Raw genomic sequence first — 72,089 nt, forward strand, 5'->3', positions numbered from 1 at the left:
CCAATTCCTCTGAAACTATTCCGAAGTCTCCATGCCATCCAATGTATGTGGATTATCCAGATACAGAAGAGGCATTAAGGCATTCTGCTACTGTGCCTACTATAACTGCTTCAGAAACATCCAAGGTGAGCAGATAACTTTCTTTTGCCTTCAGAATTTATTGTAGAGAAGCAAATAATCTTTGGCATGTTCTTGACATGACCCCTAGATGTCCTTGGCTGGAAAAAATTTTGTGAAACATCTACTACTTGAAAATAAGTCACCTTTATGTACTTGAAACTGAATACATACCATGTTGATTAGATTTCTTCATTACATTAGTCTTGGGTCCTCAGCACAATGAAACTAATGGGATATTTTTTCAATAAATACACTAACATGATCAGTATATGTGTGTGTTCTTATGCATGTGTGTATACCAATATACATACATACTTCATTTTATTCAGCTGCTTTTAAATTAATGGAACAAAATTAAACTATGACTTTTAGTCAATTAAAAAAAAATTAGAACTCAAGAAATGTTGAACTGATCATCTTTTTGTTTTCTAAACCCTGCCCCTCCACCCTGGTCTTGTTTAATTCTAGAGCACAACTTCTACAACGAGATTTTCCTCTCCACCTGTGGACCGGAGTACCCAAACTGCAATAGTTATTCCTACAGTGGCCTCGTCTTTCCCAGAGATCCAAGAGCAGAAACATGAGGGGCATCAACCGCAGACCATGAAATCAGCATCTCCCCAGACTCGCTTATTTAGCCACCTCCCTTTGCACTCTCAGCAACAAACCAAGACCCCCTACGGGATGGTTCCAGTGGGTGGGATCCATGTGGTACCTGCTGGTTTGGCCACCTACTCTACTTTTCTACCCTTTCAGGCTGGGCCAGTGCAGCTTACTATTCCAGCTGTTAGCGTGATCCACAGAACTACAAGTGCTCTTGGCGATCCAACCTGTGCAGTCTCTGGCACTGGAAATCATCTGGGCGTTGCTGAAGTGAACAGTGTAGTCCCCTGTATCCCAATAGGCCAGATTAATGTGCCAGGCATGCAGAGCCTGGGTGCATCAACCCTGCAGCCTCTTCCATCCCTGAGCATGGAAGGAGTGAACGTCTTAGGCCTGACCAACACCAACATTGCTCCGCAAATACATTCTTCAGGATTAACACTAAATGCTGTAGGGCTACAAGTATTGACTGCTAACCCTTCCTCTCAGAGCAGTGCTAGCCCTCAAGCACACATTCCAGGTCTGCAAATATTAAACATAGCACTGCCGACTCTGATCCCGTCGGTCAACCCTGTGACTGCAGATGGACAAAGTGTTCCAGAGGCACCAGCTTCCAGCAACAAACCCTGCGAAACTTGCCCAGATCACGGTCCTGGAAGTATTGCCAGCAATGACTCTGCTCAGATCACCAGTGCTCTGTCTCCTCAGGGAGCACTTGCCAACCAGCGGTACAACATTGAAAACCAATCGGAACCTGCTCCTTTGAGTGAGCACCGACAACATGAAAGCCCGGGTAAACTGGACACTGAAAAGCCTGACTTGAGTCATACGAAACCAAAGTGCAATATTAATTCTGTTCAGGTTGAACAGGCTTCTGCATCAGAGCCTCCCATGAAGGTGAATTCTAAGATTTTATCCAATTCCCCCAGAGATCAGACTATTTCTCTAGATAGACAGATGCAAAGGCGAAAAGGATTGCCTGAAAGGCAGAATACTGTGGAGTTTAGTGATGGCAGCAGTGATGATGAGGACAGACTTGTAATAGCAACCTAGGATTATGGGTTTTACGTTGGGTTGTGTGTGTGCGTGCGTGTGTGTGTTTTCCGTTTTGTGTGTATGTGTGTGTTTTTTAAGTAACACTTACCAGGTTTCTTTGCAAACCTCCCTTTTACTTAAAGCACATTTTTTTCTGACACAAACTCATTATTAATCTTTGTGCAATCATGAACTCTTGACCAATAATTGTTGTTTCTTGTCAGCTCCGGCCATTTTTTGTACATGTTGTATAGACTATTGTGCCTTTTTTTCCCTTTTTTGGAGTTTTATGTTTAGAAAATTGTACAGATTGTCAAAATTATATCTTATATGTATATTAAAACCAATTAGTTACTTGTGTTTCATAAGCAAAAACAAAATTTAAAAAATTCTATGTTGGATGAAATAAATGATTAAATTATATGTTGCACTGTTAAATGTAAATTTTTATGGCTGTGGGGCGACGTTTGTGTGTACAGACTGAATATGTACAACTCCATATTTATTGTATCCATACTAGTCTTGGGGGAAAGGGTCTGTCCATCTTTCTTGTGTACGACATTAGCTTTACACTTTAAAAAAAATCCAGTCTCTGTGTTATTGAAATATTTCAGTAAAATTTTTGTTTACTGACTTTACCACTGTTCAAGTTGTGCCTTCTTCGTGTAAAGGGAGCAAACAAGAAAGAGTTACTTCTCTTCCCTTCCACCCTTCTATTAGTTTCTTAAGTGAACTTCAAAAACTAGTAGCAAACAGTGGTGTAAAACTTTTCCCAGTCTGGTACCTGCCAAATAGATTGAATGTAGCCCCCAGAATCCACCCAACAGCCCAACATATCTGAAGGGCTCCAGATTAGGGAAAAGGCTGGTATAAAGAATATTTCTAGTCATGAATTTTTTTCACTCTTCTTTTCATAGAAGGTAGGTGTTGTTTTGTTTTTAATTTTGACAAGGAACAAATCAACTTTTTTTGCAGGAGGCATAAGCCTCCTAAATTTCTAACAAAAGGATCTACTTTTTACCTATTATAAGTAAACTTCATACTATTTTTATTGAAGCCGGTGTGTCACAAGAAAGCTTCTTTACAACTGTGACAACAAAAACCCTATAGTTCCTGTTAACTTTTTTTTAAAAAATGTCATTCAGGCATAAAGTCGTGTTTTATTAAATTATTGTATGGTTGAGAAAGGAAAAAATAGCTTTTGTGTATCTGTTTTTATAGAAAAAGAATTTGGTTTTTAACAGTAATTGAATATCATGTTGCAATTGTCATTTTTCTTCAGTTACTAATTCTCTCAAACACTCTCTGTAGCTTCCAAAATGGATTTTATATTAGGTGACCTGAACAATCTAGGTTTGAATATATGTAGCTTTCCAATGACTTTATTTCCTTCAATGTACGTCTTTAAAGAACATGTGTATTTCCTGTCTTTTTTTAATCCCAAAAGGCCCAGTAACGTTGGATCATCACATAGTAGACATGTAGGGTGAGGTAAAGGATTGGTGCACCACATTCTAGCTCTAGTGATTTGCAAGAGAATGGAGATAAAAAGCCATCAGTGTTCAACAACTGGATCAGTGATTCCCAAACTTTGGTCCTCAAGGTATTTTGGACATCAACTCTGAGGAGCCTCAGCCAGCTTGGCCAACAGTCAGGAAGTCTGGGCAGTGAAGTCCAAAACATTGAGGGCTAAAGTTTCGGAACCACTAAACTGGACTCTTGATGCCAAGTGTGATAGTCTAGTTGGCACTGTGAGTCAACATAGAAAATCATGCCTAATCTTCACTCACTTTAGAATGATAAGGAATGATGTGCCCCTCCAGATGTTGTGAGACTCCCAACTCGCATCAGCACTAACCACAGCAGCCCTGAGAGGATAGGAGCTTTAGTGCAACAACATTTGGAGAATCACTCATTCTGCATCCCTGCCTTACAAGGTGTAATCACACCCTTAGGTACTGGGAAAATTGAATTACAGTTTCACATATTAAAAAATACCTTTTAGCAAAACTACTACATTGGAAAAAAAACATCATATTTAAAAAAAAAATCACATGAACCATATTGATTAACCATGGATAGGAAAACCAGTGAGTTCTGCAGTTCAGTGCCCTGAATTGTATACAGCAAAATAAATTGACTGGAAAAATGCAGGGCCCTTTCACACTGGACAACTATAAAAATGCATGATTCCAATTTAACCACCATGGCAACATCCTATGGAATTTTGGGATGTGCAGTTTAGGGAGGGGTACTTAGAATTCTGAGCCAGGGAACTCTAGTGCCTCACCAAAACTACAAATGCCAGAATTCCATAGGATATTGTCATGTTAAAACGTAATCAGTGCTATAACTGTGGTGTGAAAGACCCTACAAACTGTGTACTAACAGTGCATTAGAAGTGTGCTATTTAAGTGATACTGGTTTTATAAACAATTAACATTTTGAGCCCAGCCTAGACGTTTAGACTACACTGGTGCCAGCTTGATGGAATAGTGGGTGGAAACATTACTCAAGCATAGTGTGAATTGTCTTCCTGTCATGGTAGTGTGGAATAAACATCCAGATAACATGCAAGATGTTGTACAAAGAGTCATTTGACTCTGTTGCCATTGTTTCTTGTAGCACTGTGTCAGGTTTTCTGTTTCATCAGGGAAAATTTTTTTATCGACCTGAAAGGAGATTTGAATAGCAAAAAGTGGATAACGACAATTCATTTGAGTGTATCAAATATTATTCTAACCCACAGTGAGACTCCTCTGAAGAGTGTGCTACATTCCTGAAGTTCATTCAGGAAAAGAAAAGCATGGCTTCAGATGAGTTCATTAGCTTTATTTTGTTTGTTGTGCCTCTCGAGGTCAAATGTTAAACCTTGTTTGTTTTCTTTAATTCACCACTGCTACCTAAGTGTTACATGACAGCTTTACACCAAGATGCTGGTTTTGTCCTAATGTTACAGTTGTCTTGCTTCATGTGCACCAGCTAGTATTTGGGAGGAAATGAGCAAGAAGGTTGTACAGTATAGGAAATCTTAGATATTCAGATGCCACTGGACATATTGCTATCCCTGCTCAGCAGTTAGTACTAGGCTGGTGTTAGGGAAGGCACAATACTAGTAGCAGATCATATTTGGACGAACAGGGTCATCAAAGTTTTGTACAAAATTTTAGATACTAATGACCAAGACTTTTGATATTGTAGTTACAATTGTACTGGAGGACTCTCCCAGTGTTGAAGAAAGATTGAACTGCTAATCTACCCAGCTTCTGTGCATGGAATATGAAGAGGAGTCATCTTGTCCTTCACTTTAGGCAGCAAAATGTCTTGGGACAGCCCTGAAACAGTCCTGTAGATACTTACATCAAAATCTGTCATAAGAGATGAATTTGCTCACTCCTAAATGTGTGTAAGGTTGTAGCCTACAGCATATGCCAATGCTGCACACTAGATTTCTGCTTTATTGTTCAGAAGGAAACATACAAGAAAGACCCACAAGCTCAAGAGATGTTCAGCTTGCATATGCTCCTTGTGAAACATTCCTTTTTGATGTTACAGTGGAAATGGAAAGTCCTCTGCTTTTTGATGCTAGTGTTGCCAGATTTTCAAAATAGCAATATGCAGCAAGTGCAGAGTTAACAATCGGGGGATGCTATTAACAAGTTTCTGTTACACCTAAATACCAAATGAAAGTCCTGGTTGCAGTTAACGTAGCCTTATATATCTGTGTAAAATCGACATATTGTCCACATTCATCAATTACATCATACACATGTTTCTGTATCTCAAAATGCAAGATTTGGGGCCTCTTGTTCAGCCTACAAAAAAACTTTCCAACCCTCAAATTGGGAACATTCCTTATAATAAGGGACATCTACTAGCCCTATAAGGGACAAGCTTTCTGGTCCTGACATAAGAGTCATCCCTTATAATAGAGGAAACCTAGTAACTCTTGTTGACACTTCTAAAATTTAACACCATTATCCCTATCTTCCGTCCTAGTTACACCTTGTGTATCAGGAGGAAGGCAAACTACAGTCTTAGCAGGAGACAAAGCAAACCAATAATCAAATTTTATCTAAATGCCTAATAATTTCACAGAAGAGGTTTGTGTTGGTGCCCTCAGTTGCATGAAAATCTCTTTTTTATTTTTTTTTAATAAAATGTTTATTGAACATACATATATCCATACAGAAAAACACAAGACAAACACGGATGCATGCATACATACATTGATATATTTTTTATTTTTCTTTATTAACATTACCACTTTCTTTTAAAAACATACAAAACACACAAAACATTACAACTTTACACATATTACATTACATATATCACACATATAACCTCTTTTCTTGGTCTTTCAACTCAAACATTCTTACACACTAAAATTGACTTCTGTATGTTTGTAATTTCCCAAGTATCTTTAGTTCTAATGCAATTAATTACGTTCCTCATTTATTTCATTTACCTCATCATATAACAGTTTCAACTTAGGGCCTTTCTTGCATTGTTTCACAAGATTTTCGTAACTTAACAGTTTTCTAAATTAAAGTAAACAAAAAACAATCTCTGACTGTATTTTGTTTTCATTAAATTTTCTTATCCTTATAACGACTAAATTTTATATTTCAAGATAATTTTTCAGTAATACCGACACTCATTCCAGTATATATTGTATTGTTTAGTAGAAATAAAAACAATCAGAATACCAATTAAATTTACAAAAAGGTTATAGCATAAAACAAGTTATAATGCTATTTTCCTTTTGTTCTTTAAATTAAATTGTATTTTATTCATCCTTATTATAGCATACAACATTATTCCAGTCCTTTATCATTTTACCTGTGTTTTGTGTAGAATTCTAGTCCGTTTATCAGATTCAATTGCGTCGAGTAGTTTCTTCATCCATTCTTCTATTCCTGGTATCTTTTGTTCTTTCCAAGACTCTGCCAAAGTTATTCTAGCTGTTGCTATTAAATAAAGCAACACTCTACCATAAATTTTCTCCAATTCTTTCTGTATGGATAAAAAAAATCTATGGATGCAGAGGGCTGACTGTTTGTGAACTGACAGCACAAGGTAAGCTTGTCTACTAGACGTGATTGTAGAAGAAGCTAATCCCAGGGGCAACCATACATTTATCTAGCAATGCAGCTCGCTGCCTTGGCCTTCCATATCTATTTTATGCTTTTATGTGGCTCAAATATCAAAATGAAAGCTTGTCTGGAACAAAACATAGATTTAATCAAAGCTCTTATAGCTTTGCCTTAAAGGCTCAATGTGTCTGTCTTCCTCTGAAATGTTGACATAATGAGGTTTGAACTCGGCAATCAATATGACCAGTTCTACGTGTCTGTGAACCTTTATCTTTGCTTATGTAATTAAATTTTTATCTTTTGGGTGAAAAAAAATGACTCTGAAGATAGTTGTATGCCCTTCCGCATGACCAAGATAACGTTTATTCAAAAATAAATCAGGCAAATGTCCATTTCAAAATCAAGAACATAGTGAATATTAAAAATGCTTTTAACTCTGTGGAGCCAGTTTCTCCAATGTTTATTTTATATGTTATGTGTTTTAAATTTTGTAAACACCCCTGGGAATTTTGACTGGGGCTGGAATAATATATATATATACATGGATTTTTAGCAGGAAATTAAGATATATGGGGATCTAAATCATGGGTAGGCACAAGATAGTTTGGCCTCAATCCTCATAGATTTCTGGGCAACATGGTCCAAGGTCAGCAATCATGGGAGCCAAAGTCCAAAATCTGCAGACCTACCTTCCGCCTATTCTGGGTCTAAATCATGCAGCAATATTTCACTGTCAATGCCAATAAATGTTCTAGCATCAAATTTCTTTTACGGGTTGAACAAAATCAGAGTTTATACTTGGCAATATACTACATGTATGTACTGTAGTCTATAAACCATGAAACTAGTTAAATCTGTGGCATTAATTTTTGCAGTGTTAAGTAATTCTTGTGTACATGGACACCCCCCCATAAGGGGGAAGCCATGTATACTCATGCATGCAGCACGGTGTACGCGCCATGGGCACAAGCACCATACATTAAATTGTAGCACGGCTTCAGTGTATGCTGAAAGCCATGGGAAGGGAGCCCACGCATGGCGCAGGCTGACTGTAGTTATTGAACAGGTCTATACAACTTTTCTCTATATAATACATCCAAGGTCACTAACAACAGTGCTTATATTTAAAAAATAACTATTTGGTATAGAAAACATACAATACAATCCCCACATATGAAACAGAAATACAGAATGGGGGCAATATGTCATCAGTCCACCAACCACCAGCAACTTAAGACAGGAAGGACTTGCAAAGAGATGTTTACTTACAATTAGGAAGAAGAAAGTGTTTGAAGTATTTTCTCCCCAATAATTCCTCAGTTGCACCCCACAGGAAGCAACCAACCAGGCACAACCTGGACATAGGAAACTTTCTCTCTATATATAAATTTCACCCCTCAGTCAAAATTCCCAGGGGTCAGTATGGCATTGCCGTATCGATGAACAGAAATTGATACTTCACCAGTGTTTCCTTCATTGTCTGCTCTCCCTGATTGCATCTGCAGATCACAAATACCAATAAACAGGGAGCGTAAGCGGTGCATCAATCTTACTAGAAATGATTGCTTACCCCAAAGTTGCCCACGATGGGTCTGCAAACTGTCCTGATCTATTTGTCATCTAAGGAGTCCAACATAACCTCCTTGCCAGCAAGTATTCATTAAATCTTCGGCAATTAAAGGAATGCCACAGTAGCAACTCTTATGAAAAATTATTCTTTTTAATAGGCAGGACTCACTCTCAGACTGACTGCTCCTTTGAGACCAAACATTCCCTCCAAAAATATTGAATTGCAGAGCAGTGTGTGCAAACATTTGGGATTCAATTTTATTTTTAAAATTCTTGCAAAACACAAAGGATGTTTGTTTATTCAAACTAGAGTAGACTCACTGAATCAATGAAACATACATAAATGTACTTACCAAGGGTTCATTGATTTAATGGCTCTATAAGTGTACTTACCAAGCATCCATTGATTTAATGGGTCTGTCTAGCTGAATGAAACAACTGGATTTAGGCTGAAGCCTCCAGAGGTATCTGAGCCAGAAACAATGATGGGATTTAAACCTGGAAATTTAGTTTCAAAGGCTCTTGGGTGCTAGTCTTTCCTTCCCTGCTAGAGACAGTAAAACCTATTGATATGATAGTGTAACTGCTTTTTGTTGTTGTTTCCTGTGACACTGTTTAGATTTTAGAAAGTAATTTAACTGCTAGTATTACAGTTTGAGTCTCCCTTATCTGGAATTCGAAAATCCAAAATATTTCAAAATCCAAAAACCTCCACATGGGTGGCTGAGATAGTGGCATCTTTGCGTTCACACATTTTGTTTCATGTGAAAATTTATTTTAAAATATTGTATAAAATTACCTTCAGGCTATGTGTACAAAGTATATGAAGCATAAGTGAATTTTGTGTTTAGACTAAATGGAGTTTAATCTCATCTCCAAAGTATCTCAGTATGTACATACAGGTTAATTCTCCCTTATCTGGAATTCTGAAATCTGAAATATTCCAAAATCGAAATTTTATCTGCAAGGATGACTGAGATAGTGGCTTATTTGTCTTCTGCTGGTTCTGTATACACAAGCTTTGTTTCATGCACAAAATTATTTAAAAATATTGCATATAAAATTACATTCAGGCCATTTTTTGTAAAGTGTATACAAAACAAATGAATTTCATATATAGACTTGGGTCTCCTCTCCAAGATAGCTCATTATGTATATACAAAAAAGCAAAAATCTGAAAATCTCCAAAATCCAAAATACTTCTGGGCCCAGGCATTTTGGATAAGGGAAACTCAGCCTGTAGTTGGTATCTCCCACACTATGTTGTCCAGCAGTTAATGACTATTGATTGATTGATTGATTGATTGACTATGTCAGACTTCAGGCAATACATTGTTCCTGCAGATTGAGTAAGGGAGGCAGAGACCTCTGCCGCCTTCAGTGCTTTTCCTTAGTTTTGCCTTTGGCCCTTCCACATTCTGGGCTAAACCTGCTAAATTCTTTCTTTTCTCTTTTTTTAAGATGCAGGTGTGACTCTGGAGCTCATGTGTTGGTATCAAGATTGGTTCAAGGATATAACATGTTCTTTATTGTTGCCATTGTTGCTTACATTTATATCCTTCCCTTTCCTGCAAAGAAAGGCCACCAGGACATTCTCTGTAAGCATGATTTACCTTACAGGCTCACTCTGCCTCTGAACCTTACAGGGCCACTCTGGGATGGAAATCACCTTGAGTTCACTACATAATAAAGAATATCCAAAAGAGCTTTTCTCATGGATAGACTCTAATCTCATTTACTTTCACTACTACATCACTTGACCTCATGGCCAATTTTGAAATCTATGTATGTTTGTTTTTGAATCATTCCAAGAACACAGCCAAGTCTCAAAAAGTTGTCCATGGAGCCATCTTGGTTCAGAGGCAGAATTTCTTATAGTGGAATTCATAATGCATAAGCAAAGACAAGGTGAGTTCAAAGCTCCAGTGCTTTTACAGTATAAATGGCTTGGGTCCAAAATATCCATCCCACACACTCAAGTCCTCTGGGAGAAATCTGCTACAACCAATAAAAAACAGGTTATCTACAACTGCCCAGAGAACCTTTTCGGCTATCACTCCCATACTATGGAATGGCTTGCCAAATGAGATCCATCTTATAACCACTCTTTAAAAGCTGTTAAGATGGATCTCTTCCGGCAGGCCTTTCCTGGATAGACACCCAGCCACCAAAGAGAGAAAGTAATGGATCGATCCCGTTTGCTGTTTGCTTGTCTATTGTTGTTTGTTTTTATCTATTGTTGAAATTGTTATTTATCTTTTAAAATGTTTTAAAGTGTAAAATGTTTCATTCTATTTTAAGGGAGGGAGGGTTGGGGATATGATTTGTATGATTTTTAATGTTGTAAGTCACCCCGATTGCCTGAGTGCAGATGGGGTGTGATATTATTATTATTATTATTATTATTATTATTATTATTATTATTTACCTTTCCCAACAACTTGGTGAATGTAAAATTAGCAGGTATGGGCTGTTAGAGCACAAAGATGAAACATTACTTACCCACTGAGCAGTGGCATCCCTAGGGTTGGTGTCACCCAGCGTGGTAACTCAAGGTATCACTCCCCTATTGACTTCCTCCCATTTCACACCATACAGAATCCTTAGCAATGCTTTTCTGCACCAATATTACTCATAAACTGTAATTCCCATATAGCACTGAATATAATGCTAATAGTTGTGACATAAACAACTAGCAAAATTAAAATTATACCTTCAGATTACAATACCATATGCATTACGTATGCATAACGAAGATTTGGTTAAAATTGCATGTTTTTAAAGAAAATTTTAAAAGTTTTTTTTAATTTCAAACAAAATGAAAAAATTTAAATTTAAAAATTTGAAATTTTAATTTAAAAAAAATTCTGGGGCACCTCCTTTCTCCTCCCACTGAGCTTCACCCCACTTCCACCATCTTTTAAAGCATTTTGAAGAGAAGTAGATGAATGCCACAGCGCATTTCTGTCAAAAAAGGAGATGTTTGAGAAGTAGTGTTGTCACTCCCCTTAAAGTGTCACCCACTAGTGACGCCACTGCCACTGAGTCTAACCCACATCAGCTTGTCCATACTGTCAGGGACCCTGATCTGTGAGAAGCTATTTTTAAAGCCTGCATGCTTTCTGAGAGAGATGATTTCAGAAAGGGAGTTGTGTTTGGGAAGTGAGAGAGTTAATTGTCCACTCCCTTCATGTTATGACCACAGCTGTCCTTGAAAATCTTTCCTCACCCCACATGACAATTAGGTATGGAAAGGGTCTTCTGCAAACTAGGATCCCTGATTGCATGGACAGACCTATGTGGATACCATTTGTACATATTGTTGTTAGCTGCCTTCAAGTCAGCCTCAATTCATGGAGACCCTGTGGATGAAACATCTCCAGGTCTCCCTGTCCTCAACTGCTCTGCTCAGGTCCTGCAGGTTCAGGCCTGTGACCTCCCTAATTGAGTCTTCCTCTCTTTCTACCATCTTTCCTAGCATTATTGTCTTTTCTAGTGATCCATGCCTTCTCATGATGTGGCCAAAGTATGACAGCCTCAGTTTAGTCATCTTGGTTTCCAGGGAGAGTTCTGATTCTTGGCTGTCCACGGTATCCTCCGTACTCTTCTCCAGCACCACATTTCAAATGAGTCGATTTATTTCTATCAACTTTCTTCACTGTCCATCTCACACATCAGTACACGGTGATGGGGAATACCATGGTCTGAACAATCCTAATTTTAGTGTTCAGTGTTAAATCTTTTCACTTTAAGATCTTACCTAGATCATGCAAGGTATGAAATATGTGTCCTACTGAGCCCGTTATGTTGTATTATGCTGAGGAAGGGTGCTTGCTAATACTAATAATCCCTTTCAAACTACATGTAGAAATCTGACTACATGTTGCCATTGTTAACACACTGGTAATAAACTTCTCTGTTGAATTTGATCAGACTTGCTACAATTCCCTGTATATTATTCCTGCTTAATATGAGTGAGGGAGCTAAGAGAGCTGAAACACCCAGGGCAAAAGTGGCAGCAAATGTCTTTAAATGCATCGAAGTAGAAAAAGCAAACAAAAAGGAAGGGCAGATTATTTCAGAGATTAAAAGGTCAAAGGCCTTTGTGCAGAAAAGCAAACCTCAAATCCATTCAAAGCCTTTACCACAAGATCAACCAAACACCCAAATCTGAGGGCTCAGTCATTCCAGGCCTGCTTGGAAAAGAGTATGGGAGATGTGTAGCTCCAGTACAGAACATTCCTTGCCTGGCAAACATACACTTGTGGTTATTGATTTGCTCTCTGATATGTCCCTTCAGCACAGATTGTCCTTTGAGTCTTCTTCGAGGCCTTGCACAAATTGTGACCTACCTTAGCCATATGCTACTTAGACCGGTTGCCAATAGCAAAATTGGAAGTTATCTCAAGCCAATGGTAGGCCATTATATTTAGACAGATGGGTTATGTTTTAGTTGAATAAGATTCATACATTGTGCAAGCAGAGGCTAGGGGTGTGTCCACACTGAAAATTAAAGCACTTTTGGTGATTTAGTGGATGTTCCCCTCTGCTCCCTGGGCCTATGGGAGTGAGACTTATGTTTCAGATTAAGATTTTGGGTGGATTCCAACCAGGGCTACCTGGTGGCTCTCAGGTCAGTATGATGGCAAATCCATTTTGGGATGTAGTGTGAATTTTAAATAAGGTGTTCAAAGTGCCCATTTGAGGATAGAGTTTAGCCTCTCGGACAGATTGTTTAGATTAAAATAGAGGTGAATTCAATGCCCTACTGACATGGAAGCCTGTGGCCAGGTGTGATCACAGCCTGACTTTCCCTATTATTCCTTGCTATCAACCAGAAGCCTGAGTAAGATATGGCTTTTCAGTCATGAAACTCACTGTGTAAATCTGACCCACCCAGCAGCTGGTAAGAGGTCTTCTCCCCATATCCCAACCACCCTTGCTCTGGCCTCTGAGGGAGAGATGAGCAGCCAGCATCTATCCCCACTGCCACCCTCTTTTCCTTATACAGTGGGCCCTTGGTATCCACTGGCATTTGGTTCCAGGACTCCCTGTGGATACCAAATTCGTGGCTGCTCAAGTCCCATCAAATACAATGGCATAGTAAAATGGTGCCCCTTATAATAAAATGGAAAACCAAGGTTTGCTTATTGAAATTTATATTTTTAAAAAATATTTTCAAACCATGGATGCTTGAATCCATGGATAAAAAATCTGTGCATATGGAGAGCTGACTGTACATCGTAACTTACTTAGATTGTCAGCCTGAAAGCAGGGGACAGTCAAATTACTTGTTTTTAAGCCACCCTGGGTGACCTTTTGGTTGAGGGACAGAATATAAACACCATAAATGAATAAAGTTCATATGAAATAAATAAATGAAATAAGATGAGGAGAAAGTTGCTTTTGAGGGTGCAAAAATACAATTAAGATAGTTTCTTGACTGTATTTTTGCGCCTTCAAGAGCAACTTCCTCCTCATCTTGAGTTGTTTTTGTATTGCAGCCTTCCTGCAAAAAAGAAAGAAAGAAAGAAACCAGGGAATACACAACAACCCTATGAGGTAGGTTAGGATGTCAGATAGTGATTTGCTGACAAGTTTCACATCTTGGTAGGGATTTGAACATGGATCCTAGTCCAGCACTCTTAACCGTGATACCACTCTGGTTCTCAAAAAGCACTTTGCTGTAAGTAACTATCACTATTCAAATCTTCTGTTCCATCGTATTCCTACGGACTGTCAGAATGAAAACTAAAGCAGGTTCCTATACATTTCATGGTTGTGTAAATGGAATTTCAGCAGGTGTTGTTTGTTCCCTGTTTGTATGACAAGCAACACCTGACGAAATTTCCTCTTCTACCCATCCATTAAAGGGACAGGAACTCTCTCTAGTTTTCACTCTAGATCACTTTTCACTGATTTATTATCATCTGGAGACGGCCAAAAGCATTGTAAAGGAATCCTGTGGCAAGTCATACTGTACCAAAGGCTAAGTATTACTCTAGCCCTAGTTTTTCCAGGATGAAAAATTAAGAGCAAAGCACCACCTTGTGGTCTGATGCATTTACTAAAGCAAATCTGATGCATTTACTAAAGCAGACTTCTTTCTGCACAACTTCTGTTTTTTTCTCCAGGCCATGGTTTTACCAGGAGCAGGGGGTTTCCTCCAGCATATGAGGAGTAAAACAGCTTCTGTTGGATTTCTATTTATGTCTCACATCTTTAATGCCCAGGGAAACAGGGGACAGGGGGACACTGTGACTATCTATCTGTCTATTGGAAATGCTCATAATCTTTGTCTTTTGCTTCTAAACGTAGGTGGCCTTTATTTCTAACCACACACCAGTTTTCCCATCTTCTGCATGATACTTGGGGGACGGGGAGAACTGCCAGGCTATATCATTCTCTCATCTGTGGTTTTGCAGGAATGCAGTGGGTACTTGGAGGTGTCATCCAGGAATGTATGTGTGGGAAGAAACATCATCACTAGCAAGCAAACACAATGTTTTATCTGGATTATTATTATTATTTAAAAAGCTGAGCTGAAATCTTCACAACCATATGGTGCTTGATCAGCATATTAACATGAGATAAACAGGATGTCTGGAGCAAAGAAAAAACCCTTGAAAGTGAATGGTAACAACACTGGGGATTGTGTTGTGTTAACCATCTATTTTGAAGTAATGTCTTCCCTCACTCCCAAGTAGGAATAGAAGATGGGAATTTAGCATCCTTTTTTAAAAAAATACTTAATCAACATTGTACAGCATATGATGAGAACGAGAAAAAGGGCACTAAATCTAAGCTTTCTGGTATGGGCAAATACCCCAAATTTGTGAATTAGGCTTCCTTCTTTTGACAGAAGGCCAAGCTTCTCAAATCCTTGTAATTCCATAGTGCCATAGCCTTCAGGTTGTCAGTTTGAATAATGTTTATTTTTAAGGATGCTCACCATCTGAAAGCTAGACTGGACATCCCCAAATGCAAATTTCAGTGTTGCTGCTACTTACCAACCTTTGGGGGGAAAAAACTCACACCCTTAAAAGCAAACTGCTGTAATTAGCTGTCAAACCCACAGATGTTTGATGTTTTAAGAGTACTCATTTGGGGGGCAGTAACAAAGCACTGGGGCAGAGGAACCCACTTCAAAGCTCTGCTAATCCTCATGGAGGTGATGCACAGGGACAATAGGAGAGAGGCGTTTCACTGGAGGGAGGCCTTAGTGATGAAGAGGCCTAATCTCTGACACCTTCGCTGAGCAATGGGACTTCTAATTATGTTAATAAAAATGTCTACTGACCTGAGGGAGAAGAAAAATGAGGGAGGGATTAAAAATTCATACGTATTATGTGAAGCTTTTTGAGGCAAGATCGCCAAAGAGAGCAATTGAGAGAGAGAGATTCTTTAATTCAAAATAAATCAGGGTATCTATATATTCAGGATACCCAGATTTCTTTTTAATTAAAGAACTTCTATGCAAACCCAAAGGGTGACCTTGGGCAAGTCACACTCTCTCAGCCTCACAAGATGACTATGGCAAACTCTCTCTGAAGAAACTTGCCATGAAAACCCCAAGATGAGTTTGCCTTAGGGTTACCATAAGCTGGAAAGGATTTGAAAGGCACACAACCACCAAACAACAACAACAATGATATATTCAGGATATAGAGATATCTTTTGATACAAGATATAGATGCCCTGGATCTATCTATATGCAGAGACAAAGAGAGTTGTGAAACTTTAAAAATCAGTTTGTAGTAAATGAGAGGGAGGTTTTAAATCTCAAAGGCATCCCAAAAGAGAAGTCGGTTGACATAGTTTTAGACTATGTAAAGTAATATGCGAGTGCTTATTACATTTTCTTCCAAGGAATTCAGAGTAGCATACACAGTTCCATATTCTTTCCCTCCTCACAACAACCTTATGATGTCAGTTAGACAGAAAGTACTGAAACTACTCTGGCCCTCTGTGAAGCATACAGCAGGCATATACACTTTGACACATGCATTGCTTATTGCTCAATGCACACAACTGAATACCTATGAAAATAATGGGCAAATTATTGTAGCTGTGTCTTGAGCCCTATGCTGGGGAAACTGTGAAATATAAATTAAATAAGTAAATATTAAACACACCACCAATGGGTTACTGGCTGATAGGAGATGTAATCTAAAACTTTGTGTAAAAATATTACAGATACACACCAGTGGGTTATTGGCTGATGGCAGATGTGATCTAAAACTCTGGAGTTTGTTGGCCTGGGGAAGATAGTACTAGGGAGCATCTGTTCAGAAACATATATTTGTTAGTCTGGAATAACAGTATGCAAAGAGATCTTGTAGTCAGGGCTGCTTCCAGGGAGGTGAGGACCACACCAGGTGATACCTAAGATGGGGGTATCTGCCTTCCAATGTAGAGTGTACTGCTGTGCCTCTCTACAGATAGACCAGGACTCTGAGAAACTGAAAGTCATGGGAAGGACCCAGTCCCACCCACTCGGAGGGGACAAGGACACCAGCCGGGACACTGTTGGCATGCCAGCACGAATTCCTGTAGGCCTCTCCTGTCCCTGAATGGTATCTGGACCCCTTTGGGGCTTATGAACATCCCATGACACAGACAGTCCCTTCAGGTACTTCAGTCCACTAATCACTGGCAACAAATGGATTGCAGTGTTTCTGTTCTGTAGCAGTCCAGTCTATTCTTGAGGGACCATTGGCCTGGCATCCCTAAGCCTTGGAGTGATAGTGTGACTTACTGCACTGGGCTGCCACTGTTCATAGCACCTTTGGGACTAACTGTGCAATAGAAATTGTAGCATAAGCATTCATAGAATTGGTCTGCTTCCTCAGATGCAGGGGACCCTATAGCCCTCCTGATGTATGTGAGTCCAGTTCCTATTAAGCCCAACCAGCAGAATGTTGATGGATGATTTGAACAGAAGTTCAAAAACAAGAGGAGGGCCACATGTTCCTCATCCTTGATTAGTTCTATAAAACTAGCAAAGTGCACCTTGTTTTTACAAGTATGGGATCTGTGTGAAGGGATGAGCAATGTGTTCCTAAATGTATGTGCACTGCTTCTCTGAAGGCCACATCTCAGTACTGGTAAGTACTTTCACTACTTTTTGCCTAATTGACTTTGTAGGGTCTGTAAGGAGGAAAAGAGCAGGGAGCCCTATATGTTACCTTGGATTCCTTGCATGGGGGGAGTAACAGAGAAAAATAATAATAAAGTAGTAGAACTTGGGAGCAGTATTTCCTGTAGAGGAGAGGTGGTGAACCTATGATCCTGCTGAGAATGTTGGACTTCAACTCCTATGAGACCTACCTAATATGACCAGTGGCCAGGGATTCTGGAAGCAGTAGTTTGACAAGAAGCAGCCAGCCACTGGCTCCCTTTTCCTGCTGCAGAAAGAACAATTTTGATTCATCCAATAAATATCAGAAAATTTTGATGGCAAACTTAGGTTGGTAGATTCACTTTTCATTTGACGAGTTCTTGTATCTTGAACAAAAGCATGACTGGGAGAGCAGCTATCCATAGCATAAATGTGACATTTTGGCTCATTTTTTGATCAAAGCACAAGAATAAAGAAAATAAGGTGATCATCCTAGCCAAGTAAATTTAACATATAGGTAGCCATCTGGGGGCAGAGAAGATAGCTGCTGTAAAGTGGACATTCAGGGGTAATAAAGAGTGTACACTTTTTAAATATCTTCTGTAGCTGTGTCTTTAACAGCTGCTTGCTGTGTATGAATTAGCAGGTGAAATCTTTCACGGCATGAAGATAAATGTTACTATCAGCTAATTGCTTCCTATCAAGTTGCTAAGAACTTAAGAAGATTCTTGATGAATGAAGTCCAAGCTAAGATCCATGTAGTCCAGGATTCTGTTTATTCCCACAGTGGGTTAGCCAAATACCTCCAGATATCCTTCTAGTAATGCGCAGAGCCAATTATCTTATCAAGACACAAAGCCAAGGGCAGTGAGGAAAGTTGGCAACTCTAGTGAGAATGTCTGCTTTTTAACTTAGCGGTATTAAAATTACATTCTATGAAGTTACTTGGTGTAGTGGTTTTCTAGATAAATGGAACAAGATTCTGTAACAAAGGCTAGCAAGTTTAGCTTATTAGTTAAGTGTTATAGGTACAAAATCTTTAGTTTGTTTACCAAGCGACAGTGCTAGATCCTAATTGTTGCAACATCCAATTATATCTGACAAGTAAAATATACAGCTGGCCCTCTGTATCCACAGATACTTTATCCTCTGATTCAAGCATCCACTGCTTGAAAATATTAAAAATATATAAATTCCACAAAGCAAACCTTTATTTTGCTATTTTATATAAGGGACACCATTTTATTGTATTTAATGGGACTTAAACATCCATGGACTTTGGTATCCACTGGAGATCCTGGAACCTAAGGGCAGCAGATATGAAGAACCCACTGTACTTTCTCTAGATTTGGCACTTGATCTAAACACGCCAGTACTCTGTAAGGAGCATTAGTAAAATCTAGTCTTCTCCCTGCTCTCACTCAATACATGTGAGTAGATTGTCATGTGGAAAAACTACCTGTGGATCCTTAATGCTAAAAAATGTTTTTTAACAAGTGGTGAGAAAAAGCTTGGCCTGATTAAACCTTGAGCCTAATTCATGCACTTTTTTTTTGTCCAGCAAATGGAATGAGGGTCTTGACTCCAGAAGTTTCTGCAGTTAGATGTCTTATCAGTATATACAGGATCTAAGCAGTATACAAAGATTAAAATATGTATTACGGGGTATTATATATACAAAATTGATCAGTGATACCTTTTTTGGCCAACCAAAATGCACAACTGAAGCTTGTAATAAGTATATTGTGCATTTCAGTTGGCCAATAAAGGTATCACTGATGGATGTTTGTTTGTATTCGTTAAATGGCCAACACAGCTACCCCAGCATGTTTGATGTATTATATATGTATATTATATAATTCACATTCTTAGCTCCAGAAAACCCTATGATAGAGTTGACATAAATCAGAGATTATTTTGAAGGCACACAACAACAAATTATATAATTATGTGTTGTTGTTTTTATTTTAACTTACATTTATATTTATTTTTATGTAACCCCTGGAGAAAGCCATTGAATTACAATATATATAGGCTGAAATGCATTGGGCTTTCTCAAAAATTAAACCACCACCCATTGAACACTTGGAGACATGTCTCCCTCTTTTCCTGTGGATTCTATTGGGTGCTCTCCATTTTTTGTCTCTTCTCTTCAAAACTCTTACAGCTGTTACAAAGTATATTGCAGGATTAGGGGATATGTTCAGTGAGATTAAAAGGAAAATCAACCCTATGCCACAAGTAGAGAGAAGTGTTGCAAGGGAAAAGAAAGGAAAGAGGAGGCCTTTCCTTCTCTCATTCTCCAAGATCACTCCCACCCCCATATAACTATATTTTGGGGCTAATAGCCAACCAATTTCTTAAGCGCTATAACTTTATATTGCATAACTAGTGAAAATCAGGGAGGGAGATGTAAGGCAAATTTTCTCTACTCTGGTCCCTGAAATCCTGTCCCCATCCCCAAAGTGAATAACTTAGTAACAACATTGCTCCTCCTAACAGGATTTTATTTCCAAAAGACTGGGTCACTCATTATCAAGACAATTTACAGTTTTGTGAAAAGAAAGTTGTACATGCAGATGCCAGAGACCTATTCCTAAATAATTATAGTGTTGTGGTTTTACCAACATTCTGGAATGTCTTTACATCTTGAGCTCCAGGGGAAAGGGGTTTCCCCAGCTTTCTAGTTTAGAACATTTTAGAACTTGGCAGACTATACCTGACACGCACAAAGCCAGAAATTATTCTCTGATGTGATAACCTTTTATCAGGTGTGTTCAGAGTGGGCTTGCTTTTGCCTTTAAGGCTGTGACTTGCCCAAGGACACCCAGTGGGTTTCCATGGCTGAGCAAGGATTTGAACCCTGGTCTCCAGAGTCATAACCCTAAATGTAAACCACTACACCATGCTGTCTCTCAATGAATTACACACAAACCTATTGGCAATCAAGTGTGAAAAGAGAAAAGAAAATTATCTTTCTTTGAAAAATGTCACTTTCTTTTCAGTGCCAGTTTATAAGGGTTAGGGTGCCTTTGGTGTGCTTCTAAGCAAAAGATATGAGGTGTACATCTTGGGAATACAATACTTTCACTCTCTCCTTGAACCTGCCACATGGTGTTGGTCTTGGACACCTTACTACTTACTAATAAATTTTAAGGGTTCTTCTTTAAAAAATTTAAGGGTTCTTCTTAAATATCACCTAAATGTGTCCTTTTAAAATAATAAATCCTGTCTCTATGAGAGAGCATCATGGCTGTCACAAAACTGTTCCAGAATCTCCAGAGGGGCTCTGGAAGTGACAAGCCAAAGAAGTTACTTTTCCAAGCTCTGTTCCACACAGGATTGCCCTTGTATAAGTAGAAATAAAAACACCACTCGATAAAAGGAAAAGAGCCAGGTGTGCCTATTGCAGATTGGGGAAAAGAAATGCATGGAAGTGTATTGCTACGTGGCAGTGACAATGGAATCTCTTAAAGCAAGATACTGTTGGATAGTACTATAAGAATGAGGAAGTGGACTCTTTCAGGATCAGACAAAAGCTTCATCCAGTTTGTCAGGAGAGAGGAAATTCACAAGGATACAGTAGAGCAAGTAATACCAACTGTAGACCTCCAGATTTTTTTTGGCTCATCAGCTCCTGCAAATATAGCCAATGGTGAGGGATGATGGGAGCTGACATCCAAAATCCCCTGGACAGCATAGTTGCTCACTCCTGTAGAGAGAGGGTAATGTTTTGACTCTGGTATGTGGTTATGAACAGCTATGCTGTTAGGTATATGCTGTCCCCCCCCCCTTTTTTTTAAATAGTGTTGCCAGAAGTAACACATTTGATTCCTATGTATCTGTCCAATAATCCTTTTTAAACTATCTCTGTGAGATAGTTATTTTTTTATTTTATTTAAGAAATTTATAAAGTTACAAACAGTACAATTAAACAAAAAAGAAATATATGATATATAAACAATATCAAAAATCTAAAGAAAAGAAGAAGAAAGATGAAAAAAGAAAGAGAAAAAAGAAAAAATAGAGTTGTGAGATAGTTATTTTTTTAAATTCTGGCAATGAGTTCCACAGGTGAATTAAGTTTGGTGTGAAGGAGTCTTAATTTTTCTTGGGAACTTGTGGTTATCAAAGTGCTGATGAACTCCTGCTTCTATCATCCCCTACCTTTTCCCACACTGGCAAAAACTGATAGGAGTTTGAAGTCCAATAACAGCTGGAGGACCACAGATTGATCTCATCCTGTTCTTGTACTAGCTAATTTGTAGGAAGATGTAGTTTCATGAAGGAAGAAATAAGGGGAATCTTGCAACTGTCAACTTTTCTCTGTATGTTTAATGGCAGGCAGTGTATGTTTAATCCAGGACCTCATTAATATATGATCTTATGCACACTTATTTGGGAATAAAGCCCATGGAGCTCTGCTTGGCTTCTGTAAGAACATGCATGAGGCTAGGCTGGAAGACAGAACAGAACCTCCTACCATTCAAAAAGGAAAAACATGTCTCTCTGTGTGTTATGTTGTGTGCCTTCAAGTCATTTCTGACTTATGGCAACTGTAAGGCTACCCTAAAGCCAGGGTTCAAATCACTACTCTGGCATGGAAACCCATTGGGTGACCTCAGACAAGTCACACTCTCTCAGCCTCAGAGGACGGCAAACCTCCTCTGAACAAATCTTGCCAAGAAAAACCCATGATAGGTTTGCTTTAGGATTGTCATGAGTTGGAAACAACCAGAAGGCACACAATAATATCAAAATCAAAAAAACAAAAAGGTAATAACCTCTGGGAAAAGAAAACAATTATGGTTCCAGTAGCAATAAGTCTTCTGGAAGCAATTCCAAATGAACTGGGAGAATTTCTGAATGAGATTGCCATAGACAGGCTCACCATAGGACAATTATAAAAGGTATCAGGGCTTGGAACACGCCCCATTATACAGAGATTCTTGGACAGAACATAAGTCACTGGAAAGTCTCAACTCCATGCATCTGAGGAAATAGGCACAAGTCCATGAAAGCTCATGCCACCTACTCCTCTCTTTCATTTAGTTTCAAAGGTGCTACAAGATCCCTTGGCATACTGATTTTCCAGGCCCACACAGCTATGTCTTTGAATTCTGCACTCAGTGATACCTGGTATCAATTTGTATGCAGAAAACATCATACAAAGAGCAGGTTTAGACTCAGAAGAAGTAGTAAAGATAGGCAGAAGGAACATCAACAATCTACTATGTGCAGGTGACAATATACTACTGACAGATAACATCATGGACTTGGAACAATTACTAAGGGAAGATCAATGAAGAAAGTGCAAAGACAGGCTTGTTGCTGGTCTTTAAAAAAACAAAAATAACAACCACAGAGGATCAACATAAATTTAACCTAGACAGTGAGGAATCTGAAATGGTTAAAGAGTTCCTGTACCTTAGAATCGAACATTGATCAGAAAGGAGACGGAAGTCAAGAAACAAGAAGACTAGGAATGGGAAGGGCAACCATGAAAGAACTAGAAAAGATCCTAAAGTGTAAAGATATATACAACAGAGCACTAAAGTCAGAATGGTTCAGGTTATTGGATTTCCTATTACCATAGGAGCTGGACAGTGAAGAAAGCGGATAAGAAGAAAATCAAGCCGAGAAGCAGTGCTGGAGAAGAATGCTTAGGAAACCATGGACAGCCAAGAAGATAAACAAATGGGTCATAGAACAGATCAAGCCTGAAATTTCCCTGGAAACCAAGATTATTAGACTCAGGCTGTCCTAGTTTGGCCACATCATGAGAAGGCATGATGCATTAGAAAAGACAATAATGCTAGGAAAGGTAGAAGGTAGCAGAAAAAAGCAAGACTGCATGCCAAATGGATAGACTCAACCAGAGATATCATGGGCCTGAATTTCCAGGACCTAGTAGAAGACAGAGGGTCTTGGAGAAATCTCATCCATAGGTTTGCCATAAGTGGAGGAGAGCAGCTGGCAGCAACAACAACAACACCTTGTAGTCCGCAAAACTGTGACATAACACTGTCTTTTGGATGGGTGCGTTTCTCATTGCCCTCCCAGTCTTAATGTTGAATTCCTCAGTGAAAGCAGGGTGACCAGATGTCCTCACCGCCAAGGAGAACAAGGCACCACAAAATATAGGTCCATTGAGGAAAAATGTAGGGCATGACCAAAGAAAAGCTCAAGAACACTCCTATAAATAAATGTCAATGAATGCTTCTGAGTCATGCTCCAAATGGAGGACAGTGCCATGGCCTGTTCAAAGTGGGGTCGAACTGAGTTATTTCTACACTGTAGACCATTGATTCAGCCATAATGGGGCTGAAGTCCCAAATAATAATAATAATAATAATAATAATAATAATAATAGGTTTTATTTGTATCTCACCTCTCCACAGAAGGCTCTAGGTGGGTTACAATAAAAATACTTAATTAAAATACATGCTGTATATACTGGACTATAAGTCAATCTCATGTATAAGTTGAGGGGAAAGTTTAGGGGCCAGAATTACGGAGAAGTTGAGGGGAAATCTTAGCAGTATGTGACCAAGGATTTAAAGGATGAAGCAAAGGAAAAGGATGTTAAAGATCTTTAAAAATGTTGACAGGCATAACCATTTGTGCTCACCCTAAAGGCTGGGCGGATGAAATACTGGGTTTCCCCACAAATAAGAGACTGTCTTATACAACACTATGAAGTAGATGTTAAAATGAATTAAAGTAGACAGGATTGGAAGGCCAGAGTTTGGGGGTGAGGGATGGAGGGGTCCAGGGCCAGCCTTGCGCCCCCTGCTGCCTGGATCTGCCTTTGCCCTGGGGATGCTGGCTTCTCTCTCTCTTTCCCTCCTTCTTCCTTTCTTCCTTCTGCTCTGGGCCAGGGCTTTGTTTTCCTGCCGGCGGCGTCTCTCTCTCTCTCGATCTGGGCTTCCTTTCCAGAGGCTGCCCTTATCTCGCCCCGCACGTTGCCTAAGAACACAATGGCAGGGGCTCCGCAGGAGAGGAGGCTATAAAAGAGGCGGCCCAGGAGGCAGCCAGCCAGATGCTCCAGAGAAGAGCCCAGCAGCAGCAGCACTAGCAGCCTCTCCTCTCCTCTCCAATCCTCCTCTTCCCTGCTGCCTAGCGCCTTGCCAAGCCCTCTCCAGCCTCAACCACTGCAAAAGGGATCTCCTCCTCTCACCTGGAACCTGGCGATGGATTGCCTGCCATGGACCATCCTCGCCCTCCTCCTGGTCCTCCTGAGCATCCCCCAGGCAGGTAAGAGCAGCAGCAGCCAGAAGAAGGAGAAGGAGACCTTTCCCTTCTGCTTCTTCTGCTTCTTTTTAAGAGTCTTGGGTCCTGGGTTTGAGTGATTGTGATGATGCTGATGCTTTCCTGGCAAGGTTCATTCATTCCGAGGGTGGCTTTGCCCTTGCCATCCTCTGAGGCTGGAGCGCTGGACTGGGACTCTGGAGTCCTGGGTTCAGATCCTGGCGCAGCCATGGAAACCCACTTTGGGCGAGTCACACTTTCTCAGCCTCCGAGGATGGCAAACTCTCTCTGTAGAAACTGGCCAAGAAAACTCCGTGAGAGCGTCGCTGGAAGTCCGAAGCGACTTGAAGGCACCATCATCATCATCACCATCTATCATCATCATTATTCTGTATTACGGATGCTAAAGCAGGCACCCTTGGAAAGATAAAGACGGTGATGGTGATGGTGAGGATAGTAGCAATAGCAAGTGCATTTCTATACCTGGCTCCATGCTCTGGAATTTGGGGATTTGTAGCTTGGAGAGCCATGTAGCCTCCTCCGTGAGGGAGCCCTGGCGCCACAGCAGGCTCAAAGTTCCCAGGATTAAATAGCCTGGAGCCACGGCAGTTCAAGCGGTGTCAAACTGCGTTGATCCTTCAGTGTGGACGCAGCCCTACATTTCTTTGCGCTTTGTCAGCCCTAAACCGAAGGGAAGCTATACCTGAGAAAATGCTCCAAGGGAGGAAATAGCTCAATTTCTTCTCATCTGGCATGAAGGGATTGGCTGGGGGGTCCTCCATTTCCCGGACATGTCCTCCATTTCCACCTTCTCTCCAGAAGGAACGTCAGAACCTCCTCCATTTGGAGCATGGATTTATATTTCTGTGAGTGGTTTCGTTTTTGTTTTTAGTTTTTCTTGGGTCATGTCCTACATTTTTTCCCTTGAATGTCCTCCATTTTCCAGTGCTTTGTCCTCCTTTCTGTGTAACACGTAGCTGGGGGAACTTTGGGAGATGCTCTCCAGAGGCCCTGTAGAACTACACATCCCAGGATTCCATAGGACGGGAGCACTTAAAGTGGGGCTCTTGAAGTGGCAACACACTGTTTCTTCATGGTTGCAGACACAACGCAGTTTGACAATGCTTTCGCTGCCATAGGATTTGTAGTTTGGTGAACTAGTTAGCTGTCTGTCCAAGAGCTCTGGTGCCACAACAAACTACAGATCCCAGGATTCCATAGCATCGAGCCATGACAGTTAAAGTGGTGTCAAAATCCATTATTTCTACAATGCAGATTTAGACTTGGAAGAGGCTCCACTTATACTGTAAAAATCATCCAGTTTGACACCACTTTGAGCACCATCTTACAGAATTCTGGGATTTGTAGTTTGGTTAGGCCCCAGCCATCTTGGGCGGAGATGGCTAAAGACCTTGTAAAACTACAGATCCCAGGGTCCCATAAGATTGGGGCAACCAGATATCCACCATTCTGCCTTGGAGGAATTCCAAAGAGGTCCTCCATTTGGAGCATCACTTAAGAAGCATGAATGTATAATTCTATATGAGTGCTTTTAGCTGTTATTTTGTAAAGTCCTACATTTCCCCCCCCCGAATTCCCCCCCCCCCCTTTTGCCCTGCCTTGTCCTCCTTTGGAGTTAGGACCTCTGGTCACTCTGCAGAAAAGGGACCTACAGCCCTTAAAAGTGATGTCAGGCTGCTTTCTTCGTAGCAGTGTAGATGCACCCAAGAGGCCTCAGCCTCAACCAAAGTCTTGGCTGAGGCTGAGGCAGCCTGGGGTTCCTTTCCAAATCTCCTGCCTTTTACCCACTCTTTATCACACTAGGGTTGATTTCGGCATTAAAGAGAAATTAAAGCACATTTAAAGCATTCCTCAAATGAAGTGGCAATGGCGAGTAGTTCTGTGAATGATTATCACAACCTGTTGCACAAATAAAGTAATATCAGAAGTGCATTGTTGCTGAAATCCTGAAAGTAAAAAGATGTGCGTTAATGCTTCTTTGTGACCACTTTAATGGTGGGTTTTGTGCAACATCGCATGAAATTGGTATGCGTCATTATGTGATTTTTCATGCCTCCATCCTTTGTGCGCTCACTCACCGCTTTCTTCCCTCTTTCTTTCTATTGCATCTTCTTCTTCCCAGGTGGCGCAGAGCTGAGCCTTTTTGGGAGCACAGAGAAGCCACCGTCCGATGCTCTATCCTTGCCTTTGCGCCGGACCAAGCGTTGTTCCTGCTCCACCCTTTTGGATAAGGAGTGTGTCTATTTCTGCCACCTGGACATCATCTGGATTAACACCCCTGAGTGAGTCCTCCCCCTCCTCTGCCTTAAGCCCTTAATGGAGTCGCTATCTTGCAGAGCTTGCAGCATCAGTAGCCTCCTGCCAGGCAGTACTGACTTCATCCACAATGAAGAAATAGTCCAGTTAGCTTCCAAGATCAGACAGAGTCTCTTAGCAGTGATTCTCAAACTTTGGTCCTCCAGATGTTTTGGACTACAATTCCCAGAAGCCCCAGGCAGCTTGGCCAACAGTCAAGAATTGTGGGAGCTGAAACCTAAGAAACATCTGGAGGACCAAAGTTTGGGAATCGCTGGTACTAGTGCCTTTAGCATGTCTTAAGCTGCATCATCACTGCAGAATTAATGCAATCTGACATGCCTTTAACTGCCCTGGCTCCATGCCATAGGATTTTGGGGGTTTTGTAGTTTGGCTTAGGGCACTGAGCTCTAGTTTGGCAGACTGGCAATTCTGGGCAGTGTGCCCTTCCTAGGAATGAAAAGACAGGAGTCTCGGGGGTTATTCAGATGGGTTTTTTTCAGTGCGACTATCCAAATAATCTCACTCACCCATTCCAGTTTTGATATTCACACTATTTATTTTAATCGGAACCACATCTCTCTAAGTTCTGTTGCCCACACGTGTCAGCACTGCAAATAAAGATGGAGCTGCTGATGCGGATGTATTCTAAACACATTCAAGGCATAGAGAGTTTTATTGCAGTTTATCCTGGCTCTATTCACACTGGTTATTCACACAATGTGAATCTTTTACAAAAACCTAGGGAAACCACCCCCAAGATCAGGTTAATCTCCCCCCCCCCCCCCCCCAAAATGGGTGCATTCAAAATGCATGTGAACAACAAAGATTCAACCCACATTCTACTAGAATTATTTTGATCATCTGCATAACCCTTTAGGTGGCAGGGAGAAGTGTGGAAGTTTGGGGCACCTGGGCCTTTCCACCTCAAAAAGTTCTTAACTGTTAGACATGCTAGGTTGTGACCAAAGATGTGATAGAGAGGCTAGTAAAGGGGTTCCATATTATTGAAATACAGACCAAAGAAAAGGCAGCCAGACTCTCCCCTGCTCCTTTCTGCATCAAGGAATGAAGGGACCCAAGTTCTGGTCTGCCAGGAGAAATAGCAGGAAATCTCTCCATTAATTTACAGGCCAGCATTTTAAAATAAAGTTGGAGATTTATCATCTTTTGTCTAAGTCTTCTCAGTCAGTCAGAGATACATCCCATGGCAGTACCACTTGAGGCGATTCCCTCTCCATAGATAAAATTAATTGTACCAGGCCTCTTCTCCATTGCCTCAGAAATGGAAGAGGCAATAAACTCCCTGGTGAAGGACCCAAACAGTGCCAGTACTTAATTTCTAAGGAGATTGACTAGGTTTGGCCCAATATATATCCCTTATTCCTCCCTTATCTACCTGATGCTAGCAAGCAGAGGGACCTCAAAGAGCTGCAAAGGGGAGATCTAAGTGTACCTGAGATTTGGCATCACCTTAGCACTATGCCCTTTGAATCTGGTGGTCTTAGCTCTATGCACTCAAAAAATAAAATAAAACCTAAACAACCCTGACGATGCAATAAAAGTTGACATCAAGGCCGTGCTGTCGGAAAGAATCACTACCAGTGGAATGCCATTGGATTTGGGTGTAAATCTCCTAGGGTTTACTGCCACGGAAGCATATCCCTTAAGCATTGTGGCTGTAATCCCTGAAACCGATAGGATTTGTGGCAGCCATAAGTATTCAAAGTTGGGGCCCCGGCATATTACTAGGAGAAAAGGCTTCTTCGTAAAAAAATAAAAAAATAAAAAAAGATATGGAGGGTTGTAATCGATTTCTAAAAAGAGCGTAAAAGTCCCATTAACTTCAATTTAAGGATTCATTCAAAGTACACTCAGTACAGTAACTTGGAGACATACTTAACTATTGCAGACTTGTACTAACCTGGCCTTAAAGTAATTTTAAATGCTTCTGGGCATCCGCATATAGGGTTGTCTAACACAGTCATTTTAAAGCCAGTTCAACTGTTTGTTTTGGGCAGTGGGTATGTCTATAATCTTACTTTAATTCATCCATAAACCAACTAGTTTACAGAAGTGTTGTAATTTTAATGGATTCTTTTAAGACAAAATCTGGCCACATTCTTTCTTTGGACTCCCAACTAGCTTAAAACAGTAATGTGAAGAAGGGTCTGTGGTTAACCATCTTGCTTTACAGATGAGCAAAGAAAATCTTAGATCAGGGTAGGAAACATACAATACTCGAGATGTTGCTGGACTGCATGTCTTAGCAACTCCAGCCAGCAAGCGCAATGGTGAGGAATGCTGGGAGCTGCAGTCCAGTATTATCTGGAAGGATACATAATTCTTATGCTTAGCACTAAACCATTTGAAGTAATTGTGTGTGTGCAATTCAAAGCATTCTGATAAGTGTACTGAAATACATACACATTTTAAAAGTTATCTAGCACTAGCATATACGTAGTGTTTTAATAACCATTTTAATACATAGTTGGGATTGGGTTTCTTTGCTAAATAGACAGGAGCAATGAAAACCTTCTAGTATTTATTTAGGACAGACTTTGGTGGATGCTGTTGAGTATGAGGTCTACATATCAAAATATCTCATGTTTATGTAGATGCAAACCTGTGTCTGAGATTACACTTCCTGACAAGTGTAAAGTTACTAGTTATTAGTTAAGAAAACTGAGTAAATATGTTATCAGCCTGAGCAGTTTTATTCTTGCAAAATAAATTAGAACCCTAGAGTTCCTGCAAATGAAATTAATGTTTTCTTTCCTCTTCTTCATAACAGGCAGACTGTGCCATATGGGTTGGGAAGTGCTTCTCGAACTAGACGCTCACTGGAAGATTTACCTCTTCGAAGCCTTCAGGGGTCTCCGAACAGATGCCAATGTGCTAACCTGAAAGACAAGAAGTGTACCAACTTCTGCCAGGCTAGAAAAGAACACTGGTATGTACTAATGACACCAGATCCTATCTTATCTTGGAAGCTAAAATGAATTCCAGGTGTAAGCCACCTCTGAGTATTCCTTGCCTAAGAAAGCCTTATGAAATTCATGGGGTGGTCATAAGTCAACAGGCAACTTAAAGGCATGTGCACACACAGCTGCACTGTTTTGTCCTCTTTTGCCTGTGCTGTCAGGAACTAAGTAATAGATTGCAGTGTACTTATTCAGCCGCATAAGTATTACTGAAAAGGTTCTGAGCAGAGTTTGGGAACCCATCCTGGTGGGAATCTGTGATTTGTTGTCTAAAGATAACATTTCCATCCTCTAAACCTGATCCACAATGACCTGAAGAGGTGCTGATGCTACTACTAAAATTAAGAAAGTTAGATGTGTGTATCTGAGTTTTCAGAAAGCTTAATATTTAGCTACAAAATCAGAGCAGTTTAGTGGATAGTTTATTAACTTTACACAAGGATTCAAATCTTTGTTCAGCCTAAACTACCTGCCAGGTGGTTGTGGTAGTGCATAAGTTTGGAGGAAGGGAAGGATCTAGATATAATTAATAAATACAAGAAAGTTGTACAGTCTGTGTATGGAATGTAAATTTTCTCATAGCTGTGCTTCATTTTTTTCTTCCCGACACATAACAGGATACAGTCCACTATAGAGAAAGGATGGAGACAACTTCCTAAAGATGGAGACTGCAAAGGGTTTGGGTGTGCATTCAGGCAACTAACCAACAGCAAGAAAATGAGAAGGTGAGTTGGTCCTTTTCATCCATTGATTGAAAAAAATATCTTTGCAATTGATTGCAAGACACATTCCAAAGAGACATTGGAAATGTAATATGGGGTGTAGGGTAAGATGACTGCTTCACATGCCAGATACCAAGGGCAGGGACTGGTGGTGAGATGCTATTATCCAGCACACTCTGCACCTTACAGCCTGGAATAGAAATCATATTGCTCTCCAGATATTGTTGGACTGCAATGCCCAGTAACCGTAGCCAAAATAGCCAATAGAGAAGAATGCTGGGAACTGAAGTCTAAAAGCAACTGGAGGGCAAAATGCTAGCTACCCTGTCTTAAGCTATACCAGTGCCCTTGGCTGTGGTGGAGGACACAGCACTGCCACTAAGTCTTGAATTAAGGCTAAGCAATCTCAGTCCAGTTCGCTTCATGACTCCGTGAGTCGTAAAATGCCATGGACCAGTTCTCAGTTAAAGCAAGATGGATCCTTCACATCATATCCATAAAGCTTTTTCTAGCTTCTACCTTCAAAACACATCACAGATCCATGGTACAAACAGCTTTTGACACAAACACTAACTTGGTTCCATTTCTCAAAAATGCACGCACAAGGCATTAGGAATTGTTATACAGTATCTAAGAAACAGGATCTGAACACCTGTATAGAGAAGCGGCTTTTTGGCTGTTTTGACAAATAGTATTTTACTCACATGCAGGATCCAATACTAAGCATAAGCTTTTCTACAGATAACAGAGGGTATTGCAACTTTCCCTGCAGGATTTGATAGTTTACTTGTGTGCATCACGTGAGAGATGTAGTTCACCTTACTATCATTTATACTGTCTGTATGAGACTTATGCCACCACTTCTGCCTTTGATGGCTTCGGGAGAGAAAGAAACGTTCTTTTTAGGAGAAAACTCTCCTATGTAGTCTTCAGAACAAACAGCAAATTTAGTGAGGAAGTTTACTATTTCTTTTCTTTGTGCCAGGGCAAGATGGCAGCTTTATAAGTTTATACTGGACCAAGTTGTGTGTAGGAACATCTGTTTTTCACATACATTCTCCAGAGCAGCATGGGAAAGTAACAATCTTATAGCATCTGTGCTTAACAATTTGTAATATTCTGCCATAACATTTTTGTAATAATGAAAAATTTATTAGATGAATATACAACTAAACAGAATAGAATGCATGGTTCCTGTGTCTATAAATGCATTCCTATATCATACACATGGTATCTTAACTTATTTAACTTCTTGTTTCTGCAGATTAGATACCATCAGTAACAGCATCAAAGCATCTTTCAGTATTGCCAAACTGAAGAGCAGGCTTCACAAACCAAAGCAGCTGAAGCATAACCGAACATATAAAAAGCAAAATGTTTGGGAAAGCCTGAAGACGACATCTTAGTGGAAAGATCACCAACCCTAATCCTCGAGTCATCAAGAATTACTGACAAAGCATTGCTGAAGCTCTGTTTTGACTTCTTAACATTCCACTCCTGGAAGAGATCAAGGAGTGTTGTTCTAAATATTAACTCTCTAAAGGTAAAGGAGGGCCCAAATAATCTTCCATTTGGACAGATGACAAAGCAGTTAAATACTGCCATCCTCTTGGAATTCAGCTGTGCGGGTTGGGTCAAAGATTGTTCCTTCAACTGACTTTTTTTGAGTGGACTATCAGAAGAAGAAGGGGTAAATTTGGGCTCCAATTGTGAAGAGAGGGGAAAACTGAAGCAGTTGAGTTCATTTAGTTTGACAGGCTTCAGTCAGAGCAGCTCAAAATGCAATGCACAGCTGTTTTGGGATCAAGACGATCAGAAGTGGAGAGGTTAAGATTTAAAAGAAAAGACTTCTGTAGCTTTGACTCTAAATGCAAATTGACTCTGCAAGTTTGATCAGGAGCCATCTCCTATCTAACAGGTCTACCTCACATACTCTGGATTGCACTCTTGCCGAAGTGTTGTTCTAACTTTTTGTGACTTTCATATGTCACCCAAAGTCTCTTATTTAATTTTTTTTAAAAATAGCTCACGGACACCTCTAGCTCACCATTTAGTTCCATCTGAATTTTCAGGGCTGTGGATCAAAACTGTGCTCTAAAACTGATGGGGAAATAATGTTACAGTTGTCTATTCTAGACTTAACACAGTTTTGGCAGAAGTAGGCCTCACTGTGTTTGAAATAATTCTGCTTAGAATGGAGGCATAAAGGGGTTTCCATAAATGGGAGATGAGCATATTTTGAGAAACTGCATGAACATTTACAATCCAAAGATGGTAAGGTCTTACAATGTTCAGTGTAATGTGGAGATCTGAATAACCAGTATTCTGATATGGGGCTCTGCTGCCTGGACCTGATTTCAACAAAAAGAGAGGTTCCTAGAAAGCAAGAGATATTTTAGAAAATCTCTAGAAATGGGAGAAAGTGAAATGTGGCTGTTGGTTTAAAAATAAGGCCAAAGGTTAATATTTAGTTAATGTTAGTAGGAGTGAATTTATCTGTTCTGACTGAATTTGCTGAGTAGGGTCTGAACTGGCTTTTGTATGATGTGCTTTTATAAAATCTATCTATCTATATATAATATATTTATATCATGGAATTGTCATTATATTTGCTATGTTGAATATACATTGAAACAGGCCATATTGGTCTATGCACGTCTTACATATTTCTGTATGAAATTTGGGAAATGCCTTATGCCTGTTAAGGTAACATATGAGAAATAAATATTTTAAGTACTACAGTGGTGTCTTTCATGATGCTGTTCAGTTGCCTAGACTAAATGACAGACATTTAGGGAGGAGGAACATTTTACACAATGGTTGATTAGCCCACTTTTAATAAAACCCTCTGAGTTCTGTCTTGGAAGAGGTGGCAACAGTCTAAACCTCTTATTGAACAGCTGCTTAGAATGCAGCTGGTGGCACTTTTCACAACCTGTAGCTAATGGTGGTGGCAAAAGCATCACCCTTTTGTCAGGCTGCTGTTACAGTTACAGGTGTAGTGAATTAAAATGTGACCACACTGTTGAGCCAGCATGGTGTTCAGCTAGGACTCTGAGTTTGATCTCTGCTTGGCCATGGAAACCCACTGTGTAACTTTCAGCAAGTCCAGTCTCATAGCCTGAAAGAAAGGCAAAGACAAACCCTCTCTGAACAAATCTTGCCAAGAAAACCATGTGATAGGGTCACCATAAGTTGGAAACAACTTGAAGCACACAAAAACAACCACCAATTTACCCTATTAAAACACATAGGATGGCTTTGTGTCCTTCTTTATAGAGGTCAGTCCTCTATTTTGAGTCGATCTGAAAGGCTGTCCAATCCAAAGCCAGTCTAAAGATCATTGGAGGACAAGCAGGGACATTAACTTACCCCTGGAGTTCAAGTACTGTAGACCAAGAAGACACACAGGTTACGGGGTAGTCTATAAGCATTTAACACAAGTCACCATGAGTTTCTCAAGGCTGAAGGGCTTCCCATTCACTTCTGCATTAAATGAACTGTGGAACATTTTCTGACCCCCAATGTATTGAAGGTTAGGGTTAGGTTCATGTACACTTGAATGTACTCAATGAAAATTTCAGTACCTCTGCCCTCTGAATGGGGCCAACCTACGTGTCAACCAGAATACATTGCTTTGATTCTCCACTCATGGTTCACAACCCATTCCCTGATGGCACAGAAAAGAAATGCTGGTGCAATCTTCAGAGGAAGCAAATTTATAATAAAATAATAATAAAATTTTTATTTATATACCGCCCTTCCATCGATCAGGGCGGTGAACATTACAATAAAATCAAACACAATACAATAATATACAATATTAAAAACAAGTCAAACCCCCTCCGCCAGCCATCTTGCCGACCAAGAGGGAGGAAGGCCATCAGGAACTCATTCGGGGAATGCAGCTCGAATAGGAAGGTTTTCAAGTCCCTTCTAAACTGAGCTGGGAGTGGCCGACGGAGCTCTGTGGGCGCATATTCCAAAGGGGTTCAGCCTAGGGCAAAACCTTGAAGGTGGCACAGATGGACCTATTCTTGAATCTAGGTGATGTGGGATTCGAAAGGCTTGATAAAACACAACTGGAGCTACTAAGTATTTTCTCTCTTGTTTAACCTTTGCTCATTATCTTCTTGGGAAGATTTTTTCCAAAAACGATGTTAAAAATAATCTGTAACTTGATGTGAACCTGATGAAAGTTGGGTATGTGCTTACTGGTTACAGAGAGTCAGGATGCTTAGGAAAGGTCTGTATCAGATGTGTGGAAGTTAAAAACTTCCCAAGGCTTATGGTAAAAGGCTTCTGCATTAACTGTGACTGTTTTCATCCCTGATAATTTTTCTGCCCCTATTCAGCATGCTTCCTTTTATCGTAGTTGTTGCCAATTTGCATGGCCCTACTCTCTTTCAGAAAGCATGTCAGCATCTGATTGAAGTCTACATTAAATACTTCTTTTATGACTTCGATTTTAATATTCATTTTTATCAAAGACAAATGCAACCCTGCTGGCCCATCCAAATGGAAAGGAGGAACTGAACATTTATCAAGCCAAATTCTTAATGGAGAAGCGCAGCCTTCGGTATTGCCCACTATGATGAGATGCAAAAAGTAAAGTATAGTGAAAATTCTAAATGTTGCATTGATTGAACTGAGCATATGGAAATTTTTATGCAAATCAGTGTCTCTTTTTAGGGGTGATTTGTTTCTTTTTTATGTGACTGTCAGTGGCTACCCTATTATTACAGTGTGTTTATGTTTGTTGCAGAGAGCCAGTGTGGCATAGTGGACTGCAATTATAGAGACTAGGGTTCAATTCCAGCTCAGGCATGAAACCCACTGAGCAAATCACCTGCTCTCAGCTTCAGGGAAGAAATGGCAATCTCTAAACAAATTTTGCAAAGAAACCCTAGGATAGGTTCACCATTGGAGTTTATCAGACAAGGGAAACTGGAAGTATTTCTAATGGCAATCGAACACAATCATGGGTTTAACGTTATTGCGTGATGACTAGCACACGCAATTTCAGCAATGGGAAGCCAGTCTGAACGCAATCATGGGGTTTCACATTATTGTGTTAGACTACCACATGCAATTTCGGGCAATGGCAAGCTATTTTCGGGCAATGGGAATTCAATTCGACAGCAATTCAATTCACGTAAATTTGCTGAATTCGCGAATTCACATGAATACGTTCTGGCCCCACTTTCTTTTCATTCGAAATTAAGAGAAATTCCTCCTGTGTGATAAACTCCTGAGGTCGCCAGAAGTCAGAAATGACTTGAAGCACACAACACACAACAACATGTTTGCTGCTCACGCTGGACTACTTCCAACACCCATACATACCTTTCTTCTTAGTCAATGGGGCTTACATTTGAGCAAATAATTGGGGAATTTTATATGATTAAATGTACAGTATTAGCCCAACACAAGACTGGCCAATTGAGAGGGAGCCATGGGCCAATTTTCTACCTCCATAGGCTACACTCTTCCCTAGACATATAATACCTCAATTTTCTTATATTCCTCCTCCAAAATGGTGACGGAGGTAACACAACACCCCTTTCCATCACCATTTTGGAGAGGAAACAAAAGATCTGAGGTAGTGGAGAGGCCTTTTTGCATTTGTATGTTTAGGAGCTTTGAGAATGGTTTTGGGCAAAACTCACAGACCAACTGCAGCCTCTAGGTAATACACTAAAATTGAATATCACACAGTATGATATAACAGAATGGAGTGCCATACATATATAGTAGACCCTTGGTATCCACTGGGGTTTGGTTCCAGAATCCCCATGTGTACCAGACTCAGTTGATATCAGTCCCATTAATTACAGTGGCACAGTGAATGTTTGTTCAGAGGAGGTTGATTATACAAAATGGACAAAATAAGGTTTGCTTTTTGTAATTTATATATTTGTTTCATATTTTCACAACATAAATAGTTGAATCGGTTGGATACAAACCATGGATATGGAAGGATGAATATAACGCATATGTTAAAAAGGGCAACTGCATTGTAATAAAATGGTTCAGACTTCCAATCTGGGGCTGAACCATGCAGCTGCCCTTGTATACTGGGGTGGGGGAATGTCCTCATTTTGGTCCTCCCAAATAGGGTATTTCCATAATATTGCTTGTAGAACAATACAATGTCACCAGTAGTCCTTTTACTATACAGATTTTCTTACTAGGATTCCAATTTAAAGGCCACAGCTGCATCCTGGGAAATCCTGGGGTTTTAATTATGTCAGGGCTCTAAAGGCATACTCTGGCTTAGGATGTTAAGGCCCCTTCCTAAAGGCCCAGGATTCCATAAGAATAATAATGCTATGAAATTGTAATCTAAAGGGCCAGGGTACGGCTTGTCTTACCCCAGTGCTACAATTATAGGACGCTGCACCTGCTTCACCTGCTTCTCCTCTTCCTGACCCTGCTTGCCTTCATGTGCAACTATTGAGAGTCAGGTGAGGCTTTGCATGCATTTCATGACTGTATTCAATCCACCATATTATTAGAATTATTTATATGCTTTTGACAGCATTCTGGATTAATTTTCCCCGACATTACTGGAATCCTAACTATGCTGCCTTATCATGAGCTTTGTGATAACCTGACAGATAAAATATTCTCCTCACATCATAATTTACAATTGGTTTCAGCTGAGCAAAACTTTTGGTATTTTTTCAAAATTCTTTACAATTCTTTAGTGTTAATCAAGTGGCCATTGCTCCATGCTATTATGCAACTAAATTAGTTCCTTATCAAATTGCAGGACTGCAAGGGACAGAAACTTGTTGTTGCTATCTGATGTTTTGGATAACAGTTCCATGAGCCCTACACAACATGGCCAATGATCAGGAATTGTGCCAGTTGTAGCCAAAACATCTGGAGGGCTGGTTGCCTGTCTCTTTATTACTGAGTTAGAGGTTCATTTGTAAATAATATTTCGGCTAGGATTGTTTATAACAAGACAAGCTTCCAGTGTGGATTTTTTTAACACAACCTACAATTTACATAGCATGAAATGTTTGTCTTTAAAATGAGTAATATAGCGGCATACGATGTATACAACCTAAATTACTATTTTTATTCCAAAATTTACCTATCATAACAACTGACAAACCATTCAAGGAGTGGAATAAGGAGATAACTAATTTATATGGGACAAAAAGAAACCAAGAATCAAACTCAAAATACTGCAGGTAGTAAAGAGAGAGGGGGGGTTGGATTACCAAATTACAAACTATTATCATGCATGTTGTCTTGATGGGTAAAGAATGGGTACAGATTAAAAAAGACAAAATTCTACAACTAGAAGGTTTTGATACGTTGTAGCTGGCATGGATATCTATTATATGATCAAATTAAAATAAACAAAATTTTAACAACCATTTCATAAGGAGATCTTTATTAACAATTTGGCAGAAATATAAACCTCTTCTGTAACTAAAATTCCAGGATGGGCATCAATAAACGAAGCCTTCTTCAGGAGAGAGAGATGAAGGATATGGATTGGGTGAGATATAAGGATTTGTTAAAGACAGAAAGGGAACGATTAGAATAAAACAATGGAAGAGCTGACAGAAGAGGGTTTCAGTGTCAATTGGTTTCTATATAGACAAATTGTGGAAAGATATAAATTAGACAATAAAAAATATCAGATAGAAAAAGAAGATACCACATTTGGAAGATAATGGGGAGGATACAAAACATACCATCTCCCAGCTATACAAATTGTTACTTGAAATAGAAATGGAGACGAAACTGTGAAACAGTTTATGATAAAATGGGCACAAGATCTAAAAACGCCAATATTGATGGAAGAATGGGAACGAAACTGGAAAGTAAGGTTGAAATTACACTCAGCCCAGAGGTAAAGAAAATTATCTAAAGCTACAATATAGATGTATATAACCCCAGAAAAGCTAAACAAGATGATAACCAAATCAGAAGAAAGAATGTTGGAATTGTAAAGAAAACAATGCAATTATATACATATGTGGTGGGAGTGCAAAAAAGTCACAAACCTTTTGGAGACGAATTCATAAGGACTAGAAGAAATCTTAAATACAGAATTAAATTCGAACCTGGATTTTTTCTGTTGGGTATGGTAAAGGATGTAAAACTTGAAAAGTTTTGGAAAATTATCTTTTTTTGATAACAGCTGCTCGGATGGTGTTGCAAGAAGATGGAAAAGTAAAGAAGCCCTACTGATATCGGATTGGTACTTGAAAGTGTTTGATATGTAGAATCAGATAGACTCACAAATATATTGAGGGAGGAGAGGAGTCAGATGGGAGGGAATATGGGCACCCATTATAGAACATTGTAAAGAGCAAATAAAGAAAGCACAGAAATAAAGATAGAAAAGAATATAGATAAAAATCTAGCCCGGGAAAGATGTTATATTATAGCGTGCTTAGTGATATAACAGACGGTCAAGTTTTGAAAATAAAATAATGATTGATAGTACACAAAGGAAAAAGAAACACGAAGTGATATGAAGTGTACAATAGAATGGAGTTGATAGAATACAGGAAAAATATATTCATAGGGGACATTAACAAATATGTATCTGTTAGCTGAATGTTACATAATGTTACAATCTATAATTGTAATGGATACAATTAACACAATATTAACAACATTGAAGGGGTGCTTTCAATAATCTGCAACAAAGAAAGGAGAATGTAAATGAAGAAAGTACACAAACGACAGATGTCTTTAATTTGAAGGAGGGAAGGGTCTTTAAATGTAAGTGTGTTTTGTTTAATGTGGTTTATGGTGGTGTTATTGTTTTGATATTTTGTTGATTTTTTTCTTTGCGTTTAGCTTTGTTTGTATGTTTTATAAATAAAAATAAAAATAAAATAAAAAATAAAAATAAAATGAGTATAGTGATTGCTACTTTCTTGTTAAATTAATGCAACACCAAATTAGCACATATTGAATGGGATAACAGGAAAAAAGAAACAGAAAAGACTCCTTAAATAATGATCAGATAGTTCAACATGTCTCATTTATTCCTTCATGTTCAGTAGTTTTAACTGGCGCATGAGAATATGGCAGACTGTGTTGATTACACAACTAATTTCTGGAGCCTTCCTGGCACAACCATTAATCCCTGTTAAAATCTGTATGTGGACTCCTAGAAGAAAGAAAGCCTGATGGATGAAAAGTACGAAATGACATGAATCAGTGGAAATTTATGTACTTGATTCATATTCTACCTTTCTCCTTTGAATGAGACTCAATAATACCACATACAAATGAAACGTAGTATTTAATAAAACGTAAAGGATTTAAGAACTTAAAGTATAAAACTATTCCAGGAAAAGAGAATTAGAGCACTCATTCATTTGAAACAGCTCCAGTGTGGTGTAATGGTCTGAGTGTGGGCTAGACTGGAGACCTGAGATCAAATCCTTACTCAGCACACTACACCATTGGGGACTTTGGGCAACTACACTATTTCAGACCAAGAGAAACACAATGGCAAACCTCCTCTGCCTAAACTTTATCAAGACCTTATAAAACCTTATAAGCTCCACATGGCTTGGGCCCGAGTTACTTGAGGGACTGCTTCCCATATGATCCTCCCCACACACTCAGAACATCTGGTAAGAACTTTTGGAAAAACCATCTTCGAAATATGTTTCCTCTCTCAAAAGGCCTTTACTATAATGGCCCCGTGGATCTGGATAGCCTACCTGAGGAGCTCCATCTCATGACCCCTTGGAAACATTTAAAAAGAACTTAAAATGGTACTCTTTTGTCAAGCTTCCCCCCCCCCCCTGAAGAATGAAGACCATATCCCTGCTGACAACAATATTTTGCCTCTGCCCCTGGATGCTGGATGGTTGATGGATTTTTGTACTGTTGTATTGATGGTGTTGATGTAATATTTTTTATGTTTTTATAAGATTGTTTGTTTGATTTTTTAATAGTCTGTATCCCCGCTTCAATCCACTGGGAAAGGCGGGGAAACACAAATAAATATTATTATTATTATTATTATTATTATTATTATTATTATTTAAAAACCCATAAGGTTAGAATTCAAGATTAGCCTTGTTCTGTATAATCCGTAAGCAAAGAGATTGTAGCACCTTTGAGCTAAAAGAAATAAATTGGCAGCATGGTTTTCGTGACTTCAGTCTCTTCCTCAGAGTCTACTTCCTCGATGCATTATAGGTTGTCATAAATCAGGGACGTAGCCAAGGGGGGTTCTTGGGGTCCGGACCCCCCCCCCTTTCCATTAGAAAAATGCCTGGTGTGTGCTGCTGCACCGCCGCACCACGCCCCATTATAATGGTGGCACTTAGTCTGGACCCCCCTTTCCTAAAATCCTGCTACACCCCTGCATAAATCTGACTTGACTTGAAGGCACTTTGTCTTCTTCTTCTCCATCTCCCCTTTTCCCACCACTTTCTATTGCCCAGATTGGCTCACTATGACCAATGGACTGGTATATGAATGTAAGCTTGCCGGGCTGAAATACAAGTATTTTGAACCCGTGGGGAAAAAGATCTGAGGATGAGCATGAGCAAAGACTCTGCAGAAGTTTTTGTGTGTTTTCCATATTCTGAAGAACTGGTTTGAGTTTGTTGCTCCTTTCTTGTAATCTGAGCCCTGAAAACTGGCTCTCAGTTAAAACAATAAACTGTTTTTTTCCAGTTTAAAATCTTCTGCTTTTTTTTTTTTAAACACAAACGATGGTAAGGGCTAAACACTTGCTTGTCATACTGGGGATGAAGATATGCATAATGTTTTCCCATATGTCTTCCATTCTTCAGTTTGGACACCAACTCAGAGATTGATCCCTAGGCTGCTAAACAGGAGGGGAACTGAGAGGGAGTGATTAGCCTTAATATAATTTGGACAATCATCACATTAAATATGTGATGTAAGGGATATGCATAAAATCTCCTTTTCTAATGTGTTGGCCATTCCTCATCCTTTTCTTACACCTTGTGGTTGCTCAGTCACCTACTCATGCTGTCTGAAGTAATCTCAAAAGATAGTGGCCAGTATATGATGCATTTCAGTATATTAATTTCTCACCTTTATATATTTGACCTGGCTCAATCCAAAAGATTTTGTGAGGAACTAACTATTGGCATTGAATTACAGAGTATTCAGACTGAGGTTCTCTCATCTAATATGGAACACATTTAATTTCCTTTTTCTTTTGGCAACCTCAGTGTATTTAGATTCCATGTGCATAACAAAACAATATCTTGCAGCTTACTGAATGCACCAATTGGCAGCTTCCAGGAATGAACCTTTTTTTCCAAGGAATACTAACTTTTATAACTGATACTCTGCTCAAGAGGGACTTCTGAGCTTCTTTCAGAAATTCAAATCCATTTTAATCGATCGTAGGAATAAAATTAATGTTAAATAAATTGTGCATATGTTTCATGTTATTTCTCGCAAAAGTCAGATGAGAGAGGAGTGACCTCTGGGTCTTTAAAAATGGGGGGGGTGGGGTAGGGTTAGAGAAGGAATGTAAGTATTTGTCCTACAGCACAAAAGTAGCAAGGTCAGTGAAATAGCTAAGGGCAGTTGGACAGCTACAGCCATCACATTGACCCACTGAGCCTCTCTAAAATCAACAGTTTCCTTTTTTTTCTAGCCTTTCATGAATTTGCTCACCTAAGTTTACTGCTGCCCTAGGGGAGGAAAGCGAGTAATGCTTGATATGGTGTATGAAAGAACAGTGACAATATTGGCAAAAATATACCTTGATTACTGAAATAAAATTTTCTGATGCCTGTGTACCTCCTCAGTTAGGTGGTGTCTGCACCTGCCAGAATACTCCGGGAGCAACAAAGAATATCCTGGCCCCCCAGCTGCCCCAACCTCCCCTTGTTACCTGGGACACTCTGGTCTAGTGCCCGAAAGCTGTTCGGGCACATGTCCCACTGTGCCATGCAGCGCCACAGCCACCGGTGAGTGTCACTTCTTCTGAGGTCAGAACGAGGTGCCCAGCCTCAATCACATGGCTGGGCACTTTGTTCTGGTCTCAGAGCAAGGGTGTTTTCAGCAGTTGTGATGCCAGGCAGTATAGCAGGATGCATGTGTGAAAAACCAGCTGGATCAAAATGGAGGGCTCATATCTTCTGGGAGATCCAGAGTTTTTAAAACTGTTACAAAAATGTTGTTCAGACTGTTTGCCAGAAAACCAGGGTTTTGGCTGTGCATTGTCCAGACTCCCTTCCAAGATAATGGGTGGAGAAGGACTTTTTATTGGTCCCATGTAGACAGATCCTAAGATGCATTTTCATCACAATCAGACTATTTTGAGAAGCAGTTGGTGAGCAGGGAGGAGTTGTGTTGTTGTTGTTTCACTGTTACTGTTGTTGCTGCTGCTGCTTGTTACTGCTGTTATTTGATCACCACCACCACTACCACCAGCAGTACCTATTTCACCTACAAGTGCTTCACATTCAGTGGCTGCAATGCAACATCCCTTCAACATAGTGTAAATATGCATGCAAAGACATACTACACCAGCACTATGCAACCACCATGCAGATAAATCATTGCATAATCCGTATCAACGACTGGGTGCCATGGTGCAATGCACAACTGTAATGTGTAAGGTGTAAGCACACACACCAAATTGTTGCTCTTCTGCAACTCTGCTTTCGCTGCTGTCAGCAGAATGCATCTGTTGTGCTTTGGTGAATAGTTCATGTGTAGCACAAGTTATACATGTGTAGGTTACAAACAAGATGCCAGGCATTTTTTAGTAATCCTTACAACCCCTAAAATCTGAGAGAATATTATCCTCATTTCCAGTGAAAAAAAATGACTTGTCTATGTCATGCAGTGATGCATTCATAAAAATCTTATCTCTACTAGTTAAAGCAAGGTTGCTATCACATTGCAGAATTAATGCGTTTGACACCACTTTAAGTATTATGGCTCCATCCTATAGAATCCTGGGATTTGCTGTGTTTGTTGTGGCCCGACAGTTCTCTGACAGAGACTAGATATCTCACAAAACTACCAATCCCAGAATTCCATGCAGTGAGCCGCAACAGTTAAAGTGGTGTCAAACTGAATCTGCAATGTAGATGCAGCCCAAGAGAGACTCTTGTTTGTTCTTATAACCCTTCCTCTCTCCCTTCCTAAGTGAAATACAGAAGTCTCTGATAATCCATGGTGGGTCCTATGAAATTCATGGGATTGCCATAAATTGATGACTTGAAGGTGCATGTGCACACATGTGCACGCATACACAAGTCAACACATTCCCATTGATTCAGTGGGTACTTTAGGTAGGACTAGCAACAGAATTCGGACATGGTTTATTAATCTGAATATGGGCTAGTAAACACGATAGTGTAGTGCTTGAATGCTGGACTAGGATAGTGAGGGACCAGAGTTCACTTGGCCATGGAAACCCAGTGGGTGACTTGGGCAGATCACACCCTCAGAGGAAGGCATGAATCCCTGCAAACAAATTCTGCCAATGAAATGCTGTGGTAGGGTTGTCTTAGGGTCACCATAGTCAGAAATAACTTGAAGGCACACAACAGCAACATACTGTATGGTCAGTACAAAGGGAATTCCATCTCCTGTAGATTTAAAGCTTCACAGAAAAGTAACTTTCAGCAGGTTCAGCTTCTTTCCTTGCATTAGGTTGTATGTTACATACTTTAACTGTCAAAGTCCCCTATCATCCCATCTGTTCAAAAGTGTATGGACACTGTTCACTGAAAACTAGGAAAATCCCAGATCTTGGTTCCTGTAACTGGTTGGACAACTAAGTTAGCCAGAAGTGACTTCTTAACTCATTCCCCAACATACCAGGAATAGTTTCTTGAAAGTGAAATGACAAGAGTTAAATATGGGGGAAATTGAAGGAAAGAAAATGTTTGTTTAGCAACATTAAGAATTTTCTCTTTTGTAATTCTAGATTTTGAATTGGTTAAGATACAAAACACTTGGTGAAAGGTGATCACAAAAGCCCAGACTTTTTGAGAACCTCACATGTTATTGTTAGCAAATATTTCACTGCTGGGCTTTATAAATTAAGAGGTCAGTAACTGTTGACCTCACCACCACTGATGCTAGGGGTACATTTCCAGTTCTAACTTGCAGGTAGCATGGGCACTGCTTGGTGTGGAAAAGGTTGTGAATATAGGAAACAGCAGTACACAGAGATCTATTCAAGTCACACCAGCTTCTGCTTCACAGCCTCTGTTATAGGACAAGCCACTTGCACTTCTAGGAGTAGTGGTTTGAGCACTGGACTCTGACTTTGGAGGTGAGGGTTCAAATCCCTATTCAGCCAAGGAAACCCGCTGAGTGACCTTGGACAAGTCACATGCTCTCGGCCTCAGGAAGGCAATGACAAACCCCCTCAGAACAAATGCTGCCAAGAAACACCTGTGATAAGTTCACCTTAGGTTATAAGTCATAAATGACTTGAAGACACACAACAACAATTGCACTTATATTTGATGTAAAGGAGGATCTATATTCTTTGGCTTTACACATTGAAATTTGCCTTGGCCAGTTTCAAGGAGGTATTTTGGTGCTAAACATATCTGTGGTCAGGAATGGAATGGATGAGGGTGAGCAAATAAAAAATTAATCCAGATACTCCTGGACTCAATCCTGAACTTGGATGAGCAGTTTTCAGCTCTTTCCAACCAGGAGTACATTTGCACAGTTAAAGCTTGTGTGGTAATGGTCAGATATTGTTACAGTTATGCATGCTTCTGTGCAATGCTCTATGTGGGACTGCCTTTGAAAACCGGAAACTTCAGCCGGTCCAAAATGCTACAGAGAAACTGGTTATTGGGCCTGGTTGCATGTGATTTAGTCTTTCCCCATCCCCAAAGTCCTTCCTCAAGTATTCATCCCTTAGGATGAATGAGCCATAGGTTGTCTCCATCCTTCCTTTTCTGGGCAAGGAAATGAGAAGAGGAAGAGCCAGATTCATCTTCAAGGAGGTTATCCTTGCAATTATGGCTGAGCCTGCTCCTTTCCTCCCTTGCCTTCCTCAAGCAAAGAAGCTTCATATGTGATGAAAGCCAATGCATTGAGTTTCCTTGCCTGCTGCTTCTTATGCCAAGCTACTGTATGTTTCAAATGTCACCTGGAAGAGAAGTGGCAACTCCAAGCACTGACTGAGATTTTTGTTTTCAACACAATCCAAGAAGTGGTAAGCAATGGCAGCTCAGCCAATGCCTTGATGAACCTGTAAGTGCACACCAAGTTGTTTTCCCAGGGTCTCTTTCTGTACAGGGAAAAAAAAAACAGAAATGGGAAAGATGATGCCAGAGGATGGAGCTTTGGGTGTGACCCTGGGGTGTGTCTGTGTTCCTTACTCTGACATCCAGCCTGTGAGGTTGATCCAGGTAAAGGGACATTCCAGCTTCTGAGATCAGTTCTATCCCCTACCTCTGGCAAGGCAGTACAGCACTTTACTATTGTATACAGATGTATTCAGTACTATACAGTACAGATCAATTCTATATAAGTGTGCTCAGAAGAAGTTACTCCCTCCAAGCCACTCCTTGTTAGCATGTATACCTGTGGCTGCCGCTTGGTGGTGGTGGGGGTCATTTAGCCCTCCAGATGCTACTGGGCTGCAATAGCAATAGAAAGTACATTTTTATGTCGCTTATCACTTAAGCACTCCCTAAGCGGTTTAAGCCAATTGCCCCCAACAAGCTGGGTACTATGGAAGGATGCAAGGCTGAGTGGACCCTGGGGCCCTGCCTGGGTTCAACTCCCAACCTTGTAGGTGTGAATGGCTGCAGTACTGGCATTTAACCACTGCACTACCAGGACTCCCTATTACTTCCAGTAACTTCCAGCATTCTTCAACATTGGCAATGCTGGCTAGTGCTGCTGGGAGTTGTCCACCAACTTCTAGAAGGCTGAAGGATTACCACCACAGTGTATATAGGATTATATTGTGCATAACCTCATTTTTCTTCACAAATTCTGAGGAATCCCAAAGCAACCCTGTCCAGCCTCACTGAATACAGTTGCCACGACCCAATAAATATCTTGTTTAAACCTTTTCTCTGTGCCACAAAAAACAAAAACCAACAAACAAACAAAACCAGAAGGGTAGCTAAGTATCTGGTGTATCCACATATATAATTATCCTGTTTTCATCTCGGTGATTTACTACTAGTTGTTCTAGCCAAAAGGTTCTATTCTTTTCTCATTGATTTCTGAAGCTAGTTCCATATGTTGTCTTTTTATTTGTTTGAACATGCTTTAAATTTTTAATTGTATTATTTCAGTCATTTTCAGATTACCTTTATTATTGTTATTATTCTTTTTATTAATATACTGTCATCAATTTACAATTTACATGGTACTTTACATGTACAACAACTGAAAACAGTGAATGCTGCCAAAGGTGTGCAGTCTAAAGTGTGTGCATACACATACACACAGATGGAAGGAAAGCATAATAAAACTCTGCAATATAGTTCTAAAACAAATTATCTAGTAAAATACAAAAAGTACAATGTAATATAAAGCAAACTAGCCGATACACACACAATCAAATATAAACAGGCTTATAAAATAACATTAAGCTACAATTCAAAATATTGTACTTTGGAAAACATGAACATTTTTAATTCAGATTTAAAGTGATGATGAAATGTATAAAACAAATGCAGAGAAACTCAAAGTGTGGTTTGTACATCCTTCAGATAGGAGTAGACATAGAGGAATCTGGTATGTGAGGTTGAACATATTCCTAATAAATCAACATAAATTTCCTAGAAAGGATGTTGTAATTTGCAATGCACATCATTCAGGCTGTAGAACTGCAACATTCCCATAATATTTTATTTTAAATAGCAAAAAATATTTTATGCTGTCTGCTCCTTCCCTGGCATATATTTCTGCAAGTCCTGCTTCCCAGTCCAGACACTTAAGATATTTAAATTTTGTTCTGATCTGATTAACTTCAATGCAGTTATTTTAATCATATCTGAAAAATGAAGCTAGTTGGACAAAATATACAAATATATTCAAATATCATGAGTTAATTCAATTAAATATTTTAGCAAGTCTCTCTCTCTTCTTTAGTCATACCGAAGATGTATAGATTTTTACTTCTGTTGTCATATAGTAAACTGCATTCAAAATCCTTGTTCAATCTGCTACTGTCATACATTGCTTCATATGTACCAAACTAAACCTCTATTACTTATGCTACTGTTGTCACCATCCATAATTTACATTTGGAATTTGAGAAGGACAATTAAATTTTGACAAGGGTATGCTTTGAAATATGTGGCGGGATGCAGTGGCTCAAGTGGTTAAGACACTGACTCTATTGAATGCAAAATTGGCAGGTTGGCAGTTCGAGGCCTGGGTATCACATGATGGGATGAGCTCCCATCACTAGTCCCAGCTTCTGCCAACCTAGCAGTTCAAAAGCATGCAGATGTAAGTAGATAAATAGGTACCACTCCAGTGGGAAAGTAAACAGCATTCTGTGCAGTCATGCTGGCCACATGAACACAAAGTAGTCTCTGACAATGCTGGCTCTTCAGCTTAGTAACGGAGATGAGCACCACCCTCTATAGTCGGATACTACTTGACAACCTTGTCAATGAAGAATACTTTTACCTTTATGCTTTGAAATAGTTCTGTTTGTGTGGTGTCTCACTACCAAAGATAAGATAGTAGCTCAAAGGAAAGGTTTAATTTTGCTTCCTCACTGGTTTATGTATGTTGCATCTTATTAATAAAATTTAAATCTTTCTGTTTATAGAGCTTGTCCCTCTGCCTTGCTGATACAAACTTTCACAGGACATTGCCAGCAGGCATGTATATTTGTGCATTGAAAGCGGATGACTTTGAAGGAAAACAGGAGTGCAGGATTGCAGAACTGAAATTCATAAAGAGCTTGACCCTGACCTTCTCTCCCTTCCTGTGGCTTCACTGTGAATTATGATTTTGTACATAGTATTTGTAATTTATTTATTTAACATGTCAATTAAGCAGAGGAATGCTGTTTTTGCTTCTTTAGATAAGCCCATGGCGCAATAAAGCTTCAGTTCTAATCACAGGTACCTGTAAGTATCCCTGAAGACCATATAGCTGATTTCTCAGTAAACATGGAAAGGATTGCACTGTAAAACAATTAACCTCAGAAATTATGCATTGCTTTCTGCTGCAAACTGAAAAATGAGATCCATTTTCAAAATTTGTTTTAGTTTTTCTTTTTCTTTCTTTTCCTTCCTTCCTTCCTTCCTTCCTTCCTTCTTTTGTTCTTTTTCTTTTTGTTCTAAAACAGTTTCCATGTTGGTACAATCTGAGGAGGATGCAGCATGTTGTACATGTTAATGGGATCTAGGAGTCCTAATAGACCACAAGTTGACATGAGTAAACAATGTGGTGCAGCAGCAAAAAAAAAAAAAGCCAATGTGATTCTAGGCTGCATCAAAGGAATTACAGTGTCTACACTGAGGAAGGTAATAGTACCACTCTCTTCTGCTTTGGTCAGGCCTCACCTGGAATAGTGTCCAGTTCGAAAAGGATGTTGACAAGCCGGAGCATATCTGGGGAGGCCGACCAAATTGGTAAAAGGCCTGAAAATCATGCCTCATGAGGAGAGACTTGGGGAACTGGGTATGTTTAGCCTATAGAAGAGAAGGTTAAGAGGTGATATGAGAGTCCTCTTTTAATATTTGAAGGGAAGTTATACTGAAGATGGAGCAAGCTTGTTTTCTGCAGCTCCAGAGAACAGGACACAAGGCAATGGATGCAAGCTCCAGGAAAAGAGATTCCACCTCAATATTAGGAAGAACTTCCTGACACTAAGAGCTGTTTGACAGGGGAATACACTCCCTTGGAGAGTGGTGGAGTCTCCTTCTTTAGAGGTCTTTAAACAGAGGCCAGATGGCCATCTTTTGGGGGTTCTTTGCTTCTGTGTTCCTGCATAGCAAGAAGTTACAGTGGATGGCCCTTGAGGTCTCTCTTCCAACTCTATGATTCTATGATTCAGGTAATGTCTAGGCCATACCTTCAGCTATGACCTATGGCCTCAGCTGCCCCAACGTTATCAAATGATTATGTTCATGCATAAACTGAGATTAAGACAAATCCCTAGAAAACATGTTGCTGTCTATAACACAGAATGAACAAGAGTAACATTTCCTATAATCTCTGAATGTGACCTGAAAGAGCCTTTTAGTACCCTTTGCCAAGTCAGGAAGCTTGCGATGGAGGGCGAATTTCAAGAACTTAAGCACAGTTTTATCTGATTTGGATCTTCGTAGCTGAAGTACTTAACACTGCTGTCAAATATAATCAAAAATTATAAACACAATAAGACAAAGACAGGAACAAAACCCAACACAAATTGGGAAAGGCAGGAATCCCATATGCACTGCAAATTCCACAAGATTCTTCTTGTAACAAAACATATGCCTGGTAATCTAACTGCAGTCTCACCAGAGGATCTTACGTTCAGTGTTAAGCTAATTTCTTCTTCCACGTCTGCATTTTTTCAGCCTGAATCATATTAATTTCAGTGTGCAAATTAGGCAAACTTCCTCCGAATAAATCTTTCCAAGAAAACCCTATGATAGGATTGCCATAAGTCAGAGCTGACTTGAAGGTACATACCAACAGGAAGGGCCTATCTGGTTCCATGGAGAGCAGCACTGACTACTTCAGTTTTTTCCACAAAGCCCATCTGCCTGCTGTCGTTCTGAGAGTGAAACAGAGGGCACTCAGTAGTAGTCGTGAAGGACACTGGTACTTCTCCTCCTGCCTTGAGTAACCAAGAGCCTAGGTTTCTCCAAACAGCTACTAAAATTCTCCTCAGTTTCATCATCAGTTGGTCTTGCGTTGGTAAGATTCATGTTTGAGCAAAATGAATCTGCAGCCCCCTTGTGTACATAGAAATAATATTATCGTTATTTGGGTTTTGGTCACTCTAATAATTATTATTTTAAAGAAACAGTTCATACATTATGTAATGAACATTATATCGTATAGCCAACATGTTTTCTTTGGAAGTAAGGCCCAATGAACTCAGTGGGATTTACTTTCCAGTGGACATGCACTGAATTTCATTGTAAAAGTATTTGGTTACAAATGGATTGTATAAACTTTTCTAAGTAACAAGAGACTGAAATAGATGATCTGTTTAATGCCCCATGAAAATGTCTTTCAATTTAATGATCCCTCTCTCTCTCTCTCTCTCTCTCTCTCTCTCTCTCTCTCTCTCTCTGTGTGTGTGTGTGTGTGTGTGTGTAAGAGAGTGTGAGCAAGCAGTGAAATAAAATCCATAAGAATTCTTTGTTAGTGGTGTCTCCTCATATGAAGATGCTACACCGTTTGGGGAGATTTGAAGGCTAGAAAACACATGTAAGAAAAATGTTTTGTCATTACCTGTAATTGCTTCAGAGCAAGATTAGAGCAGCCTGACAGACCTGCCATTGTCATACTGTTTTGTTATAAGGATGAATGACAGGATGCTTATGGAAGAATGTTTTTGCAGTGCAAAGGCTTATTTAAAGAAGATGAAAAGATCATTGCTTTTACAAATTGGATAGAGATCTTTTTTTTAAAAAAAGATGGAAAGTTTTGCTGAAAATAAATGTCTTTGGCTGTGCAGGTAGGCTGTTTAAATCCCACTGAAATCAATGGGATTTAAGTTACTATGTGAGCCATTAAGATGAACATTGAGCATCTATCTATCTATCTATCTATCTATCTATCTATCTATCTATCTATCATACCTCCATGACAATAGATCAGTATTACTGGTGTTGGGTGAAGAGGGATGACCGTTTTTAAAAATATAATTGCCATCTAAATGGGAGTTTACGAAAGTTATGGCATAATTGATGCCAAAGTTGGCTGCTTTTGTTCTGTAAACCTGCTGATGTGTACTAATCTATTCAACAGGGTGGTAATCATACAGTCCCTCAGATATTGTTGAACTACAAATCTCAGTAGCCAGCATGACCAGTGGTGAGGGGTTGCTGGGAACTGCAACCCAACAGCATCTGTAGGACCACATCAGTCAAACCTCTGCTTTACATAAGTGGATGTTGTGAAATTCATAATCCCCAAACAGTCCAATATGTTTCTTATAAAAAGTGAGGCATGTGCTGTGTCTAGAGAGCCAATGTGGTGTAGTGGTTTGAGCACTGAACTACAACTCTGGAGACTAGGGTTTGAATCCCCACTCAGCCATGAAAACCCATTGGGTGACCTTGGTCAAATCACATTCTCTCAGTCTCAGAGGATGACAATGGCAAACCCCTGGTGCACAAATTTTGCCAAGAAAACCCAGTGATAGGGTCGCCTTAGGGTTGCCATGAAGGCACACAACAACATTTGTTATGACTACATGCCATTGGCTGTTCTTGTTATTGTTGTGTGCCTTCAAGTCATTTCCAACTTCTAGTGACCCTAAGGCAAATCATGAAGATTTCTTGGCAAGATTTGTTCACAAGAGGTTTTCCATTGCCTTTCCTGAGTCTGGGAAAATATGACTTTCCAAAAGTTATCCAGTGCGTTTTATGGCCAAGTGGGGAATTGAACCCTGGTCTACAGAGTCATAGTCTAACACTCAAGCCACTATGCCACACGACATGCCACTCTGTGTGTGTTGTGTGTCTTCAAGTCATTTCCAATTTATGGTTACCCAAAGGGATTTTCTCAGCAAGATTTGTGCATTTGTAGTTACATGCCACTACATACTTTCAAATCTGCTTTACAGGGTTCTGAAATATCCCAGAACCAATTTCAGTGTGTGTATGCATGCAAAGTGTCTTAACTGTGAGAACCCTTGTATGTTCCTGTAAAGGTAACAGAATTAAGCTGTACATGATCGTCCCCTGTGCTCTATTTTTCTTTTCTTTTAACAAGTAGCAGTGGGTGGGGTGGGGAAGTGTCTTGTTAGATTATGCCATTGAGAGATCCTCATTCCCTCTAACTAATCAGAAGTAATCAGTTACTGGCGAAAACAGACACTCGTAAAAACGGTCTGTCATATGAATAATGTTGCATCTACTTTGAACAAAGTTACCAGCCCAGTACTATACACTTCTATTTGGAGTAAATCCCACTAATTTATTTGCATCTCATTCTCACTGAAATCAGCAGCTCTTAGGTCACAATTTACCTGCCTCATTGATTTCAAAGTTCAACTAGCTAAAATCCATCCCAGTGTGCTTATATCCATGTAAAATGTGGATAAGATTTCATCCTTTGGAAAATACCTAACATGCCATTAGTTCACAGTAAGCTATCAGTGGGACTACCATATATTTGAAAACAATGTCAGAGAACTGAAAGGAAGTGCAAGTACAGTTAATCTTTCCTCACTCCTGTGCTTTGTACTGGCCCTTCAACCATGTCTTGTCCCCAGATCCCTTCCTTGAATCCATATGATTATCAGCTGAAAATCTTGTTAGACTAGTGCAAAATCCTCTTGGGAGGGCCTGAACATGGTGTAGATCTGCAGGGTGGCAATATCACATTCCTAAATGCTGAGTGAACCATACATCAGAATGCAGACAAGCTCATGCAACCAGACAATTCCTTTTTACAAGTTTCACATCTACATCAGTCATGCCCTCATGTGTCACCATGATGAATGCTTGCTGTCTACCATCCAACCAACACAGATTTCCATTGGGTCTTACAGCCAGCCAATTTGTTCAAGAATCTGGACTCCTGTATATTTCTGCTCCGCTTTCTCCACTGCCTATATAACACTTCATAAAATTTCAACAGGAATGGTAGGACCTGCAGGTCAGAGCTACTGCACAGGTCTTGGGAACCAGATTGCACTGGAAAATACAACTCCAAGAATCTCCCAAGCTACTGAACATGATGGAAGAGGGATTAATTCAAAAAGCAACTTTTCCTAAACTTTTCTATAACATATTCCTTGTAAGTAGAAGCCCCCAAGTTCAGTTCCAGGCATTTCCAGGTGAAAGTTCCCAAGTGGCAGGGTTGAGAAAGGTCCCTGTCTCAGATCCTGGAGAAGCTTTGTCATTTGGAGACAGATGGACCAATGTAGTACTTTGGAATATTGGACAAGGGGCTAGGCACACAGTACAATAGGCACAGTGTGGCAACTGTTTCACATATGATATTTTAGGTGTTGTTGTTGCAATTATGTTTCTGTTGTTGTAGTTGTCACCCTGCCCTTTTCTTTAGAGGAAGCAGTTACACTAAAACTACAGGTACTGATCCCATGGTTTTTATCAATAGTCACTACCAATGAAAAGAGCATGATCACATGAGCCAATGTGGTGTAGTGATTTGAGTGTTGGACTACAACTCTGGTGACCAAAGGCTGAATTCCTGCTTAGCTGTCGAAGTTCACTGGTGACCTTGGGCAAGTCACACTCTCTCAGCCTCATAGGCCCTTATCACATGAGCAAAATTTGAAGTTATCCCAGGGCCAATGTGAAGGCAATACAAGGGCAATCATGGGGTTTCAATCAGGAGCCATCTTAAACACAATCAGGGGTCATTCCAGGGTAATTCCAGGGTTGGGTAAATCCTCTTTTTCCCCAAATTTGCCTAACCCTGGAATGACCCTGGAATGACCCCCGATTGTGTTTAGGATGGCTCCTGATTGCATTTGGCATTGTGTAATAAACAAACTTGAAACCCCATGATTGCCCCTGCATTGCCTTCACATTACCTACACATTGACCCTGGGATAATTTCAAATTTTGCTCATGTGATAAGGGCCATAGGAAAGCAATGGCAACCCATCCTTCTGAACAAATCTTGCCAAGAAACCCCATGATAGGTATGCTTTAGGATCACCATAAGTTGGGGGGGGGGAGTACATAACAACAGCTGATCTCATATTTCATGTGTGTTTGTTGTATATGTGTCTTCAAGTCAACTGTCAGCTTATGGGAATGAATTTCATAGTGTTGTCTTAGGTAAGGCAGTTCCTTTGTTTGTAATATAGTATGTAGCACTTGGTATTCATTGGTCTCTCTACCATCCAAATACAGCTGCTGAGGGTGTGGCAGACAAGCAGCACTTTAAAAAGATGCCTTGCCACCCGAAGAAACATCACCTGCCTCTCCCAAAAAACACTGGGGACCAGCAGAGAGACTCTGGAGGCACAGGAGCCCAGCTGTCCCCCCCCCAGATTGAAATGTTTTAAGATTGTATTTCATTTATATTTGTTTTTAGGATTGGGATGGAGGATTGAGAATGGGGATTATTTTCTATTTTACTTATTTTGTTCATTTATTGCTATGTAATTTGTTTTGTTAATTTTATTGTTTCTGTGAATTGATATGTATTTTTGCTATTTATTGCTATTGTGAATTGCTTCATTATTTTATTGTTATTGTTTATTTGCTTTGTACTTTCTTTATTATTGTAACCCACCCTGATTCCTTGTGATTGGGTGGGCTATAAATAAATCCTTATTATTATTATTATTATTATTATTATTGCTGCTGCTGCTGCTGCTGCTGCTGCTACTACTACAGCGCTGACCCTACTTAGCTTCCAAGATCAGGCAGGATCTGGTGCCCTTAGGGTATTTAGGCCCTTTTTCAGGTACCTGTGTGTGTAAACTACATGAATGAGGTTTGCTTTCATTTATTTTAGCCCATACACATCTTAGAGCCCTAAGATCTTCAAGAGAAGGCTTTGTCTCAATCTCGCTACCATCACACGCTCACCTGGTGATTATACCAGAGAGAGCCTTCTGGGTGGCTGCTCCTACCCTCTGGAATGTCCTTCTGCAGGAGGCTAGGCTGGCCCCCTCCCTGCTTGCCTTTTGCTGGCAAGGGATTTTTATTATTATTATTTAGGCAGGCTTTTTAATATACAATCATCACAGTATGGTTTTTATATGAGGGGAAGGAAAGAGAGGCAGTGGCAGCAAAAAGGGGAGAAGTCCGTGGCTACCACTGCAGCTGTTGCTGCTGTCAGTACCTGGCCAGTAGCAGGGAGGTCTTGGGATGGATGGTGAGTGACTGCTCCACCTGGTGTCCACCCCCCCTTCAAGGTGCCACCTGGTACATGCCACCCTTCCAGGACCCTCTAATGATGCCCCTGCCTAGCTAGCCAATAGAGCTGTGCAAGCTCAGGCTGAAAGGCATCTACTTAATACTCTTTTTATAAAGATGGAGAAAAGACAATCCATTAGCAAAAAGCCAGCAATTTTACATGCTGTTTTCAAGCCACTGAGAGTCAGAAACTATTGTCAATCTGTTCTAAATTACCTCCAAATCTACTTGCTGCAACTCCTGATGCAGGCCATCCAAAGCATGGACACACTTTTTGAAGCCATGACTAACTCACTCCAAAGACCTGAATCAGTTTGAATACACAGAGCAAATTCTATCTCTTTCTCTGTTGCCTACTGTTTTCTCACTGTCTATTAATAGGTCACAATCTATCAAAACCTATGGTAGTTTCATGTATAAGCATAATGGAATCTGGTGTTTAATTCATTGCAAATAGCTTGATGTATTTGTGGCATGTGATACCTTTCCAGGTAAGTGTTCCTTGGATTGCAGTTTAGCTTGCACTTCAGCAGATTATTAAGTATCTCCTAATCTGTCTTCTCATTGGGAAAAAAAATAGACACCATTAGTAAAGGCTGTCTTGAGATTCAAAGATTTGGCACCTTTTTGTCATTTGCAGATGTGTTCTTTTGGAGATGCAATATGGCTTTTAAGTTATCTTTTCTCTAGACCTGACACTCCCATCCAAACATGGGCAACATGTAGCCCACACACCACATGCACACACTCCATCTGTTTTTATCGACTAACTTTCCACCAGTACAACTATACTAATGAAACTGGGCAACTTCCACAAAAAATATTCTTGCTAGCTTCCCCTTCCCTTCAAAACTGGAGAGCAGTGAGATGCTCTACACTATTTGCCAACAGGCTGTGTGGTGCAGCAAGATGTCCTGACATTCTCTGGCACCACAGTCAGGTGCTGCAGTTGCCACTGTATTTCATCACCAGCTGATTCAGTGGTAGGAAGTTCAGCAGCCATTGCCAAATTTCAAGAGTGGTGAAGCATGCCCACCCCGGTTGATTCGCCAGAATTTATTCTATCTACTCCTTATATCTTCTAACATTTCATAGATGAAAACTGGGACACAGGTAGCCAAGCCATATCAGAATGCTGTCAAATGTTTGTGGCCAGGCAACAAAAAGTAAAATTAATTATGAGGAAGAACTTGTTGTTGCTGTGTGTCTTCAAGTCATTTATGATTTGTGACATCCCTAAGATGAACCTAGCACAGAGTTTTCTTGGCACGATTTGTTCAGAGAGGGTTTGCCTTTGCCTTCCTCTTAAGTTGAGAGAGTGTGACTTGCCCAAAGGCAACAGTGCATTTCCATGGCTGAGCAGGGATTTAAACTCTGATTTCTAGAGATATATTCCAATGTTCAAACCACTGTACCACACTAACTGCCTGAGGAAAAACATACAAAACCATTATATCTGGTTTTGAAGCAGAGAAACCCTGGAATTTATGGACTAAGTTTAGGAAGGCCAAGACTGGATACCCTTCCTCCTGCTGACTTAACTGAATGCTAGCTATTTTTGTATTTTGAGCTCAGTTTGCTGCAAGTGAAGTAAGTTGAGGATGAGGGGGGAAAGTTGGGATGAGGAGAGCAAAACAGCTGAGAAAGTGGAATGGCTGAAATGGGAGGATATGTGATATGGTGTCCTCCTGTGTCCTCTTTTCTGACATAGGAGACAGCTTCATGCTTGTCATTACTGCTTCATCACCCAAGTGGTGGAAGGAGGTGGGAAAGCAGAAAATTGCACCATTTCTGAGAAATAATACGTATACTAATCTTCCTTCTTAGTGAATCAGTAGTAAAAATGGGCATTGCATTAGTCCCTAACTAACTGCAGGGAGAACCAAATATTTTAAATACACATCATAGGGACTATTGATATTAGTCACCCTGCATTCATGTGATTCCAGGGTTTTGCAGAATCTTTTTTTAAGGTTTCAAGTGTTTACTAGTAGACGTTATTCAGTTTGACTTCTAAAGAAGATGTTGTTTGTTCTGTATATTGGTGCAACACAAATTTGGGAGGAAGCATTTAACTGTATCCAACATAATAGGAGATCTGTGTTATTTAGGTTGGAATTAACTAGGCATAGATATACAAATATATACATATTTCAGTTTTTTCCAAGTTCACGTATGTTCATCTTACACATTTTCCTGTGTATTGTAGAAACATTGACTGAAGGTCCCACCTCATGTTCTTTTCATCTGGTGAAGTCATGATTATGTTACCACTGGCCATCCCGGCCCAGGTTCCCTGATTCCTTCATTCCTCCCGTGGCCCCATCTTAGTGATGGTTGAGGATCAACAGAGGGATATCAGGGTTTTTAGTATTAACTGCTGTTTTTATGCTTGATATTGTGTTTTTAATATGTTATACTGTTTAATACTGTCTTAAGGGGGGGAGGGATAAAGTGTTTTTAATTGTCATATTTTATATTTTACTGTTGTTAACCGCCCGGATTGGTTTGCCAGAAGGCGGTATACAAATAAATTATTATTATTATTATTATTATTATTATTATTATTATTATTATTGTTATTATTATTATTATTATTATTATTATTTACAAGCTCAGTGTTTTGTATGCATACAACACTGACAAGCTTATATTCATCCTGCTTTCAGTCCACAACTTTTAAAGGTCAAAAACATATAGACAACTCCCATTTGGAAACTTGTCAGTCTTTTTTAAGAAAAACATACCTTGTGTAACTTGTAATATAGAAGAAGTTGCATTTTCTTTTTCTATTTTAAATATGTTTCTGTTACCAGGGTATGAAGGGGAAAACAAATCTTAATCTTGTCCATCAGAGATGTAAAAATAGCCTTTGTTCTCTTCCTTGGAATTAACATGGCCTTCTTAAAAGCTGATCATTATTGTGAATGGTCAGTGGTCTAATGTTTATTAGTGTTTTGTTTTGTTTTATTTATGAATAAATTTCTGTAGAAATGAACTGCCATTTGAGATGTTTATAACTAAGGTCTCTGGAAATGGCAGTACTGGGATGGTAATGCTGTGTTCCTCTTGTTCCTTCTCCCCAGTTATTTTTGGATGCTTTGAAGGACATTGGTTGTCTTTCTTTCTCATCCTCCATCATGAATCTCCTCTGACCTTTTGCTTGACTTTAATTAGCAAATTGGGTCTTTAGATAATAGCTGGAGAACTAATCTCTGTGTTTGGTAACCTTGTTAAGCAACTGCTGCCGGCAATTAACACCTATTGTTGCACATTATGCATTGTGTCAGAGTTATCTTGTGAAATGCAGTCATCAGTTCATGGCCTTCTTGCGTATTGTGAGCAGATGTGCTTTCAGAGATTGACATCAATTGCTGTGGATGGTTCTGTTTCTGCCATAAAGCAGTGCCTTAAATAGGTTACCTATAAATACTCCTTTCATTTTGTAAATGCTTTCATTTGTTTGCTCCTATCAGGACTGGCCTAAGACATTTTGCTGCCTGAGGCAAAAGACAAGATGACACAAGTACACACCTCCTCAGTCCAGGTAGAGAAGCTAGCTGTACTGACAGCTGAATCCGCAGCAGTGACAATAGATAAGCATCCTCTGACTCTGCTTGTGCTATGGCAACAAGCTAGTTTAGAGAGATCTAGGACAGGAAGGCTGAATTTTATCACCTAATTTGCTTAACATGTATGCTGAAAATATCATATATAAAGCAGGATTACACTCAGAAAAAGAAGATGTGAAAACTGGAGACAAAAACACGAACAATAAAAAATAAACAAATAACACCTTACTACAAGTTGAGTCTCCCTTATGCAAAATGCTTGGGACCACAAGTGTTTTGGCTTTCAGATTTTTTTTTTCAGATTTTGGAATATTAGAATATACATTTGGCCCTCGGTATCAGCGGACTTGACATCCATGGATTTGAGTATCAGTGGATGGCAAGTCTGTGTTGTCCCCAATGGCAGAGCATGCACGCAGCTGCATCGCCATTAGGGACAAGGGGACTTCATCTAAAGCCACGTGTACATACCTGGGAGATTCATGTGGGGAAGAAATCTCTGGTTCCCCTGAGTGAGTCCAGGGTGCCTGTGCTCTGCTGGAGAGCACCATGGCCGTTGTGCACTTTGGAGGCTCCTGCTCCTAGCCCCCTTCACATGTACACATGTATCCTCTTCTGCAGTGGAGGGAAGGAGCTCTCCTCCCCCAGGCTGGATGGCAGTGCCTGCAGACCTGGTGCAGGGAGGAAGGGCAGCCCAAAAGGGACTGAGATGCTGCTGGAGGACCACAACCCCCAAGGCAGGAGGAATGAGCTGCCCCATGGAACCTGGCCTCAGTCCCTGCCAAGTCTCCACCTGGAAAGAGTCAGCTTGGCCCCACCACCTGTGAGGAGAAGCCCAGGGAAGGAGGGGAAGGAGGAAGGAGAGAAGAGGGAAGAGAGAGAAGGAGAAAAGAAAGAAGAGAAAATCAGAAGGCAAATCTTCGTCCTTTTCCCTTCTATTTCCCTCTTGTATCCACTATTGGGGAGAATCTGCAGATTTTGGTATCTATTGGGGGCTCTGGAACAGAATCCCTGTGGATACCTAGGGTAAGCTGTAGATAATGAGATATCTTAGTGATTGGACCCAAGTCTAAAAATGAAGTTCATTTATGTTTCATATAGACCATATACACATAGCTGGAAGTTAATTTTATACAGAATATTTTAAACAGTTTTGTGTTTGTTTGTGTGCAATGAACCATCAGAAAGCAAAAGTGTCACTATCTTCGCAACCCACCTGGACAGTTTGGGATTTTGGAATTCTGAATAACAGATGCTTAACCTGCACTAGCAGGAGATAGCAAAGATTTGGAAAGATTATTGGAAAAAAAATCAAGGCAGAAAGTGAAAGGAGGGGTGGGGTTTACAATTGATCATTAAGAAACCAAAACAATGACCACATATGCTTTACATTATTTTAAAGTAGATGGTAAAGACATTTAAATATTTCAAGATTTTACATACTTAGCTCAATCATCAATCTGAGTGGAGACTGTAGTCAAGAAATCAGAAAACTATGATTTGGAAGGATAGCTATGAAGGAACTAGACAAGATTCTGAAGTGTCAAGATATATAATTGAATATCAAAGTTTGGTTGGTCAACATCATAGTATTCCCAATTTCTATGTATGGATGTGAAAGCTTGGTAGTGAAAAAAGCTGATAGGAAGAATATCAACTCATTTGAGATGTGCTGCTGGAGAAGAGTTTTACAGATACTGTGGGCTGCTAAAAAGGCAAATGAATGCGTCCTAGAACAAATCAGGCCAAAACTCTCCCTAGAAGCAAAGATGACTAAACTGAGGTTGTCACACTTTGGCCATATCCAAGAAGGAATTACTTACTAGAAAATACCATAATGCTTGGGAAAGTGGAGGGCATTAGGAAAAGAGGAAGACTACCTTCCAAACACATTAATTCAAGCCAGGAAGCAAGATCTGAGCAGGGCAGTTGATAGGGTGACTTGGAGGCCTCTCACTCATAGGGCTCAAAGTTGACTTGAAGGCAGTTAATCACAAAGAACAGGTTAGGTGGCTCTGACCCCTAATACTGAAGAACTGAGGCAGGGAAAATGGGAAGTCCAGCAGGGAGACTGCTGTGCTTACACCCCAACCCTCATAATAGCATCTGCCAATTTGCCTAATGGTACAGCCAGTTCTGATTCCTATCTATTATATAGGGATTGGTTAAACCAACTTTCCCCCAAAATCTCCATATTGATTGGATGACAGTCCACTCACCCCTAACCAAACATGGACATTTTTAACTTTTGTTTTAATTTACAAGAGACATGGTAGATCCATTGTGATGTAGTTGTTTGAGTCGTTTGAGTGGGCTTTGTGGTGGAACTACAGGACTACAGTAGTGGTCTCCAGAAAACCATGGCTGAAATCCCTATTCAGCAATGGAAATCCACAAGGTGACCTTGAGCCAGTCATGTTCTTTCAGTCTTAAAGGAAGGCAAAGGCAAACCTCCTCTAAAAAGGATCTGGCCAAGAAAAACCCAGGATAGGATCACTATAAGCTGGAGTCAACTTGAAGGTACATAATAACAACAAAATAGAAATGAGAATTATGTAGTTCCATTACAAAGGAGTTTTCAAAGCAAAATATACTGTTGGATGTGCATTAGGAAGACTTAAGTCCACTTAGCCATGAAGTTCATGGGACTCACTCAGTCTAGTAATGTACTATGGCTCCATTCAGACTATTTGAATGAATGAATGAATGAATGAATGTGTAAAGTAGATTGTCTATGCCTGACACACATCCATAGAATAGTCTGAAAAGTTGTAACAGTATAGTTTTGCATAAGTGGCGTTTAACAGGCCTTACCAGAAAAAAAAATGTATAATATTTAAAACTTATTTAGTGATTGTTTGGTGGGTTGTTATGCTGTTGGGCTTTTTAAATAAATAAATAAATAAATCATAGATTCCATGATCTGTGTTCCTAAAATATCATTTATTTGTTTGTGTGCAATTCTGTCACTGTCTGGAGGACATTTTGTTGAGGAAGACTGGCTGAGATGGGGGGCTGGCCAAAAACATTTTGTTGACCAAGGCACTGAACAAAATGGTTCTCTCACCAATTCTACATTCAGGAGCTGACTAAATTGCCAACTGAAACATTCAGACAGAGTCCTTCATACCAACCACCTCAGGGCCAATTCAGATTTTGGGAATAAAGTGGGAGACTTACCGGCAAGAACAATTGTGGGAATGCTTTTGGCCTCCCAGTATTTACGGCCTGAATCACTTTTTTTCTGCCTAATGATAGGGCTAGCTCTGCTTAAATAAACCCATAAAGGACAATTCTGTCAGTAGTTATTTATATATGATAGAAGCAATTCACTTTTAATTTCTAGATGCTTATTTTCTATCTAGATGCTAGAAAATATGGCTGATGACTAGCTTGATCTGGCTGGCCACTGTTGGGAAAAAGCAGCATGTTGGATAAGATGAAGCAGCACTCTGATGTAGCAAGGTAATTCATCTGTTTATACAACTGTGTTTGCAAACTTACCTCTTGTTTCTCATGTTTGACATTTTTCTCTCTGTGTTAAGAAAAAAACAGAGAAGAAAAAACAATTATAATGCACACAGAAAACCCAAACTTGCCCAGCTCTGAATGGCCTCCTTTAGCTAATCTGTCTCCCTTTCATCTGTCAGTCTCTTGGTTTTAATGAGCCAAGCCATTACATTGTACAAGGAGCACAAGAAGACTTCAGTGGCAGATTTCTTTCAGCAGAACTAATGCTACCACCTTTGCAGCTTTACTGAACCAGAAACACACCGCAAATAGCTAAAAGGTTTTAAAAACCCAAACAAACAAACAGGTGAGACAATTGGAGGATACGGTGGTTGGGAATCCCGAACAGTAAATTCCAAAAGTATTTGGATCAAGCCCAGGCAGACTGAAGCTGCTCACTGATTTGCACTCCTAAACAAACAAATGGACTCTTGCCGAACCAACTCACTGATGAGAAGAGTAACCTACCCAGATTTTCAGGAGCTAAACTATCATCTTGTGTTTGCAGGCCTACATGATGGTGTACATTCTATTGCCCTGAGGCCATTTTTGTGATATCTCTTTGCACTTTCTGCCTTTTGAAGCTGGGAAAGTTGGTACAGGGACGTAGCCAGGATTTTGGGAAGGGGGGGGGGGAGTCCAGACTAAGTGCCACCATTATAATGGGGCTTGGGTGCGGCGGCATGGCAGCACACACCATTCATTTTATCTAACAGATAAAATGCCCCTTGGCTACGTCCCTGGTTGGTAGCCCCCTTTCTTCCCCATACTCCTTCAATTACAGTCGGCCCTTCTTATACACGGATTTTTTTATACACGGATTCAAGCATACGCGGTTTGAAAATGTTCCAAAAAAAGTATAAATTTACCTTGATTTTCCATTTTTTATAAGGGACACCATTTTGCTACGTCATTATATTTAATGGGACTTGAGCATACATGGATTTTGTTATACACAGGGGATCTTGGAACCAAACCCCAGCGTATAACAAGGGTCCACTGTATTTGTGCTCTTAAAAGGGAAACTAGGCAAGAGGAACATAATGGCACAGTTCTGCTCATTAGACAGATGTGAACCTCTCCTTTTACATTCCCATTTCTGCTTCTGCTCTCTCTGCTTAAACTGTGAAGAGGTCTGTGAACAGGTAAACAGGTCTGACATATGGATGGCAGGGCTGTGATGCTTGGAGGGGGAGTTGCTCAGTTTCTGCCCTTCTGTGGGACAATATTTCTTACTGTTTGGTGTCAGTCACATTTTGTTACAAACAGGGAGTATTTAACACATTTCATTAGGACTATAAACCTTTGTCCAAGTGACATCCAAGTGAATAAATGGCTACTGAAGATGTGTTAGGTAACTAGACATCATGTTACAATCCTTAAATGATTACTAAGAGCTAAGGGTACATCTACACTGTAGAAATAATGCATTTTGACAGCGCTCTGTGCTGTAACACCATGCTATGAGATCCTAGCATTAGTAGTTTTACAAGCTCTTAGTTTTGTCTACCAAAGAGTGCTGATACCTCACCAAACTACAAATCCCAGGATTCTGTAGAATGGAGCCATGGCAGTTAAAGCGGTGTCAAATTGCATTATTTCTACAGTGTAGATGCACCCTGAGTTTCATTAAAACCAGTGTGAATACCCCTCCCACGTAAGCATGCAGAGGAGGACCAGCTGTCAGGTTGTTGTCAGACTGGATGTTCACATCTGCCTGCTTTGCTTTATGTAAATGGCCCCAATGGAAACATTACCAAACAATTAAATGTTAAGGTTGTCATTTGGAGGCTTGGTGTGTAGCTTCAGAAAGAAAAGACTAGCTCTTGACAAACTCTCAGCTACTGCTCTGCTTTCCCCTCTGGGTACTTTCCTCATGTTCCCAGTGACCTGCCTTCTAGCCCAAGAGGACCTCCAAAATAGATGCCGGAACTAAAAGATGACATCAAAAAATGTTTTTGTTACAGAGATAATAACAAGGTACATATAACTGTAAGAAATTTGAAACTCTTTCTTCAGTTAGAACTGGTTTTTTTCCACATGTTCATGTAGCAAAACTATCATCATTTTGTACTATCAATGCATGGAATTTCATTCACCAATTGTGAAAACGGATGTGAAGTGCAATGCTAGTACAGTCAGCCCTCCATATCCATAGATAAGGGGTAGGCAACCTTTTTGAGCTGGGGGCCAGGCTGGTGTCCCCTAGACAAGGGGGGAAGGCAAAGCCAAAAAATAAATACTTAAATAATTAAATAATATAGAACAACATTTTCAAATGTAGGACACATTTTTTAAAAATGGAGGACATGTGAAAAAATTTGATGGTTTTAAAAAAATGTTAATATAAATGCATGTTTCTTAGGTATGATCAAAATGGAGGACATTTGGGCATTATTCCTAGACAGATGGCAGAAATGGACTTCCCTTTCTGGCCAACCCCCCTCCCCCCATTCCAAACAGCACATCTGGGCATTGAACATGGCTTTACTTAAGATGGCCTCTTGCATATTTCAGAGGCTTATTGCATAACCAAACTCTTTGGGTTTCACACTGAACATGGGTTCACATGGCTATGCATATTGAACATGTCAAGGCAATCTTTTTTCAAAGGAAATCAAACTCAGGGAGGTGCAGCACTTCCAAAACATCTTTCAGTGCTTGGAGAAAGGAGGTGGATATAATAATATGATCACCCCTGGCCACAAAATCAAGAGCTATACATTATTTTCCCATAAGTGCAGTGATGGAAACCACTGTGTTAAGACCTGGGTGTCTTTCAAATGGAGAGAAGACACTGTGCTAGTAGCCTTCACACCTGCTCCACATTGCCTTTTCTGGTTTTAATTGAGATTTAATTTTGCAATTCCCCAAACAAAAGTAATCTTTTTGGAAAGCTAGTTTCTTTGTTTGCAGGAGGGGGGGGGGGGAGAGACTCCAGGCCATAAGTACAGGTATTGCTTTGGTTTCAGCATGCCTTATTTTTTTTTTAAATGTTTGTGTTCAGTGTTCACATGATTTTTGCCATAGTGTACCTGCTTCAAATTACACCAACAATTATGTATGAAGCTTGCAGTATCCCTAAACCAGATAGAAACAGGTCCCTAAAGGATTTGGATTACTCCACTTTCTCCTCTTTCCTTTAAAAAAAACAGCAGCAACAACCCTGCTGGCCATGGCTCTACTGTTATTGACCTTAACTGTAGACGTGCTTTGGGATTCCCCACCCAAAAGAAGTAGGATGTAATTGTTGTTGCTGTGTGCCTTCAAGTCATTTCTGACTTACGGAGACCCTAGAATCATAGAATCGTAGATTGGAAGAGACCGCAAGGCATCTCTATTACGTGGGTTTTGTTCAGAATGGGTTTTTCATTGCCATCCTCTGAGGCTGAGAGAGTATGACTTGCCCAAGGTCCTTTTCTCCTTGTATCCTTTCTTTTCTCCTTGTAGCCTTCCTTTCCAGTGTAACCTAACCACTGCAACATATTTATTGGAGGGCCCTCCTCCATCAGTAGGAAAAATACATTCTGAGAGGACATGTGAGAAGGCCTTTTCTGCAGTGGCACCCCAGTTGTGGAATTCCAACCCCCAGAAGCCTGATTGACACCAACATTGGGATCATTTCAGCACTAAGTTTAAAATTGGTGTGTGTGTGTGTGTGTGTGTGTGTGTGTGTGTGTGTGTATTAAAGCCTTTGGGCCAAATTTATGGTTTTATTATCCAAGATTGTTTTAACTGGGTTTAAATTGACTGTTTTTTTTAAATTGACAAAATATTAATATATCTGAAAGTCTTTTTTTGCAAAATATTTCTGCACCAGACTTAGTGGAAGATTACTGCAATTATTTATACAGTGGGCCCTTCTCTTATGGGGGGATCCGTTCCCCCCCCCCACATAAGAGGAAAAGCGCGTAAGCTCAAGCCCCATAAGAAGCAATGGGGCTCATGCCTGCGGCGCATGCCCCATTACTCCTTCAGGAGTGTGGGAGGCTTTTTTCCGGCACAGCTTCCAGCATATGTTGGAAGCCACATATGATGCAGCCGCACTGTAGTTTTAAGTTGATTTCATTGTATGCCACCCTGAAGTCTTTGGATAAAGGGCAGGATATAAATATTTAAATAAATAAATAAAGATTCATGAAATGCCTCTTCAAAAAGAGTTTTAAGGATTGTGCATGAGGAGATTCCCCCATTTCTGAGAGTTACATAGAACCCCTTAAACAATGTTCATTTCTTGATTGGTACAAAGAAATGGGAGACTTGTGGTTAGCACAAATTTGCTCCTATATCTCCCTGCTGGTGCAGTTTCTATTAGTTTACACCAGGGGTAGGCAACCTTTTTGAGCCAGGGGCCGGGTTGCTGTCCCTCAGACAACTGGGGGGCTGAAGCCAAAAATAAATAATTAAATAATTTTAAAAAAAATAAATATATAAATAAACCAGGACAAATGTAGGACAAAATTTTCAAATGGAAGACACTTTTTAAAAAAAAAAAATGGAGGACACGTGAAAAAATTTGCTGATTTTTAAAAAAATGTTAATATAAATGCATGTTTCTGAGGCTTCTATAGACAATTGCCCCCCAAAGGCCCCAGCGGCAATCGGCAGCAGGACTGGGCTGGGGCCGGTCCCAAGGCCTTGCCAGGCCGCATCCGGCCTGCGGGCCGCAGTTTGCCTACCCCTGGTTTACACTTTATAAACCACTTAGGGATATAGCAGTATAGAAATGCTATTGCTATTGCTATTCTACTTCTTGTGTCATGAGTGTGCTATTCTACTAAATCTATGATACGAATTCTGCAATCTGCATTGCCTCCATTCCATGTGGGAAGTGACACAGTTTTTGTCTCAAGGACAGTAATCTTCCACTAAGTTTGGTGCAGAAATATTTATGTTGATTGTGCATTGCCTCGGCAACATGCTTCAGGGATGAGAGTGAGGGAAGCTGCACAAGACCATCATGCTGAGGCTTGTAGCCGAGGAAGAGGTCAAGACCTCTTCCATAGAACAATCTGAAGTGTTTCACTTGAGACTGCAGTGGGGCAATTGCCTTGGGAAAGAAAAAGAAAAACCCATTCACTGTAAAATAAATAGCTTCAATTTATTTCTAATGATGTTTCCATTGTTTAACACTAACATAAATTTCAGTTTATTTTCATCCGAGTGAGATGATTTCCCAATTCCCAACTTTTCTTTCCCAGGATTTAAAAAAAAAAAAAGAATAGAAGAAAGATAGCTATATCCATAATACTGTTTACATGTGAGGTGGCGGCAATGCAGCCCTCCAGATGGACCACATCTCCCATCATCTCTTCCCATTGGTTCTGGTAGCTAGGACTGATGGTAGTTGAAATCCTGCAACATCTGGTTAGAGCCATACATTATCTGCTCCTTGCATTTAGTGATTTCCCCTTCTTCATCTATGAGAAGGATGCTCTTTTGAGGCTTAGAATATGGAAAAGAATGTACCCTGTCAAATTCAGGGTTTCTCCAAATAGATGGCTTCTTGCATGTGCAACTGGAAGATACTGTGCAACTGTTCCATCTATTTTGTTGTTGTTGTTGTTGTTAACAAAATGTTGGTGTTTTAAAAAAGGTGGAGGAAGCAGTAGCAAAGCAAAGAAGGATTAAGAGCTGAAGATGATGGCATCTTGTGAACTTGCCATTCACAAAGTGAATTGAGGCATGGTGACGTCAACATGATAAAAAAACCTTGTCTGGAAAACTGTTATCAGTTCAAAGCTTGCTGATCTCAAGCCAATTATTTTTTGTTTAATGAGCCGGTCATCTAAGGGTACGTTAAAAGCTCAGCCTGCAAAATTGCTTCTGTGATGTCACAGATCATGACTGTGTAAAATACTGCATTTGTTATCCTGACAACTGGCCTTAAACTTTCTGGAATCTGAAGTGGAAACACACCTATATGTTGTTTCTATTGAAATACTATGCAGGCATGCACAAGCCTGGCTGTTCTTTCTACCCATCTGCTCTGTGGACATATCACCTTCTTCCATTCCAATTGGCTATGTTGACTAATCACTACTAGCCAGTCACCTCTTTGCTTTCATTGATGGTTAATGAATGCTTAGTCATTGAATGGTCTTTAGGTCTTGATATGCAGCTGATGTTTATATATTCATGCTTCACCATTCCAAACTTATTTTGCATGCTCTTAATATGTGTATTACTTCCTCTTTGCTTGACTTTCTATCACTTCAAGTCTTTACATCATCTCATACCATTCCTAAGACACTAAAACAGATTAAGGTAGAAATAAAAAGAGCAACACCCATCTATCTGTAGCCGATGCTAGAACAGTATTCAAATTATTGCATTTGCTATCCTGACAACTGGCCTTAAATTTTCTGGAATCTGAAGAGGAAACAATTATTGGAATGGGGGACATGTATCACCTATTAAAATCTAAAAACCACAGCCCCCAAATTTCGTCCAATTACAGTCAAATCATATTCATCCTTGGTAGCTTTCTTTGGAAAAAAAAGTAGTTAATGGGCCACCATAAATTGTAAAATAACTGAGTCCTCTGGTCCCCCATAATTAAAAACAACAGCAGCAGCTAAACAAGAGTTTCATTTAAACCAGTTCCAAGAATGGCCCTGGCTGTGATGCCATTATAATAACTGGGGTTGTTCTATAGATGGAGTTGCTTCCATTAACAGTGATGGGAGAGGGTGATCATCTTTCCTTCCTACAGCCCTGAAAACTGTTGTTAAGAGAAACCCACTGGCAGACAGCACAGAGAGCTGCTGTGGTGAGAAAAGTCTCCCTGTCTAGTGGACAGATGCTTGAGTGACACTGAATTTAATCCAGAAGCTCCAAAAGGAAGTATGAATAAAATATCCTAATCATACCAAGTGCATCTGTGGTGTACCAGTTTGATACACATCTAACTGCTATGACATATCCCAGAATTCTGGGATGGTTAGTTTGGTAAAAAAAAAAAAGACTTAGAATTATCTGCTAAAAAAACTTGAAGGCACACAAGAACTATAGTTAATGGGAGTGGACTACAGCAGTGATTCCCAAGCTTTGGTTCTCCAAATGTTTTAGATTTCAGTTCTCAGAGGCCCTGTCAGGATGACCAAAATAAACAATTCTGGGTGTTAGAGTCAACAACATTTGAAAGACCAATTGTGGACCACTGCACTAGAACTCTTTAGCAAAAATTCTGCCTAATGGTTTGAAGGTTTGCTTATATAATCATTACAATATGAATCCTGAATCTTGAAATTCTAATTTCTAATCTTTGGGTTTTGCTATAATTTAAAGTTTCCTTTATTGGTGTTACATTGTAATGATGACAAGCCATCCTTTGGTTTTCACTGAAACCACCCCAATTTTTAGCCACCCTTTGGGGAGGCCCTTTCCTCTTTATGGCTCCAGGCAGACTATGAATTCTCTCCTCCCTATTCCCTGATGACCTCAATAAAGGGCTGTAACAAGGAGTATTGGTGGCTGCCCCATTGTTAAATGCCGGTAATTGAGAATGGGTTGGGAAGGGGAACTTGCCAAAAAGTCTAAGACAGTGGGGAATTCCTACAGTGGAATCAATAGGAACATAGAAGACAATGACATCGATAAAATTCTTGTCATGTGGAATGCTGATTCAGATGTTGCACATATTTGCTTCGCAAACAGCTGATGCTTTGCTGCAGATGATAAGGCGGCAACCAGTGTGGCTGATTTATGTCCTATTCCTACCCTAACTGCCTAGACATGTGTCTTTATTATTGTTCTGCCTGTGCTTTGATTGTCTCAATGAGTCAAAGAATGCTGGCACTTTTGTTGGTTTTTGGTCTCAGGGGATGCATGAGGATGGAGCATACACTGAATAACCTTCTTGCCGATGTTATCAGGATATTCTGTATTGAACTCTTTGGAGCAGCTTCCTTGAAACAGCATAGCACAGCCACGAGATTCTCAAGTGGCAAGAACACCTTTTAAACTCAGAGGAGCTACTTTAGAATGTCACTAACTCTTAACAGGCATTAGCGGCATTCTAAAAGAGCTCCTGGAAGAAGGAGGACATTGGAGAAAAAGGAGGTTCATTCATTCAAATGAATGAATGTTAATTTATTCAAATAAATTAAAAGATTATTCTTAAATGCCACTTGGTAATAGTGCATGCTGTTCTAAAATTCCTTAATGTGTAGAAGACACAATGTTGTGTGATAAAGAAATAAGTCTCGGTATACATGTTTTATTCCAGAAATTGTCCAGAGCTGATTACTAAAATTATTTAAAAGGACAGAGTGTTTCACAGCACATGCTATCTGCCTTTTCCTTTGTTCCTGTTAAATTATATGGTATATACAGTTTTTTCATGTTCATTAATGTTAATTTTACTTATTACTAGGTTATTGTAGACATGTTACAATTGTTAATACTCCATTCCTATTCTTGGCTGTTGAAAACATATTATACTGCTTCTGTATTGTGTGTCAGCTCAGATTTTGAGGAACCTTTAAGGAATATTTCAAGGTTTGGGAACATCCACCAATAACTCTTCTTTGTTGTTCCAATGACATTTGAACCAGTTATTTGCTATGTATGCAGAACTCAAGCCATTTTAGGTTTTATAGAACCATGAATGGCATCCTCAATTGAGCATGGAAGACAATAGGATACCAGAGCAGAACATAATTTCTAAAGTATGAGATGCCCAGAACCTATCCAAACTGGAGGCCTGGCTATCTGCTCTAAGATGCCATCTTTAAATACCAGTTGAGATGGGACTGGTGTGGTACTGGCAGATAGGCTCACAAGGTTAGCAGCATCCAATCCTCTGAGATTTTAGGCAAAGAGGTCTAAATAGGTAGGCCCTTGTGGTATCTCAAGATGCAGAGCAGGCAAATGTTGGTTGGTATAGTGCAGCCATCAGAGTATATTTATATATATTTTCAACCTGCTCTGCTGCTGCCAAGTTATCTACAATAAGAAATCTCATCAGTCACAATACTGGTACTCCATTCCATGCTTTATTCCAAATGGTACAATTAACTCAGGGACAGGTATCCATAATCTCTCTCCATCCCTCTTCCCTCATGATGGCCTGCTCTTGCATAAGTGCAGCACATATAAATGCCGTTGTGCTGAGCCAAAAACAAAACAAAATAAAAAACAACATCAACAACAACAACGAAG

General features: G+C 39.9%; 2 protein-coding genes across 7 annotated transcripts in view; both read left to right on the forward strand.

The window, feature by feature from the left end:
• Window positions 1-3,189, forward strand: part of HIVEP1 (HIVEP zinc finger 1) — a 110,552-nt gene extending 107,363 nt beyond the window's left edge. For all 6 annotated transcript variants that reach the window (XM_042463397.1, XM_042463399.1, XM_042463395.1 and 3 more), the window contains 2 exons: window positions 1-125; window positions 589-3,189. The exon at window positions 1-125 is cut by the window's left edge and continues 393 nt beyond it. In XM_042463397.1, coding sequence (XP_042319331.1) covers window positions 1-125; window positions 589-1,776 — 1,313 coding nt within the window. In that variant the 3' untranslated portion in view covers window positions 1,777-3,189. The remainder of the gene's footprint in view (window positions 126-588) is intronic.
• Window positions 3,190-24,601: 21,412 nt separating this feature from the next.
• Window positions 24,602-33,542, forward strand: EDN1 (endothelin 1). The gene is made up of 5 exons (XM_042461480.1): window positions 24,602-24,801; window positions 26,939-27,098; window positions 29,906-30,064; window positions 30,713-30,820; window positions 32,082-33,542. Exons 1-5 carry the CDS (start codon window positions 24,738-24,740, stop codon window positions 32,221-32,223), a joined length of 633 nt encoding a protein of 210 aa, XP_042317414.1. The 5' UTR covers window positions 24,602-24,737; the 3' UTR covers window positions 32,224-33,542.
• The last annotated feature ends 38,547 nt before the right edge of the window (window positions 33,543-72,089 follow it).

Source organism: Sceloporus undulatus, chromosome 4, assembly GCF_019175285.1.
Source record: "Sceloporus undulatus isolate JIND9_A2432 ecotype Alabama chromosome 4, SceUnd_v1.1, whole genome shotgun sequence".
NCBI classification, from domain to species: Eukaryota; Metazoa; Chordata; class Lepidosauria; order Squamata; family Phrynosomatidae; genus Sceloporus; species Sceloporus undulatus.

Bases quoted from the DNA above. Each gene is read 5' to 3' on its own strand.
- EDN1 (XM_042461480.1), top strand. From the start codon at position 24,738: ATGGATTGCCTGCCATGGACCATCCTCGCCCTCCTCCTGGTCCTCCTG. The intron at 24,802-26,938 runs GTAAGAGCAGCA...TCTTCTTCCCAG, and splicing joins CCTGAGCATCCCCCAGGCAG to GTGGCGCAGAGCTGAGCCTT. The intron at 30,065-30,712 runs GTATGTACTAAT...GACACATAACAG, and splicing joins CAGGCTAGAAAAGAACACTG to GATACAGTCCACTATAGAGA.